The 72,089-nt window shown below is 33.6% G+C and overlaps 6 protein-coding genes and 1 long non-coding RNA gene across 13 annotated transcripts; 4 read left to right on the top strand and 3 right to left on the bottom strand.

Moving 5' to 3' along the window:
* The first annotated feature begins 5,038 nt into the window (after window positions 1–5,038).
* Window positions 5,039–5,629, top strand: LOC141664691 (uncharacterized). Its single transcript, XM_074470647.1, has one exon. The coding sequence runs from the start codon at window positions 5,039–5,041 to the stop codon at window positions 5,627–5,629; it is 591 nt and encodes a 196-aa protein (XP_074326748.1).
* A 1,768-nt stretch (window positions 5,630–7,397) lies between these two features.
* LOC141664692 (putative mitochondrial protein AtMg00820) lies at window positions 7,398–7,706 on the top strand. Its single transcript, XM_074470648.1, has one exon. It carries the CDS (start codon window positions 7,398–7,400, stop codon window positions 7,704–7,706), a length of 309 nt encoding a protein of 102 aa, XP_074326749.1.
* Window positions 7,707–16,624: 8,918 nt separating this feature from the next.
* LOC141666627 (LEAF RUST 10 DISEASE-RESISTANCE LOCUS RECEPTOR-LIKE PROTEIN KINASE-like 1.2) lies at window positions 16,625–20,511 on the bottom strand. Its single transcript, XM_074472736.1, has 4 exons — window positions 19,583–20,511; window positions 18,249–18,290; window positions 17,923–18,159; window positions 16,625–17,806 (listed from the first exon to the last, which is right to left on the bottom strand). Exons 1-4 carry the CDS (start codon window positions 20,328–20,330, stop codon window positions 16,869–16,871), a joined length of 1,965 nt encoding a protein of 654 aa, XP_074328837.1. The 5' UTR covers window positions 20,331–20,511; the 3' UTR covers window positions 16,625–16,868.
* Window positions 20,512–34,439: 13,928 nt separating this feature from the next.
* LOC141666635 (uncharacterized) lies at window positions 34,440–38,777 on the top strand. Its single transcript, XM_074472747.1, has 6 exons — window positions 34,440–35,109; window positions 35,400–35,611; window positions 37,005–37,296; window positions 37,428–37,513; window positions 37,594–37,685; window positions 38,147–38,777. The coding sequence occupies exons 1-6, from the start codon at window positions 34,813–34,815 to the stop codon at window positions 38,359–38,361; spliced, it is 1,194 nt and encodes a 397-aa protein (XP_074328848.1). The 5' UTR covers window positions 34,440–34,812; the 3' UTR covers window positions 38,362–38,777.
* A 1,908-nt stretch (window positions 38,778–40,685) lies between these two features.
* On the top strand, window positions 40,686–42,037 carry LOC141666807 (reticulon-like protein B14). Its single transcript, XM_074473013.1, has 5 exons — window positions 40,686–40,843; window positions 41,010–41,190; window positions 41,301–41,430; window positions 41,505–41,574; window positions 41,657–42,037. The coding sequence occupies exons 1-5, from the start codon at window positions 40,744–40,746 to the stop codon at window positions 41,824–41,826; spliced, it is 651 nt and encodes a 216-aa protein (XP_074329114.1). The 5' UTR covers window positions 40,686–40,743; the 3' UTR covers window positions 41,827–42,037.
* On the bottom strand, window positions 41,659–50,551 carry LOC141666806 (uncharacterized). Of its 4 annotated transcripts, XM_074473010.1 has the most exons (13): window positions 50,316–50,551; window positions 49,936–50,034; window positions 49,770–49,866; window positions 49,100–49,169; window positions 48,846–48,906; window positions 48,686–48,739; window positions 47,538–47,694; window positions 47,357–47,453; window positions 43,771–43,880; window positions 43,237–43,343; window positions 42,402–42,512; window positions 42,153–42,287; window positions 41,659–41,800 (listed from the first exon to the last, which is right to left on the bottom strand). In XM_074473010.1, the coding sequence occupies exons 1-12, from the start codon at window positions 50,403–50,405 to the stop codon at window positions 42,171–42,173; spliced, it is 1,170 nt and encodes a 389-aa protein (XP_074329111.1). In that variant the 5' UTR covers window positions 50,406–50,551; the 3' UTR covers window positions 41,659–41,800; window positions 42,153–42,170. The 4 variants fall into 4 exon arrangements, with proteins under 4 accessions (XP_074329111.1, XP_074329110.1, XP_074329112.1 ...); XM_074473009.1 differs by lacking the exon at window positions 41,659–41,800 and having other exon boundaries at window positions 41,980–42,287; window positions 50,316–50,550; XM_074473011.1 differs by lacking the exon at window positions 41,659–41,800 and having other exon boundaries at window positions 41,980–42,287; window positions 49,782–49,866; window positions 50,316–50,548.
* A 1,434-nt stretch (window positions 50,552–51,985) lies between these two features.
* LOC141664111 (uncharacterized) lies at window positions 51,986–55,342 on the bottom strand. Of its 4 annotated transcripts, none has more exons than XR_012551834.1 (5): window positions 55,061–55,342; window positions 54,871–54,943; window positions 53,724–53,930; window positions 53,041–53,640; window positions 51,986–52,419 (listed from the first exon to the last, which is right to left on the bottom strand). It is a non-coding gene; the product is annotated as an uncharacterized LOC141664111 (long non-coding RNA). The 4 variants fall into 4 exon arrangements; XR_012551835.1 differs by having other exon boundaries at window positions 51,986–52,574; XR_012551836.1 differs by having other exon boundaries at window positions 54,871–54,979.
* Window positions 55,343–72,089: the final 16,747 nt, after the last annotated feature.

The raw sequence follows: 72,089 nt of genomic DNA on the forward strand, positions 1-72,089 counted from the left end.
CATCTTACCAAGTATCCCAAAGCCTACCGGCGCTGAAAACAACAATCTACGGGCTCAACCAACAGTCCCGTCTAATCATCTAGAATCTCTCTCAACACAACCAACATCCAGCAAATGATCTTATGCAGCCTCCGGGCCTCAGCATCAGCATCACTAGTGGATGGTCCCTCATCCAATCTCCTCCTGGCAACCTGCTCCACCATCTGAATCCTAGCTCTCCACTCCTCCATCACCACTGAAGTCCTCTGCCTAGAATCCTAAATCAACCTATCTACCAAAGCTCCCAACTCAGGAATGCGGGAATACACAAAATCTCGATCCTCGGCTAACTTGCCACCAACACTGACAGGAACAGTCTTAGGCATCTCGGACTCTGGCTCAGGGGCAGGGGTCTCTGAATCTGGCCTCAAGGGTGAAATCTGCAAGGGGATCTCACTACTCTCAGAAGGGTCCTCCTCTGGGTCTGAACTAACATACACAGGCTCCTCTGGAGAGGGTGGAATGGGGTCCACAGGGGTACCGGTCAAACTAATCTCTGAGTCTGAGTCACTACCACTACTAGGATCCTGATAGAAAACACAAAACAGCAACCAATAAACAATGTTAGGGTTAAGTAAAGCTTCCAGCTAACTCACAACCTAACTCTAGTTTCCGCTTTACCAATCAACACTTTCCTTAGACTATACCTAATAGTCTAACTCAACTCTATATGAGCCGAACTCTCTCGCGATATAGGTATATTCCCAAAATACCCCTTTTTATTCCTAACTTGTCTCAAGGACTAGATCATGTAGCTCTGATACCAACTTGTGATGCCCTCAATCTCGGGGTTAGGAAATGAGGACTCACACACCTCTAATCTAATAATTAAATATGCATAAACCCCGATTAACTACTAACAGGATCAACAGGATAAAGTATGAGACAAGATTACAACTACCAATCACAAAATATAACTTACAGGCCCAAAATATTATTAAATAACCAATTTCGATTCCGGCTGGGAACCGACAGATAACCCATTGTATCTTTATACACTTCTTTCTAGGCGCTAGCTCACTCATAATTATCACTACCTGCTCTGGCAACCGGAAGCCCTCAACACGGTAGGGACCACCAGATATGCTCTTACGAGCAGTGCGCCTAAGTCTGGCCATCTTCTTGCTTAACTGCCATGGTTTGATTAAAACAAAACAAATGAGTATAAAACTCAGCAAGTAACTTCATAGCAGTTCTACAATATCAAATCACAATATGCTTTACCAACTCAGGGCATTCTACTTTATTTGATCTAGGTGGCAGATTTCCATCTCTTGGGTTAAGGAAAGGTTTCTGAAGAAAAGTGTGGGGCTTTCAAGGAACAAGGCTCAAAGCAGGACGAAAGCCGACATTCATCACAAATCATTAAAGGATCAGAATAGATCTTTCCATAGAGGAAAGCAACATTATTTCAAGATATAGAATCAATCATATGATCAACAATTTCAAGAATCAGGGTTCTCGAGCTTTAAGCTCCATAATAACATAATCAACTCTTTTCAAAGCATTATAAACCATTTTCATTTCCAAAAATCAATTTACTGAACAAAAGTTTCAGTTCCCTTTTTAAATAATCAATTGGAACCCTTGATTGGATTACTTTTCTTTCCATTTCATTATGTACGGGTGATCAGCCCGTACCGACCTCCATCCGGTCATTAAGGTACCAATCGGCATAATTTCAGCCTTAAGTTGGACTAGCCCCGCTAGCCTCTTACCATGATTGGACTAGTCCCACTAGCCTCTTACGTCCCAATCCAATCCATCAGGAATTCATTTGGAAAACCTTGAGTTGGAAAAACAAGTAGGTTTTCAAAAATCCATTTTATTATTACCAAGCATTTGAAATCATTCGGACTCTTTCAAGTCGAAACTCATTCTTAATTCAGATCTTAAGGAAACAAAGTTCAGGGAGTGATTCAAAGATACGCAAGGAACAATTCATAAAAATTCTATATCAGGGATAACAAAGCACTAAATTAGAAGGATCAACATTGGTTTAGGGATCAATAGGGTGATCAAGAGAAACAGGGTATCATTAAACAGGGTTAACAAGGATAATCAAAAGGTTCAATACAATTCATGGCTTAATAGGTAACTTGAACAGAAAGGACAGATTATCAAAGGGTGAAATCAATAGGCTTATCAATAACAGATTATCAAGAACAAGGGTACTTTAAATCAATATCAGGGTTTCATAAAGCAAGGGTTTCATACTTAAACAGTTCAATACTCTACATGGTATGAACAACATTCTCTTTATATCCATTTACACAAGTAATCAGAGTTACTTGCCTGAATTTACTTTCCTGAAGGTTGAACTACTGCCACCTAGTAAATCCTTTCCTTTCCTAGTCTGAATGCCCTCACGCTCCGAATCTACAATAAAACCAAAACCTTAATTAGATTCTCAACTCTCGTTCCCGGAACGATCACTCTATACAATAACTCGATTATATCCTTGACTCGAGCATACGAATATAACTTATACATATAAGCACATAGCACATAGCATATCTCTTTTTCATAACTTTTATATCCTTATATACTTAACAATCGAAGCACACTTGCTTATTCTTAGCTATTTCTCAAATCACGCTATTATAACTCTTACGAGTACAAGATTTATTCACAACCAAACATTTACGTCCATAACTATCACTTATATCTTTTAAAATTAATCAACTTACTTCCCTTTTTCTTTTGTTCCTTAATTCGAACCACATACTGCAATCAAGCAAACAAATTCATAGATATTCACTTATACACCTTCAATCATCCTTTTGATCATCAAAAGCAAGTTTTTGACTTTTAATCCCTATGGCCTATTCGGCCTTATCACACAAAATCAACCAAATACGCACATTAATTCACATAAACACATAACTCATTCAAAACCATTAAAGAATCATTCTCCTTTCTTTTAATCATAAAAATTCAAACCATAATCATATATATACAATCAAATTTCTCAAAATTACACCATGCATCCTTATTCTTAGCATAATCCAACTTTTAAACTAACACCCTTTTATTTATCAACAACCATTCGAACCAAAACATACATACATGCTCGCATGCAATTCAATTTCAACTCATCATTATATCAAACACTTCATTTTTATCAATTAAACCAACTAAATTTCTTAACACAATCCAAGAATTCGAATTTCACCTAAATCACAACATGCATCCACTTATTCATCAAATTAATCCCTTTTTAACTCAATTCCCATTCGGCAAAAACTCAAATTTACATCTCAAGGACAAATCAATGACATGCATATCTTGATCTTCTTTAAAACTAACATGCAATCACTTTTAGGCCATATAAACTTAGTGTTTACCAAGATTAACTCACAAAAATCAAATTCCTCTTCTTATTAGCACAAAATCCGAACCTAAACTTAGCATGCAACAACAATTTCATTCCTTTTTAATCCAATAACAATCCATAATCACTTTAAACAAGTTAACTCAAATCAATATCTTCAAAGATCAAAACCATTTGGGTTTTTCAAGAATGACACATGCAATAATCGAAATAAGTGTTTGGTATAGTAGAGCTCAGTTTTTAACATCATGGCTCACCACCGGTTCACCGGAGTTCATCACCGGTGGCGGTGGCATCTCGGTGGTGCCCTCATTCGAGGGTGTCCAACCACGAAACCCCCGATTTCCATCAATTACGCAAAATAACTAACATGCACATCTTCTCTATCAATTGTTTACAAAGAATCAGGCTTAAACAAGATGTCATCAACAACAATTACAAGAACCAAGTGGTTCTCGGGTGAACACACACACACCGAGCACACACATCACACACACATCGACATGCAAGTGGGTATACACACATGCACACACTTCTACCTACATATAAGTGTTTAGCAAGAAGATTTAGGGATGATTGGTGAGTTTGATCAAAGAAAAGAGAGGTATACCGAGAGAGATTGAAGAAAGCCGAGAGAGAGAGTGTTCGAGTGAGAAGGAGAGAAAAGAGAAAAGAGAGAAAGTGAAAGCACGGGAGCAAGAAGAAGAAAAAAGAAAGGGAGTGAGTTTATATATCACTCAAAAACAAGGGCAATTTGGTAATCTTCTAATTCCTTTTTCACTCTTACTTGTCCCATCTTTTTACTAAAATAAAACAAGGATTAAATATAAAATATATCTCTCTCGGGAAGTCGAGAATTATTGAAAATGACATTTTTAATACGTAGGCCTCGAAATTAGCTTTTTAACCATTACTCATAATAAGATTTTGAGCGAACGGTTGATTTTATATGAATTTCGCAAACTTGCTTTAATAATAACATTTTTCACATAAAATCAATTTAAAAATGGAAAGATCAACAACCAAATTCACTCATCAATTTTAAAAAGTCTCTAGGACCACTACGAAGATCACAGAACAAATCCCATGTTTTTATCTTACTCGGATGATTTTATAAAAATGCACGAAGGTTAATTAAACCTTTATTTAAATCACGTAATTCCTTTAAAATTCACAAAAACTGTCACTGATCACATAGCCATGCACACAGACAACAATCTCACATATATAATCACATAACGACTCAAGTATGATTATAGAATTTATCTCTCTTTAATCTTTATCCTCTTTTACGCGTACCGGGTCACGTTCAGCCTGACGGCCCGACGCTCAGCGTTTCGATTATGCTTCTTATTCTCATTATCAATCAACACGTCACTTAGGACAAAATACTTTATTACTCATTCATTTCATTCAATCACACATAATTCACATTTTATATTCTTTAATTCCTTACTAGGACGGGTTACGTTCTACCTGACGGCCCGACACCACAGCTATACTTCTAAGCTGACTCTTTAAATTGGAACGTTTATATCCACGCTCCTAAACTCTAGTGTACATAAAAGACAATTAATCAGCACTTAATCACATAATTATAATCACATCACATAACACATACTTTATTGACTTAATTACGTCGCAAAATTCTCAGTCGTCACATGTATGAATCTTGACCGTGCGCTAAGGAAAGAGCAACCAGTTCCCACTACGGATGATCCCAAAACGGATCAAATTGAGAAATGGGAACGCTGTAATTGCATGTGTCTTGTGATCATAAAGCGAACGACTCCAACTGGCTTTCAGGGCTCTATTGCTGAGAGCACAAGTGTTAAGAAGTTCCTCTCCGAGATTGAGCAATATTTTGCTAAGAATGAGAAAGCGGAAACGAGTAATCTTGTGTCAAAACTCATGACCATGAAGCATAAAGGAAAGGGGAACATAAGGGAGTACATCATTGGGATGTCTAATCTTGCTGGAAAACTCAAGGAACTCAAGTTAGAACTTTCGGATGAGTTACTTGTTCACTTGGTTCTTATTTATTTTCCTCCTCAGTTTGGACACTTTGTGGTGAGTTATAATACCCAAAAGGAAAAATGGACTCTTAATGAGCTCATTTCACACTGTGTGCAAGAGGAAGAGAGGGTTTTGCGAGAGAAGACCGAGAGTGCTCACTTGGCATCAAGCTCTCATGATAAAAAAAGGAAGAAAGGTAAGGATATTGCAAGTGGAAAACCCAAGCATCAGTTGCAATAGAATCAGGATAAGGGAACAACTTGCTATTTTTGTAAGAAGGCTTGACACATGAAGAAAGAGTGTTCCAAATATGCTGCTTGGAGTGTGAAGCAGGGTAAGACTTATGTCTTTGTTTTTTCTGAAGTTAATTTGGCTTCTGTACCTAAGGATACTTCGTGGGTAGATTTTGGTGCTACTACTCACATAAGTGTATCTATGCAGGGTTGCCTGTGGAGCCGACCGCCAATTGATGCCGAAAGATTCATCTATGTGGGCGACGACAATAAAGTTTCAGTTGAAGCTGATGGAACATTTAGATTATTATTAAAAAATGGTGTTTATTAGGATTTATTTGAGACATTTGTTGCACTATTTTTTAGACGAAATCTTATTTCTATTTCCTGTTTGGACAAATATGTCTACACTTGTTCTTTTCGAAATAATAAAGTATGTTTTTCTTTAAATTCAAATGTGGTTGCCACCGATTCTTTGATTGATAATCTTTATATGCTTACTAATATTGCTTTTAATAATGAAATTTTACACTCGAGTGCAAGAGGTAAAAAGCGTAACTTAACTGAGAATTTTGCTATGTTGTGGCACAGGTGATTAGGTCATATCTCTAAACAGAGAATTCAGAGGCTTGTGAATGATAGAATTCTTGATCCCTTAGCTTTAAGTGACTTTCAAGTCTGCGTTGAACGCATAAAATAAACAAACTCGTGAAATTTAGGTGCCAATAGAGCTTCAAGTGTCTTGGAACTGATTCATACCGATATATGTGGACTGTTCCCTACGGCCTCTTGGAACGGTCAACGGTATTTTATCACGTTCATAGATGATTACTCTAGTTATGGTTACCTATATTTGATACATGAGAATTCACAAGCTCTGGACGTATTTAAAGAGTACAAAGTTGAAGTTGAACTTCAGCTAAATAGTAGTATTAAAGCTATCAGATCTGATCACGGTGGTGAATATTACGGTAGATATGATGGATCAGGTTAGCAACATCCAGGACCCTTTGCTAACTACCTAAAGGAGTGTGGAATTGTCCCTCAGTACACTATGCCAGGAAAACCAAATACGAATGGTGTTGATGAGAGGAGAAACCGTACTTTTAAAGATATGGTGAGAAGTATGATAATTCATTATTCCTTTCTTGAGTCACTTTGGGGAGATGCACTAAAAACTGCAATTTATATCCTTAACCGGGTTCCAACTAAAGCCGTGGTCGAAACTCCTTACAAACTTTGGACTAAGAAAATACTTAGTATTAAGCATTTACATGTTTGGGGTTGTCCAGCTGAGGCAAGGCCATATAGGCCAAATGAAAAGAAACTGGACTCTAGGACGGTCAATTGCTATTTTGTTGGGTATCCGGAACGTACTCGCGGATTTAAATTTTATGATCCCGCTACTAGATCCTTCTTTGAGACTGATAATGCAAGATTTTTTGAGGATGTTGATTTTGGGAGGGAAGATATAGGCAAAAATATTGTCTTTGAGGAAGATAATCTTGAACCAATTTATGACTCTGTCGAGAGCAATGATCAGATTATGATACCTATCATTGTTCAAGGCCCTCTAGTTCAAGACAACACTGAAATTCCCCATGAGGAACCAATTAAAAAAAACTCAACAACCTCATGAATCACAAGAAGTGCCACTAAGGAGATCCACTAGAGAGCGAAAGAGCGCAATTCCAGATGATTATGTTGTTTTTCTACAAGAACATGAAGATGGAATTGGCATTGGGGAAGATGATCCTGTAAATCTTCAACAAGCCATGCAGAGTCCTAACTCTCAAAAGTGGATTGATGCCATGAATGAAGAGATGCAATCTATAAAAGACAATGATGTTTGGGATCTTATCGAGTTGCCTAAAGGCTCAAAACCTATTGGTTGTAAATGGGTATTTAAAACTAAAAGGGATTCGAGTGGTAACATTGAAAGATATAAGGCTCGTCTAGTCGCTAAAGGACTCACTCGAAAGAGAGGTGTCGACTATAATGAGACTTTCTCTCCGGTTTCCACGAAAGACTCATTTAGAATTTTTATGTCACTTGTAGCTCATTATGATCTAGAGCTACATTAGATGGACGTAAAGATGACGTTTCTTAATGGAAACATTAGTGAGACAAGCTATATGGTGCAACCAGAAAACTTTGTCATTGGAGATCCAAAGACTGTGGTTTGCAAATTAAAGAAGTCCATCTATGGTCTCAGTCAGGCTTCTCGTGAATGGTATCACAAATTTCATCATGTAATCACATCATATGGTTTTGAAGTGAACTTGGTGGAACATTGTGTATATCACAAGTTTAGTGGGAGCAAATTTATCTTTCTTTTCTTATACGTTGATGATATCTTACTTGCTACTAATGATATAGGCTTATTGCACGATACCAAGAAATTTCTCACTAGTCAATTTGAGATGAAGGACCTTGGTAAAGCCTCTTTTGTATTAGGAATTCAGATACATCGAGACCGCTCTCGAGGTATTCTTGGATTGTCACAAAAGAGATATATCGAAAAGATACTGGAAAGGTATGGCATGAAAGATTGTGCACCAATGGATACACCCGTGTGTAAGGGAGGCAAATTTAATCTCAAACAGTGTCCCAAGAATGAACTTGAGATCAGGGAAATGCAAAGGATACCATATGCATCTGCAGTGGGAAGCCTAATGTATGTTCAAGTTTGTACTCGTCCTGACATAGTATTCATTGTTGGAATGTTGGGAAGATATTTGAGTAATCTGCGAATGGAGCAATGGAAAGCAGTGAAACGAGTCTTACGGTATTTGAAGAAAACAAAAGACTATATGCTCACATACAGGAAATCAGATCATCTAGAAATCATTGGATATTCAGATTTTGACTTTGGAGGATGCAAAGATGAACGAAAATCTACTTCGGGCTATGTTTATCTACTAGCCGGTGGAGCGATTTCATGGAGGTCTACCAAACAGACGCTCATAGCTTCATCCACCATGGCTGCTGAATATATAGCATATTTTGTGGCATCCAATCAAGCTTTATGGCTGCGAAACTTTATCACTGGTTTGCGTATCCTTGATGGTGTTGAAAGACCATTAAAGATATTTTGTGATAATAAATCAGCAGTGAAGTATTCAAACAACAATAGGAGCACTACTGAAGCAAAACATATAGATATTAAGTTCCTAGTTGTTAAAGAAAAGATTCAAAATGGACAAATTTAGATAGAACACATTGGGACTAACTCCATAATTGCGGATCCGCTCACTAAGCGTTAACACCTAAGATTTTTCACGAGCATACTGCTCATATGGGTGTTACCTTATGTGATACTTTGGTTTAGTGGGAGTTTGTATTTTGGTATTTTATGGAATAAACATTGAGTTGTTTATGTTCTGCAGATTATAGTTGATGGAATTTTATTAAATGTCACTCTACTTTTGTTCAATTTTCTTATTATGGTTTAACATTGAGTTGAGAAAATTGAAATCAATCTAAGGACTAGTTGGAAATAGACATTATATAGATCACATTAAATGTAATTTTCATGCCACTTATCCATGCATTGATTCATGTCGTTGAATATATTTGTGTGGTGACCATGGAAGGTTTAGTCACGTAAAGTTTGTGACGAATGCCGCCATAATCTCATGCATATATAGTAGACGGACCGAACTGTTTGGGTAAAATCTAAGGACGATAAATAGCATAAAGTTGCGCACTAAAATTTTGTATAATTGATTCTGGATTCATATGAAACCCAAGTGGGAGATTGTTATTATTATTTTAATAATACGTATAATTATTTTATAGACTACATATAAATATATCAATTATATTTGCTATTTATTATATTGGTTAAATTAAGTGATCAAATAAGAAACCCAATTAGATATTAATTTATTGTATGGACCTAATAAGTGGATACCTAATACCATGTCCAATTAAATTATAATGGTAGATTTAATTATGTGGTATATAAAAGGGGTTATAGTCCCCAATATATTAAGCATGTTACTTCTACCCATCAGAGAGAGTTATTGAGAAATCCCCATCAGAGAGTTATTGAGAAACACTAAGGAGTACTTGGTTGGGGAAGACAATAATCAAGGATACTATACAGATTCAAATATCGTTACGATTATCGCCTTATGGATTCGAGTACACTTCCGCCTTCAGTTTAATCTCGATAATTAGATATGATGATTACGGTCCTTATCTCTATTTTAGAGAATTATGTGTTTATAGAATTATTAAATTCTATCGCATACCACCACCGGTGAACTAAGCCCTGGAAAAGTTGCAATTGCCTTTTCACTGTAAAAAATAAGTGCATCTGTTGCGACTTATCCACATGAGGTGTGTCATCCCTTGATATAATCCTCGTGAAGTTCCTTTTAACATCACTTAACGGAGAATATTAGACAACAGTCTCTGCTACAGTTATTTCTAACAGATTTTTAGCAGTGATATGCTTATGATGCCTTGTATAATAATAGGTAATTCGTTCTAGGCTGCAAGAACAAGGGCAGGTCAGAAATTCAGAAATGCAATACTAGGGTCTTATTGATTGCATTAAGAAAGTGCTGTGAAGAGAAGGTCTTCCTGGATTCTACTGGGGATGTGCTACAAATTTAATGAGAACAACTCCATCTGCTGTCGTCACATTTACAACTTATGAGATGATAAAAAGATTTTGGAGTGAACTTTACCTTTCAGTGAAAAGTATACGGAAACGCACTTTTAACCTGATGGCAACATCAGATGCTTGTGCTCCAAAGGTGGAATTTTTCAATTTTGACTACAATATGAATATTAACCTGAATTTTGAATTTTAACCTGACGGCAACATCAAATGCTTGTGTTTCTTGCAAAAAATAATCCCAAGGTGGAATTTTAGAATTTTGACTATTATGAAATAGGTGGTATTTTGTCGTATGCTTGTGTTCTTGTTCTTGATACTTCTTTTTTATATATTTGCGACTTTGCATGCATGTAATTTTCATTGAAGTTACAGAATGAAAACTAGATATAATTGTCTGTTAATGTATCAATTGCCCATCATCAGAGAAGGGGATAAATTTCAAGTTCATGACTGATTGCAGCCAAATGACTCAGTTTGGTCACTGACTACAAATTTGACTCACCTTAGTCACTGATCTAATTAAAAAGTACAAGTTGTTAAAAGCCAATTAAAAAGTTGGTCAGACTTAACATAAAATGTTAAGTTTTCCGTTAGACGCTGAGTTGGCGTTGATGTGGCAACACATGTCGCTGATTATGCAACACACGTGTGAATGTCCAACTTAAGAATTAATAAATGAAAAGAATCAGTCGGTGTTAAAGAAAGGGAGAAGAAGCGGGAATAGATAGAGGGGAAGAAATGAAACCTTAATCCTCTTTTTTCTTCGAATCGATCGATTGCTTGCGTTTCTGGGTCGATTGTGGAAGATTGAAGAACAACTAACATCTTGCTATCATCAAAGCACTGTATAAGGTATGTATTGATTTATATATACACACTTATGATTTATGTGTGACATGCATATTGAGTTATGCTTATTTGACACTATATTTTAGTTATTCAGTTGAGCATCATCTTGTGTTTGTGGTTTGCTTCATTTTTATGTAATAAAAGTGTGTGATCGATGTTATATAATCTTTGTTATGTAGGAATGTCTTCTAGGGTTACTCTTTATTTACATCATCATGGGGTTTTTAAAGTTGAACCCGTGAAGGGTAATGTTGGGTATGTGGGGGGGTCTGTAGAAGTAATTGAAAATGTTGACACTGATGTATTATCGGTACTGGAGTTTGAAGATTATGCAGAAAAATATAATTAAAGCCCAACTGATTTGTACTACTTCCAAAATGATGGTCATAGCTTTAAGAAAGGTATTAGATTATTGTATGATGATGTCTCCGTAAGGGATTTAACTAAGCTATCTCTATTTTCAAAAGAATGAATGTTTATGTGGATCATCAAAATCAATCTAATGATAAACCACCAACTACTGATGATATAATGGATGATGATGTTAGTGGTTCTGTTGGGGGTAGTGGGGTTCATAAGACAGATGAACATGTTGAAGAAGTAGAAGAGTCTTTAAATGAAAATGATGAATTTAGTGAGGAAGACAGTGAAGATTTAGATTATGAGGGACTGACTGAAAACGAAAGTGATGAAGAGCTTGTGGAGGCAAGAAAATTGAGGAAACAAATTATATCCGATACCGATAGTGAATGGAGTGATTATGATGAGGAAGACTACAACAGTGATGAGTTAAGGTCTGATGAAAGTTCAATTGAAGATGAAAACATCAAACAGGGATACATTGGCATTCCACCTGGGAACAAAAGAAAGAAGAGTACAAAAGTATTTAATCCAGATAAAAGTGAAGGGATAGTAAAATGGGAGGTTGGGATGAAATTTGCATCTATTGAGGAGTTCAGGAAAGTGGTAAGAGAGTGTGGAATTAGAGAGAGGAGAGCTTTGCATTTTATAACAAATGACAGTAAGAGGGTACAAATAGGCTATAAAAAAGGGCGTCGCTTTTATTTATGGTGCAGTAGGCTAGAAAATGCAGGAGGACCTGTGCAAATCAAGACATGTCTTGATGACCATTTGTGTACAAAACCTTATGAAATAAACTGGTGAGTGTGAAAGTATTGACAAAGATGTATGGTGAAAAATCAGGAAAAATCCATAATGGAAGGTGAAAGAAATGCAGGAAATAATAAGGAAAGAACTTGAAATAGAAGTCCCTAGGATAAAGTGTTCTAGGGTTAGACAAGCTGCTCTTGCTAGGGTGATAGAGACATTGAAAGACCATTATGCCAGGGTGTGGGATTTTGGTTTTGAGATTTTAAAAAATAATCCAGGAAACAGGGTTGACATAAGGACAAGCAGGATAACTAATGATTCTCAGAATAAATTTCAAAGGATCTACATATGCTACCATGCATTGAAGGAAGGTTGGAAGTTGGGATGTAGACCAATTTTAGGTGTAGATGGATGTTTCCTGAAAACTGTGTGTGGGGGTCAGTTGCTGAGTGCAGTTGGGAGGGATGGTAATAACCAGATGTACCCAGTTGCATATGCAGTGGTAGAATCTGAAAGTACTGAAAGTTGGAGATGGTTCCTTGGACTACTCAGAAAGATCTTATTCTTGGAACTGGATTTGGACTCACAGTGATTAGTGATCAACATAAGGTATGATTTATTTATTTGAAACTTACATTACTTGTTTTTTGGTTGTTGTTTCATATTGAATGATTATTATTATGGTGTAATAAATGCTAGGGACTTAAAAATGCAATGAAGGAGTATCTACCCCATACAGAGCACAGATTATGTACAAGACACTTATACAATAATATGAGGAAAAAGTAAGTAGTTACATTATAAAGATATTTATGTTAAAGATGGTCCTAACTTATTTAGACAATTCTAAGCATTATTAAATGTGTAGGTAGCCAACTGAATTAATTAAAAATTATTTTTGGATGGTTGCATGTGCAACATACCTAGCAGGTTATCAGAAAGCAATGAAAGCTCTTCAAAGGCACTCAAAATCAGCATATGACCACCTTTCCAAACTAGATCCCAAAAGCTGGTCAAAAGCTTTTTTCTAGAATAATTGTGATGCTGATAATGTGGAGAATAATATGTCAGAGTGCTTTAATTCCTAGATAGTTAATGGGAGGTACATTATCTCACATTTAAGGTATATTTCCTGATTTCTCACATATTTATCTGAATTTATTTTTTTATAATTTGTGTAGGTACATACCAGTTCTTACAATGTTGCAGGAACTTCATTTCAAAATAATGAGGAGAATTAGGATAAATAGGGAGGCTATGCAACATGCTGACATTGTCATTTGCCCCAGAATAAAGGGTAAGCTTGACATTTCAGTTAAATATTCTAGAAAGTGGCATGCCAGTTGGGATAAAAAGTATATGGTAAAATTTGGCACAAAATCAGTGTATGTTAATTTAGAAGATAGGACTTGTGATTGTAGGGCATGGGACCTAACAGGGATCCCATGTTCCCATGTTGTGGCTACTATACATGATAGGAGACATTAACCTATCATGTATGTTTCAAAGTATTACACCAAAGAAATGTACATGAAGTCTTACAATCAGTCCTTGCAAGCTTTGAGAGGGGAGGATTTTTAGGAGATGACATACAAAGCAGTAATGTTGCCACCTGACATTCCTAAGAAATTAAGAGGGGGGCCAAAAAGATTAAGGAGAAGAGAGCATTGGGAGGGGGGTAGTCAGAGTAGTAGTAAAACTACAGAGGGAGTGCCTGGTTTGCAGAAACTAAATAGTGGGAAGAAAATGCATTGCAGTTTGTGTAAACAAGCAGGACACAAAAAGCCTAAGTTCCCACAGAACCAACAGAACAGGGGGAAAATGAAGCTGGAAAATAAGATGAAGGTGGTGAAGGTGGCCAAGAGGAAGGGGAATCTGAACAGAGACAGGGACAATAGGAGAGGCCTAGGACTAATTTGCCCGTAAGGAGGGCCTTATCAGGTATTGTCATTGAAGAACCAAGGGAGACATCCAAGGATAAAGCATCAAGTGGGAAAGAGAAGGGGAAAGAACAGATGAAGAACAAGCCTCAAACCAAGAGAAAAGATAGGCCCTTCTGGATGGCCAAAAAATATCAGAAAAAACAAATAGAACCAGTGATTGAGGGGGAAGAATTTGCTGGTCATCTAGAAGACATCCTTGCAGCCTATGATGATAACATTCTTCATGATACTCATGATGACTTGATTGAGGCTTCTAAAGAAAGCAACAAAGTGCCTAGCAACCTTGAAAGCTTGACTACTCAACCTACTCCAAGGACTCGGTCATTTCAGGAAATGCTCTTAGGAGCTTGTGGAGGTAAACTTTTCATGCCTAATCCAGGATTTGTGTCAACGGGACATCTGCCAAATGGGACTCCATGTGTTAGTACTCCACCATTTAAACATGGTGATGCACATGTAGCTCCTACTATGGCAGCAGATGGACCCAGTACAGAGAAGGCCGTGGAACTTGAAGCATCACAAATAACTGGGGAAGGCCTTGTTGAAGAAGGTGTTGAAGTAGACAGTGGAGAAGAAGGTGATGAAGAATCTGAAGAGGTAGATCATGAAGAACCAGAAGGAGAAGAAGATGGTGATGAAGTAATGTCTGGAGAAGAAGAAGAAGAAGAAGAAGAAGAAGAAGAAGAAGAAAGCGATGAAGATGAGGTGGAACCAGAACCAATGAGGAGCAACAGATTATGATTGAAAACAAAGTTCACATTTAAAAATACACCTGATGATCCTGTCAACCTTGATGATGATTAAGGGTTTTTAATTATGAACTTTATATTTTTGGGTTTATTGTTATCAGTCCCAAACAATATACTTTTGTGTTAAGTACGGTTAGTTGAATCATAACTTTTGGATGGTTATATTTTTGTCTTAAGTAGGGTCAGCTAGACCTCATTTTGGTATGGTTAAATATGTAAAACTTATGCTTCACAATTTGGGACCATGTAATGACTGATTAAAGTTATCTACATTATCAGCTTATTTCACACTAATCTTCATAATACTATAAAGGTAGTTTCATTCCATTCATTTAAATATTGCTAGTACATGGATATTGAACCATACTGATGCATTACAATTGCACAAAATTCATCACTGGCAACACAATATAAAGTCATCCATTAACATACCTTAACTGAAATTCACACCACTAACATACAAATTTCATAATATAGAGTCATCCACCATTCGCATTCTTCTTCTGTTGGGACTTCATCACCAACACAACAATCAACACAACAATTACAAATCCAAATATCTTTAGTATCTTCCTGTTCTTGCCAAATTTCATTTTCTTCTCCCTATTCTTTTCATTCTTCTTTGCTACTTTTTCTTCAAGCATCACAATCTTCTCTTCGAGCAACTCTATCTTTACTTCTAAGTAAATTCTTCGATTATTGAGGTGAGTGATAACTTCACCATTCCTTCCCCGAAACTCCGTATCATACCATTGAAAATAGTCACACCTGCTATCCTACAAGTTTCATATTTAAATTTTTTAATTGAATTCATAAAAAATAATTGACTAACATCACCTTTAATACTATCACAAATGTCTTACTTGAGAGTGAGAACACGTATAAAACCTTCGTCCTGGATTTTTCAAGGACCGGGACGTATACATTTTCCCCCTATCACCACAATCGCAAATGAACCCAGAAGAATTTCTTGAGGACATGGGGTGAGAAGATCTTGTTGTGCTTGTTGTTGCCATGGAAATTGCACTCTCAGAATTGTTCCCAACCTACGGCTCCTAATGTTTTAGATGAGGTTTAGAGAATTAAGATGAAGAACCCTAAAAGGTTGTTGGGTTGTATGTATATGTATATAAAAGGCAGATGTAGTCGTTGTAATGTCCACGTCATTCATAACTCAGCTGATTGGTCTCTGTTCATGCCATATCAGATCTGACCGTTATATTTTTAATTGACTTTTAACCGCTTGTACTTTTTAATTAGATCAGTGACTAAGGTGAGTCAAATTTGTAGTCAGTGACCAAACTGAGTCATTTGGCTGTTATCAGTCATGAACTTGATATTTATCCCATTAGAGAAGTGTGTTTCTTTATCTATTTTCTTTACAATGGGGTATCATATATGATGTGAAGTAATCTATTGTAACATGAGGCATTATACAATTCTCCTATTTCTTGGATGACTCAATAATATATGGACTATGTGTACAAAGGAAAATGTTTGGTGTATAAAATTGTGTACAAAATTTTGTACATAATGACGTGTGATGGATTTTAATTGGAATGGGTTCTGCATTTACATCAACAACAGCGGTTAAAACACCCCACATCAAGTGTCATGTCATTCTATACAATTTTTTTGTATAAAATTTTATACACCTAGCACTACTCTCGTGCAAACACTAAAAGCTTAACCCAAGGCACAAGGTTCCTCCAGGGAAATCGACACAATTTACGTTACATGTTTCTGTTATTTACGAGGTTCAAAATTGTCTTAAGATGCACCCGATTACTTTCTTATGCCATCTGAATGGTAGGTACAGAATCTCCCAAATAGTAGTACGTAAATAGCAACTGTAGCCTGTACACTCCTACTTGCATTAACTCTTTTAAGAACAATAAAGCACTTCCAATTCCATGCCAGATGAAGATAAATATCCTTTTGAAGATTTGACTTCATCAGATATTAGAACTCACTGGTACTTGGGGTGGTAGATCTACTACTCGTCCAGTTGTCAATAACAGTCACTGGGGAAGCTGGAAATGTTTTATTCTTCAACAGTACTACATTTTCGGACTCCGGTGATGGATGTGGCTTAGCATTTTTTGACTCGTCAACAGCTGCCTGGATTTGCACCAGACATTCATGAACTTCATCCATTGTAGGTCTTAATTCCTTCTCTAGTTGTAGACACCGGAAAGCTAGTTCCGCCACTGAAGTAGTCATCCTTCCAATAATAGGATCGGATTTGTATCCAAGATTAGGGTCAATCAATTCATCTAGTGCACATTTTTGAATCCTGTTTACAGCTAGACTGGCCAAGTTAATCTCATTTCTACTCCTGCTAATATCAACTGCGGGCATAGATGATATAAGTTCAATAAGAACAACCCCGAAACTATAAACATCACTCTTGTCAGTTAACTGGTAGCACTGGTGATACTCTGGATCGACATAACCCGGAGTCCCTTGTGGAGCAGTTGACACATGAGTGGCAGCAGTTGGGAAAAGCCTTGAGAGTCCGAAATCTGCAACTTTGACAGTAAAACTGTTATCTAAAAGTATGTTGTTTGTCTTGACATCACGATGTATGACATCTGATTTATGAAGATATGCCAAGGCACTAGCAGTTTCCATGGCAATCAGCATTCTGACATGCCATGTAAGGGGTTCATTTTCGGCTCTATCTCCATGGAGATGATCAGCAACCGTGCCATTGGGAATGTACTCATAAACAAGTAGAAGTTCATGACTGCGGTGAGAGGTGCAACCGTATAGTAAAACAAGATTGCGATGGCGCAAGCGTGTGAGAATTTCAATCTCATTCATGAACTGTTCCTGTCTCTTAAAGTTGTTTTCATAAAGCCTCTTTACTGCAACTTCTCTGCCATCTTTTAGTTTGCCTAATCAACCAACACCTATATCAGGTTATATTGCAGTTTGCATACAATGTGATAAGAAATATTGATGGCTAAGAACCCGGAACAAATATATTCATATACACTAGTCTAATTTTTACCATGATAGACAGTTCCATAGCCTCCATCCCCTAGTTCCTTGGAAGGATCAAAATTATGAGTAGCATCTTCAAGATCTTTATAGGAGAAGACAGGCACCCCAAAATATGAAACATCGTCGTCAATATCCGAGGATGTTTTCTTTAAGAAGAAAGTAGCGAAAAGATTACCGCATCCCTTGTACGTGCAGATAATGGTGACCAAGCAGATCATAAGGACAATTGAAGCTCCTACTATGGCTAAAGAAAGGGAAATGCAGTTGTCAAGTTCTGATATATATAACCGACAAATGGGCTGATTTGTTTATAGAATTTTTCATGTTTGGTACCTGTTGCTAGGATCGCTTTAGATACTTTTTTGACAGTAAACTCTGTTTCAAAACATCAGAATAAGCCCGTTCAAAGTCAGTTCAGATATGAATCACATCACAAGTACAATATACAGCTCATAGCAAGGGAACTATAAGGATATAGTCTTAGCTTTATGGTATGACAAAATAAATGTAGAACGACAATAGATTACTTGAAATAAAGCACAAACTAACGTTTACTCTCTTGGTGTAGTGGTATCTCTCACGCTCTCTTTAGGGTAAGAATCTAATCAAAGAAACTTGGGTGTGTGAGTGTGTTTAACTGGTTAAAAAATATTTATTGTGTTATTTAAATCTAAGTAGCAAACTTATAAATCTTAATAGTCTCCGGTATCCTACAGATGATATGATTCAAGTGGTTTCCTGGTAACACTTCAAACTATTGAGGGGGGAAGACAACAAAACTTGGCAATCAAACACAGATAAAGAAAGAGAAATGTAATTTGACTGTAATATTTAATCTGCGAGTTGAACCAATAATGCCTACAAAAGACTGAAAGGGACTGGCTGCGGCTAAAGATGTGGCTTGTTTCATGTCTCACAGTTGTGGTTTAGTTTTATCTTCTTTTCAGAGGTTGAGAGAGTTCATTTTACCATATCTATCAAATTCTTAAACTCAAATAATCACAAAAAACAGGTAATTTTCAAACTTGCATTTCTTGGTTGTAGAGAACTCAGAAGAGTTTTACAGTGTATTTTTTTAGTACAATCCTATATCACACAACATACAAGTTTTTGCAATCCATGACAGGTCTACTTGCTAAACTTAAACAAACACAAACCAGTCCAAGACAGAGCAAATTGCAAACATCAGCACACTTGTTTAAACTAGTAAACAAGTGGGCATGCAGACGCGTAATCACATTGAATTCCAAACAACTAAACCTAAAACTATACTACTATAGTATGGGTGCATTGTTGACCAAATTTATGTAGACCTACTTTTAATTAATTTCCCCCAGACTGTCTTAACTCTTCTAAGCAACTTTCCAACCATTTACAGGCAGCCCAACTTCAAAGGTAATACTAATATAAAACCAGGAACAACAGGCAAATGACATTAGTATTGGTCGGTTTACAGTCGGTCAGGAACGTAAGTTGGGTGTGCCATGTCTTTTAGTGAAGAACGGACCAAATGATCAACAAAAGGTCGGTACAGTGGTCGAGGTCTTGGTTTCTCTAACACAGACTAAGGGTTCGACTCCTGGAATCATAACTACAATTAATATGAAATGAAACTGATTGTTGTATAATTTGAGCGATAAGGATCGGAGAAATTAGTATAAACTTACTTGTTGTGCAATTCCTATAATGAGGCCTATCTTGACAGTAACATAGAAACTGGAAATGCTCTATCTCCATACCACAACGTCCACCGGTTTCCTTGCATTCTCTGCAATCAGTGGCTGTCCACTTCAAAAAAAATCCTCTTCTCATCACTGTCGAATAATTCTTACTGGTAATAACTTGATCATTTTTCATTATAGGCGCCTCGGCCCTCAACTTACACAATCTTTGTGCAACGTCAAAGTTGGTATCATTCCCATTCATTACTACATAATTTTCACCATCACATTCAACTTGGTAGTTATTCAATCTAGCATCCGTAGAACAACCCCACAGCAACACAAGTCTTGATTTATCGATGAGCTGAAACCGATCACCGCGCACAGTCAAATTACGAGCAATTTCTCTGATAGCACCGCATGAGTTTCCAGTTTCTGATCTAAGTTCAGCGTTTGAAACACGAAGAGTGTGTTTGTCGTACAATATTTCTCGTACCAACAAGGACTGGCTGTCTTCGGGTATTTGAAGTAACGGATAATTTTTGTTTTCGCAAGAAATATTAAATCCGGGGACTCCACAGTAATCTGGATGCTCGCCTGCTATATAAAATGGGAAGCTTATACTTTGGTTTCCGCAGTTTCTTGGAGCACAATCTATATATTTTTGATCTACAGAACAACATCTGTCTGAGAACAAGATGATGATGATGAATAAACAGACATGTAGTAAGGTAATATAATAAAAGTCTCTCATTTTGTTTTTTTGCGGGGGAGCTTGATGAGTTAAATTTATGAAGGATAATATAAAGTTGATCGTTAGAAAATGAAATATATGGGAAGGGAAAGAAAGATAAAGAGAGAGTTGAGAAGATTGAAGAAAGATGAATTTGACTTTGTTTATTGTGGTGGTAGTCCATAGCTGCCCCTGCCGCTTTTCTTGAACTCTTGACTTTCATTATTAATGTAATCGTAATGACCACTGTAGTGTTGTGTAGGTAATCTCTCTCGTGTTGGGTGTCTGTGTTTATCTGTAAATTAAGTCAATTACATGATTTCTATCTATTATCCTTGCTAGCTAATTTAAATGATGGCCAATAACTCAATATGTTCAATTAGATAATGTTTAATTAAAATCATGTAAATTGACTTTTGTCTATTACCATATTATTATACAAACTAATAAATGACTTTTATATAATAGATTAGAAAGGAATTGAGTGTAAGTAATATTAGTATATACTCTAATTGAAATATAATTAATAAAGTTTATAATAATGTTGGATCATGCTTTATTCATTTTTCAAATGAATAAATACATTTTTTAAAAGGTGCTAACAAATTTTGTTAACTAACGGACTAGGGGTGTTTCCGGATTTTTCTGTTCCGAATTCTTATTTTTTTCGAACCGAACCAATAAGAACGGTTTTTTTTTTAAATCAAAACCAAACCAGACCAGTTAAATGCCGAGACCAAACCAAACCATAAAATAACGGATTGGTTCGGTTCGGTTCGGAACCACGGTTTGAACTTAATCATTTACTTTTATTTCGTTTTTGTTAAACTTACCACCAAACACTAATTTAAGTAAATGTAATATAAAATTAATTATATGTAACTATTGTATATTACATATAAGTACTATGATATAAATTTATAAATATTTAGTTTACATATAACTTTCATATACTTTAATTTAATATAAATAATACTCAATATATGAATTAAAGTATAACTACGACATATTAAAAATTCACTCAAGTTTTAATTTAAAAATTAATTTGATGTTTTTAATATAACATACACCCACATACACAAAACCATAATTTATAATTATAACTTATAGGTATATATTAGATTTTTATATATATTTTTATATAACGGTCCGGTTTGGTTTAAACGGTTTTAATTTATTGGAAATCATAACCAAACCGTTTATGCGTAAACGGTCCGGTTAACCGAACCATTAAAAGTGGTTTTAGCGGGGTTTCGATTTTTCTTGGTTCGGATTGTCATGGTCCGGTCCGAATTCACGGTTTGACGGATTTTTTGAACACCCCTATAACGAACAAAACGAAATTATACTAAACCAAACCAAACATACCCAGTTTATCTCGCTTTCGTAGGGTCTAAAAAGGGTACAATGTACGTATCCTTCTCTTCATTCATAAGAATGAAGAGGTTGTTTCCGAAAGACCCTCGGCTTTTAGGTGTATGTGCACAATATATAAAAAGTGTAAAACTTTAACTAAAAAATAAAAATAATAAAATTTGATGGTATAAACTAAAAATAGACCGAAACAAACCTGAACATATGATATTTTTCACATGAGACTTATCTAATACCAAATACAATTAACATATCTCAAAATATCCGAAAAACCTGTTATGGGGAAAAAGATAACTGCTTTTAAGATTGAAAAATGAACCATGAATCTCAAATACTTTAAAATCGACAATAGCAAATCATGGTGTAGTTTCTCGGTTCAAGTAATTTTCAATTAGGGATAGAGAAATTAGGGTCCGAATTTTCAAAAATTTTGGAGATTTGAATTTATATGGTCTGGGGTTCAAGGGTCATGCAGGAAGTTAACATTAAGTGCATAAATTGTGCATAAATAGATGACCAAGTAAAAGTTTGTGTTGCCCCTTCTTAAATGTGAAGCCTCTAAATAACCGCAAGCTAATCATTAAACAAATTTCTGGCAGGCATCTTAAATCATTAAATTTTGTAAAACTTTGCAAATTGATTTTTTTTTCTAGCGAACACAAAACGAAATTATGTTTAGTTTATAATAAAAGTAAATTGATATAATTAGTAGTGTTTAAACTTTATAGTTATGTTGTATACATGTTTTATTTATTTATTAAATAAATATTTTTTTTTTGGAAGATGCTAACAAGTTATTAGGACGATTTTAAGAAGTCATATTTAGCTTATAATAGTTGTATAGTATAGATACATGCTTTATTTATTTTTCAAATAAATAAATATATTCAATTTTGTGGATGATGCTAACACATTTGTGGGAGGGTAAACGAAATTATGTTTCGCTTATATAACATTGCCTAGATTGATATATATTTTTTCAAAATTCTTTCCGTTTGAAAATGAATTTTTCCAATATATATATTTTTCAAAAAATGTATTTATTTTATTAATTATTTTGCATGAATATAATTTTTTAACATTTTTACTACATATACAACTTTACAACCAAATGTAACTAAATTTAACCTCAATGCAATTAAAAGTAATAGCAACTTTTTATTAAAATGTTAAAAAATGTAAGAAGTTGCTTTTTTATTGGGATTTTTCATAAATAACGAAGTTTAAAAAAAAAATTACCATCAGGTTTTGAAAATATTTGCGAAAATACCTTTTGTAACTTTGAAAACATCTTACGAGTACATTTAAAACTTGAATTTTAAAAATTATTTACAAAAATATGTTCTGCAAATTTGTAAACATGTTCAAACTATAAGCAACGCAACATCGTATTTTTGTAAATATTTTCAGAATAAAATGATATTTTTGCAAAAAAAAAATCATAAATTGGTAAAATCGTAAATAATTTTACAAAAAAAATTACTTTCAATTAATTTTCTTCATTATTTTACATTTTTGATTCAAAAACTTTTATTAAGTTACTTTTAATTATATAACATATTAAAAAAAAGTTGTATGGGCTTTATTATCGATTTTCAAAACATATATTCACAAACAATTTGGAAAGATAGTAGAGTCCTAATTAATAAGTTTGAAAAAACTTATTGTTTTACTAATATTTTAAAAATATTGATATTTTTTAGTTCATTTCATTGACATTTTTTTCAGAACAAATGTATTCATTTCATTTCATGTCCTTATGGAACTATGAATTATCGACCAGAACTGCGTCATACAAATTTTTATCATTAAATCAAGACCCACTTACAACGAAGAAACGGAGAACAACGAAGAAACGGAGAACAAAACACTCACTGAGAAGAAAAAATAGCCTAAAAATACAAGTCGAAAATTGAAATAAAAACAAACTGAAATAAATGAAAATTCAAAAACTTAGATCTGACGGTCGGAACCACAAGATAGACGGTTAACTCTCGAATCCAATAAATCCCATTAGAATCGAAGAAAAAAAGCTAATTGAAAATCTCGATGATGTAGATCTAGAAAAACATATTAAGCCTAATCAAAATGATAGAAATCCCCCTAGAGCAAATAATAAACCAAACAAAATAAGTAAAATGATTTGGGATTTTTCACCGGATAAATTGGTGAAAGTTCCGCCGACTACGGTGTCCAGGAGGGAGCGACGCCGAGATAAGAAGGAGAGTTCCTAATTTTCTTATCGTGACGGAGAATATAACTTACACGAAATTAGATACAGTACCTTTTTAATTATCACATTTGATTTATGTGTAGTCAAATTGATCAAAAAATATTAATATTTTATAACTGAACAAAATAAAAAATTATATCATTAGAAAGTACATTTAATCTATTTTAATATATAAATTTTAGTTTCTTTAAATAATATAAAAATAGCGTTTAATTTTTCATATAAAACAAAATGTAACAAATAAAATGATACATGGAAGTATGAAATATATGCAAAATAAAATGAAAATGTATTGCAGAACAGAAGAAGTCATAAATTGATACAGTACGGTGAACTGAAAGAAATCACGAGAACTATGAACCATGGGTAAATTGGTACATGCAACAAGTCAGTGTTAAATTGCTACTTGCTAATCGACTTATTATGGTGCTCCATTCTTCTCCTGTCATAATTGCATGACCTAGTGCCCTCAACGATATTTTTTTTGTTTTTTTACGTAGATTGGATTGGAGCATGCTACATGTTAAATACCTAAATCCCTTTGTTAATTTTTGTAAAGCAGGTTCTCTTTCTTTATTAATAGGTTCTTCTTCCTATATAAATTTTTTTTTAAAAACTTTGCTTATATTAAAATATTAAGAGATTCTTGAAAATTATTTAGAATTTAAAGATGCTCTTCTCTTGATCTCACTTTACTTTACAATCCACTAATATTTATTTAATCTTATAATTTAATTTTACAAATTAAGAATTAATACAAAGTGCATTATTGAAATTTGACCCATCAGTCAACGTAATAACTCACTAAGACTCATATTTATTAAATATTATTATTATTATTAATTAAGTGGGAATCTCTTGCTCTAAGTTCTTTCTTACTTCAATTGTTTTTTTCAATAATGAAAGGTTAAGAATTTGATAGCTAGCAAAAGCATTAAACTGACAAAATGAAATTCTTACATTTCCCACCGAAAAATTTAAAAATATTCTCTCTCTATAAAGGCACCGCCTCCCTCATCTTTTATCAGCATGACCGGATGACTTTATTGTTTAATTTTCCTCCTCTATAATTTTATTTTCCGGGGAAGGATTTATAGAAAAAATGTCCAAAATATACTATTTTTCAGTTTCAAATGTTCAAAATGTCTATGGACGGTACATTGCGCCTAAAATACTGGACATGCATTCAGGACATGCATATTTCATTTTTTTTTTAAAAAAGAAAAGAATATGCATCATATATATGCATATTTTTTAAAAAAAATTAAAGAAATATGCATTCACTAAAAAACATGAATACGCATTTTTGTAATGCGTATTCTTTGTTATTTTTTAAAAAACTGAATACACATATCTAAAATGCGTGTTGTGTTCAGGGGTATTTTTGGTAGACGCTTCCGCTTATTGATATTTTGGACATTTATCATTTGTGGTGAGTAATTTGGTTTTTCATCCTGATTTCTATCCATTTTATTTGTTTGTTTTATTTTTTAAGTCTAAATTATCGGAACTTCGGATTTTTTCTTCTTCAATTCAAAACGGGCTTGTTGGATTTGAAAGCGGACCGATTTTCTATTAGTGTGGTTTCATGTTCGTCTGTCAAATCCAAAAAATTAATTTGTATGACCTTTCATTCTTGGATTATCTCTCGGATTTTTTAGAAAAGTAATATGAAATTATTAATAAATATATAACCTGAAACTTGTAATAACTATTTTGAAACAGTGTTCTGAAAAGCGTATTAAGCGGCCGTCTAAGCGGAATCGGACCATTAAGCGCTTCGATTTTATACTAATCGGATAATTAAGCGTTTTTAAAGATTAAGCTGCCTTATAAACGGATTAAGCGCTTATTAAGCGGATTAAACGGTCTTTAAGCGGTCAAACCGATTTTGACTTGTTAAATTTTTAATTTTTAATATTAATATTTATTTTAATAAAACAATGATCTTGATTAAAAAATAAAAATATATAAGTTTTTAAGAAAAAAATATGTTTATATTCTTGATACTTTATTTATTTTCATTGTTTTAGTGTTACACATATTATTATTATTATATATAAAATTTTAAATAAATATTATTTATCCGCTTATAGACCCGCTTAAAATTTCGCTTAAGCGTCCGCTTAACCGCTTAAGCGCTAGAAGGTCATCTCGCCGCTTAGGACCGATTTGCGTTTTTTAGAACGCTATTTTGAAAAGACTAATTATATAACCAAAAATGAATGCAAATTTTATGGTAATGTTGAGAAGCTTTGAGGCAGAGCTGTCCACATGAAAATTTGTGGCAGACTGGACCCATCCACTATGTAGAACAATGGTATTGGTAGGCATCCCCTTTATACTTTTGCGAGAGATAAACTTACCACTAAAACATAAATAAAATAGTCAATCAATCATTTGAGTACAGTGCATGTGGCACAAATAAGAGTTTTGCCATTTGAGTTACTCAGCTTTCAATATTTTCACGTGTCCATTCATTATTCCACTGGATTGCACCTTTTATATGGGCCACCATCGCCTTCCTATTGATTCGCAACCTTTAACGTATAAATCTACTTTTGAGTGTTGCATTCAGGTCCATTAAGTAGTCCACTAATTTTTGCTTTGAACCTGGTACTTTATGAGGCTTCTTAGCTTTTATATGGGCCTAAATGTTGGACCAATTCTATTTTCATCATGTTTTTTATATTTTCAGTATGCAACTTTTTATTTATTAAAATAAAGCCTAGATAATATAATTAATTACACCGTGTTTCTAGGATTAAAATATAATATATCACTAATTTACTAGTACTTCAAAAACTCAATATTTCTTCTCACCAAAAAAAAATCATTTTTTTTGCTTAATCCAATCACTTTTACTTAGAGCTGTCAAAAAAATTCGAAAAATCAGATATTCGTCCAAAAAATCCGCATTCGTATTCGAAATAAAAGGGATATTATCCGTATTCGAAACAAAGCGGATATTATCCGTATTCGAATTCGACGATTGCGGATACGGATACGGATATAGGACGATTGCCGAATAATATATATTAAAGTAGATTTAATATATATTTCAATGATATAATTTTTTTTTCAGTTATAATATATTAATAAACTTTAATCAAATTTTGATCAATTTAACTATTCAAAAGTCAAATGGGACAAGTACGGACAGAGGGGGTATCCTTCATTTCATTTAAGACTTTTTCATTTGTAATATCCTAGGTCAAAGGTTAGTAAAAATCTATATATTATAAATTACTAGATAACCTTTTTCTAAGGTTTGGTATCCATATTTTAGTTTAGATATAATTTTTAACTTTAATTTGACTAAGTGGACTATCCATTTTTAGGTATGGTATCCATATTAGCTTTATAAAAGATCCATATATTTATTATGACTCATTTTAATTATAGAAACTTTGCAATACAATTTAAATATGAATTGTGTTACTTATGGTAAGTTTTTAATACAAAATTTGAAGTAAACTTTAAATTTTGAAAGATCTATTTATAGAAATAATCTCAAAAAATATATAACACAAAAATAACTTATGTAACGAAAGTAGTTGTTAAATAAATTTATCATAATATATAGATGCAATACACTTATTATATAGATAACTTAATCTTTCAGAATTATATTATTCAATTTTAATTATAAATTTATTTATTCATTTTATTAAATAATTTTTGAAATACCCGTGTGCAAAACACGGACTATAAACTAGTTTAATTTAAAGATTTGGACTGTTAAGAAGGAAAAACTGTAATTAGGGTTGTAAATTGATTTGGAGTATACAGTATCTCGACTTATATACGACTCGAAAATATGATCACGGATTAGGTCTCATTTTATTTTTCATAAAACAATCCTACCCGAATATCCAAATAATCCATAACTCATATTCATTTCGACTCCATATGTAGAATATATTTTTAACCAATTATATTTGTAAGTAAATAATTATTTTATAATTCTTAATATCTTATATAAGTTTTAATTTTCCTATAAAGTATGAATTTTATGGTTATTATTTTTATAATATTATATTCATTTTATAATAATTATTATCTGAATGGTTGAAATAAAAATGATATTTAATGTTAGCGGATCATATTTGACTCATATCCGGTGGATCATAAACTACCTGGTTATAAAATGAAAATACGGTACCGCCTCATATTCGATTTGAATCTGATCCTTATATACTCGGGATCAATTTGTATCTGAATAATATGATCACAGACCCAAATTTGAATACAAAAAAATTAAAATAATACAATACTTGAGTACGGAGTATTCGGTTCTAACAAGATAAGTATTTAGGTTTTAAAGAAACTGTTATAGATGTTTTAATGTACACATTATTAAAAATAGGACTAGAAGCTGCGAAATGAAACGGGAATGGATACAGGGTAATGGTATCATGGACTGTGCTAGCCCTTTGGATCCCGAATCCCGCTTAGAGCAAGTCTAATATTAGATGTAAAATAGTTATAGGTATGATTATAATATAATATCAAAAAGTGCATTTTGATGGTAAAATAAAACTTGTTATCCAATGCTAGTTGGTAGTTTCAAATTTTTATAAATTTTTTAACTTGTACTTAATTTAATATTGTTTTGATATTTTAAGATGTATAACACAATAATCATTTAACTTTTCTCATTCATTTATAGTAATAGATGATATGACAATGATGCATATATGCATGTTTGATTCAAATATTGAACCAATAATACATATATTTATATTTACATGTAAATATAACTCTTTGAAATTAAGTTTTTTGAATTTGATATTATAGTATAACAATAACATCAAAAATAATATTGGATTGGGTTTGCTATCGGACACAATTGAATTTACAAATTACACCTACCCGAATCCTCGACTCCACGTATTGGTCTCGACAGTCGGGACACACAGAAATGACAATTAAGATTATTCAAGATAAGAATGGGACACTCCTTCTCATCACAACCTTTCACGTGTCAATTACACGTGTCACAACTTGACAATTGTTAACCCCATCCCTGCTCCACTTGTTGATATTCAGAGCATCTATTGTAGATGCCTCATAATTATACTCCTTGTCTTACAAAATGCTAGCTCTATCCCCGCCGTACAATGCACAGTTAATTTATAATTTATGTTTTACTGAATTTTTTAAGTATCTTGTATTTTTCAAAAAAAAATTATTATGATTTAAATATTAAAATATTTTATTAGAATTAATTTTTGCTATTATATTTTTCTGAACATTTAGTTTTATATTTATTTAACTATAATTTTTTGTTTTTCTTTACTCCATCTAGTGATTAAGTTTTGGCCACCAGCTTAATTCTTTTACATCAATTATATATATAGTTGTGTGATATATGGAATGATTTATATATTACTTTCATTCATTTTTTTTTATTTTTTTTTCTTTTTTGCAAGAAATTCATCATTTCTTGGTTTACTAATGAAATTTATATTTTTCATAATTTTTAATTTTTTAAATTCTTATTTTATTTTCACTCTATAATTTTATTTTCAAATGGTGAATATTTTGAATTTCAATTTACTTTGTCTATTTTTTTATATTAATTTTGGTGCGTCCAATTAAGTGTGAATTCTTCTATTATAAGAAAACTAATTTTTGTGTTATGTTTGCTTCTTTTTAAATTTTTATTTAGTGTTTGTTTTGTGATTTTTTGTATTTGTACCTTTTTTGTTTTGCAACTCCGGTACATTTGAAATGATCACGTTAAATTATTTCTTGTGCTGTGTTTTTTTTTCCAGTGTTTGTTTTTCATTACACAACAAAGACTATATTAACATGAGAAATTTACAATCTTGACCCTGACGACCATGCCATATTAGCGTACCACCTCAATTCCCTTACACATATAGGATATAATGAAAATAAATAATGATGAATACTAAATTAACATATTTTTACTTAGAAAATGGGATAATTTTTTACGTGTTTATCAGTTATCACTTGCTTCTATTTTATTATTCAAATTTCATTATATATATTATTTTAATATTAATTATTTATTATACATCCAATATTTACTGTATTATTATTTATGTAAGTATGATTATAGTTTAAAATAAAATTAGAAAATGGTAATATTATATAATTTGAATATTCATGTTTATAATAATTTGATTAAAATTTAAAAATTATTCATAAATATTTATGAGAATATAATTAGTGGAGTATGGAAGGAAATAGCGGAATATATGAGAAATGAAAATGAGAGGCAACCAGTGGATATTACAATTAATAAGAAAGATAAATCATATAAATTAGTAAACATGGTTAGGAGGAGATGATCTCGGCAATTAAAGGAGAATCTGACATGTGTCAATTGCTGATGTCAACTGGACTTTCTATTAGGTATGAAGTGCAACACAGTAGGAGGTGAATGTGTTTTCTTGTTTTCTTGATGAACCGTGAGTGTTTGTGGCTTGTGGAACCAAACAGCTAACTGAATATGTAGTGATAAAAGACTTAATGTAAACACATCAACAATTTATCAAAAACTCACTTGATTTATATTAAATCAAATTTGTCTTACTACAAACCTGTGTTCTTGAAAATAAGAACTCAGTTACTTCTCTTGAGAGAATTACAAGATTTTCCAAGATTTGTTTGTTATAACTAAACAAAGGACATGTGACATGTTTTATAGGTCAACATGCACGGTTTACCGAACTTGCACTAAAATAGACTAACAACATATTTTCTAAAACTCGTTTGTCTGTTTTTATTTCTAGTGTAGCATATATGTGCATAATCTACTAGTTTTGTGACCCTCTTTTTCCTAGTTCATCTACGCGCTTGATCTTGAATTCTTCAACCTGCATTTGTAGGCTTTCCAATTCAGTGATATAATTGTTTGTTAACTGATAAACTTAGATCTTCAGGTTGTCTGCCTTCTGAATTATGAGGTTGTTTGTCGAGATCCCTTTTCTTGTGTAGAGATGTCACATAATGATAAGTAAATTATCTTATCGATATCTCCCGCATTCTTCAAGCTGCATTTATAGGCTTTCCAACTCAGTGATAGAATTGTTTGTTGACTGATAATCTTAGATCTTCAAGTTGTCTGCCTTCTGAATTATGAGGTTGTTTGTCGGGATCTCTTTTCTTGTGTATAGATGTCACATATCGATAAGTAAAATTACTTATCGATATCTCCCGTTCTCTGCATAGGCTTTTGACTTGTCGAGGTTTCCAACTCTCTATAAATATAAATGACTTGTCGATATCTTCAGTTCTCTACATAAACTTTTGACTTGTCGATATCTTCAGCTCTCTACATTGACTTTTCGACTTGTCGATATTTCCAGTTCTCTACATGTAGATTGACTTGTCGATATCTCTTGGGACTTCTCTACATGTCGTTTTAGACTTCTCGACATACTTCTCTATATTCCTTGATTTGTCACTTGTCGATATCCGACTTAGAGCATTTTTCCTAAAACAACATTATTCAACTCCAAATTTCTACACTTTTCTGTAAGGAATGATCAGGATTGATCTTTTTTTAGAGTTTATTCCTTAGATTGATGGTTGTTCACAGAAAAATCTTCCACTCTAATCTACTTAGCATTTTTACAAACTCAAGAAATACAACTACAGAATAAAGTAAAATTAGCATATAGCTTATCATTAGGGTTGTCAAGGTAACTTAGTCTTATTATATACAAACATGTCTTGCACAACACTTTCTTTTAATATTAGTATAAAATATATTTATGAAATAAAATATACATTAATATATACTAAAATAATTCATATGTCATTATATACATATTTCATATTTTTAAAAAATATGTTAAGTTAAAATTTATAATGGTATTAAGGAAAAAAATAAGATAGAAAGAAACTAAAAAATATGGATATAAAGAATTGAGAGAACTAACAGAGAAAGTATATGTTAGGAATATATTGTAGGCTTAATGATAACTTAAGAAAATACTTTAAGTGGATAAGTTGCATGATGTTTGTAACCGTTATTAGATGGAGTAGCTTGTATTAAACAAGTTTGTAGCACTTTTCTGTATGCAACAAACAGCTTAGTAGTTTAGAAGTTGTAGTGAACTATGAGTCATGTTGACTACTAGAAAGATATAAAAAATAGTTTGGCTAATTGTAAATAGAAGATGCCATGTAATTTTATACAAGTGAAAGAGTGTCAACTGCTAAATAATTCATCATCAACGGATAAACTTAGATCTTCAACAAAAGGCTCAAGACACTTTCAATGGATAACCCACTTAAGACTCAACAGATAACTCAAGAAAAAGTATCAACAAATAATGCTGGAGTCTCAACAGATAATATATTCAGATAGCAGTTGAAAGTGACTTTACAGTCACATGAGTTGATTGTATAAAAAAGGAATGTGGCAGCATGTTTTGTTAACATTACACTCCCCGAGTTGTCGGTCAGTTCCACTAAAAAAAGGATGTGGGCGTTATGGCTAGCAGACTGTTAAGTGGGATTTATACCCCCTTAGAACGCTTTGTAAAGACTCGAATTGATGTTTGTACTCAAGTTATTTGTATTTTTGATGTGTTTTCATAGTGTTTTGCATTTCAGGGCATAATTGAAAGGAGTACTGGATTTTACATATTTTATGCTTAGAAGAGTGTTAGGATGGAGTCTCAGTCGAATGGGCAAAAGAAATCAGCAAGTGAAGTCAAGAAAGCAGTAAAAATAAGTTTTTCCAAAAGCTCGGCCGCGCCGGTCTTTAGGGCGGCCGCACTCACTTAGCAGAAACCCCGGGCGGCCGCGCGGGATCTCAGGGTGGCCACGCTTTATCGATTTTTCAGATTCCTGATTTTATTGGACGATTGATTTGCTGGACTTCTGATTGGATGGACTGGTATTTAAAGACTCCAAAAAAGGAAGTTTTTGATATACGGGAGCAAGGAGATAGCAGGAGAAGACCTAATAGCACAATACAACGAATGAGAAAAAGAACTTGTTTTACTTGTGATTCTTTGCTTAAGCTGTAATATTGGATGCTTGTTTTCTTTGTTGTTTGAACCTATTACTCTTGTTAACGTGCTTTGATTATTTATTCAGTGATTTCAGACCTAGTTTATCTTAGTTTATTTACCATGCTTTCTTCGGAACCCATGGTGATGATGAGTTCGGTTATGAACTAATCGTTATCGTGGGGTTATAACGAATTTACTTATGGATTTCTATAGTTAATGTGTTTCAATATCTTGGTGTGTGGTGATTGATTGATAACCTAGTATTGGTTGTGCTTATTCGTCTTATGTGCGTAGCTAACATATAAGATATCGTGTTAATCTATATTGAAGCGAAAGTGAATATAGAGGTTTAGAACTTGCCATGCTAGCATAGGTTCATGTATTTATTATGCATGATTCGTAGGTAATTTTAACCATCTTACTTGCCCTATGTAATCACGATAGGTAACTTGTTAATTAAACCTTTATGTTGTCAAATTCTATAGACATATAAGGTCTCAACATAATTGGTTCTATTCAGCTTCTATCTCTTTTGTGGATGTCTGGTAGTAGGGTATTCGTGCAACGAAAGTTGACGTTTACTAGTTTCGTGTTATCTGATAGTTATCATCACCATTGCATGTTAAGGTTAAGAACAATGACTTTGAATGAAGTATTTAATGAAGTTAGAATCCCATATTTGTCTCATATAGTTAATTCAATCACTTATATTCTTAGTTAATTTGCATGTTAGTTTAATCTTAGTTATAAATATCTAAACTCGTTACTGTCTTAGCATTAAGCGATAGCCATACCATTGTTGCATAAGTGCATAATCTTAAGTTAACTAAAAAGAGTATCTGTGGGAACAAATCTGATTTATATCTTATACTACTTGCGAGCGCGTATACTTGCGTGTAATTTTAGCTCGTGTTTTCGCCTTAACACATACCGCGGTTTCGTCCATTGTGGGGCGGTCCATCATCGCTATAACTGGGCAGACTCGCTTCGGCTCATAAATATTTCTAGCCTTTATCGACCCAGGCTGACATAATGAGTATAAGGAGACGGGCTTCTAAGACACCATTCGAGGAATATTATCGAAAAAAATAAGGTCTCACGAGAAATAGAGTAAACAACCCAAAAAATGTGTAAAAAACAGAAGTAATCCAATAATGAGTCTTATTAACAAAATATTAGATTAAAATAAGAAAGAACGTGAGTTGGACAAGCTATCGTCGAAGGGAGAAGGACGAAAGAAAGTTGAGAGCTTTTTATTTTTTACAAACAATTCATATTATTTTCCCCATTTTCACAGAATATAAATTAATTATTTTATCTCTTTACAATTATTTACAAAATCTTCCTTCTTTCCTATATTCTAAGAAGAAACATATTTTTTTTGACAACACTAATAAGAGAAATTGAAAAGTTTCTCTTTAACAACATTTTCGATTGTTTAAAAATTACCTAACATCATATATCATTTTTGATAAATCAATTTTAATCAACAATTTCCTTGAAGACAAATTATGATATCTTTTCAAGTTTGAGTCTTGACTAAAATAGTCTAAAACATTAGCATCCTATAGAACCCACCCACAAAATCAAACATACATCCCATCTATAAATTTCAAAAACTTTTGGTGTTGATCCGGTCCAACATATTGTTTAGGGTTTATAAAGATTCATCACAGACTCAATTCACCCCTCTTCTTCAATTCGTCGACACCGATCCTCCATTTTTCCCCAATCGACACACACACACACACCCGATCTATTCAAATCATCTTTTCGCTCCATCGCCTTTGACTTTCAATTTCAAATCGAAATCATAAAAAAATAAATTATTTTCAACTATTTAGAATTATTATTGTTATTGTATTAGTGTGTCTATATTTCTAGGGTTTATAGGATGTTAGGCGCTGGATTGCAGTTTGGGCGAAGCCGCGGCGAAGATCGATTTTACAATCCGGCTAAGGCTCGGTCGTCTCGGAGAGGTCAATTGAATCAGGATCATCTCAGGAGAGCTCTTAGTGATGTTACTGCTAGTCAATCTAAAGCTGCGGCGATCAATAGAGAATCGGAGATTAAAAAGGCGGCGCTTTTACCGCCGCCTCCGGTGGTTCAGCCGGTGGCGTCACCGTTGCGCAATTTAGAAATGTTTTTAGAGTCGGTTATTCCTTCTGTTCCTGCTCAGTATCCATCTAAGGTATAATTTGTTGTGTTTTAGGGTAAAGATTGCAGTTTTATTGATTTTTTGTTTTAAAGATTGTATTTTTAAGTGATATTTTGTGTTTTTAGTGTAAACGATTGTATTATTAAGTGTTTTTGGTGTTAAAGATTGTACTTTTAAGTGATTTTGTGTTAAAGATTGTAGTTTTTTAGTGATTTTGTGTTAAAGATTGTATTTTTTTAGTGATGTTTGTGTTTTTTAATGTAAAGATTGTGTTTTGTGAAGATTTTGTATATAGGATGATTGATTTGTGTTTAAAACTGCAGAGAAATGTGAAGTTACGGAGGAGTTGTGGAGTGGAGTTACAGCCGTATTTCTTGCTTAGTGATTTGTGGGAGTCTTTTAAGGAGTGGAGTGCTTATGGTGCTGGTGTTCCTTTGATACTTAATGATACTGAGTCGGTGGTTCAGTATTATGTTCCGTATTTATCTGGGATGCAGTTGTATGTTGATCGATCAAAGCCTTCAGCGAGTGCAAGGTATATATGTTTGTGATTATGCTTTGTTAATTTTAATTTGTTATTGGCTTTTGATGATCAAGATTTTAGCTTATTGCTTTCTCTGTATTAGAATGTTATTAACTGATGGAAACTATGATTGAGATTATTCATTTTTTTTGTTTTATGTAATAACTGGCATTTCTGTAGTAATGTATGAAGAATGTCGTGAATTGGAAATTTAAGATTTTTAGATGAATTGTGATAAATAATGTACATTATATCCGAACAGTCAGGTCACATCTTATTTTTTTGTGAATATTTAGCAATCGAATGGATGAAATCATTCGATATTATTTGTACTAGCTCATGTTGAACTTCCAATATTTTGAGGCTGCACTTGTGTTTGTATACCAAGGACAAATTTATAGGCAGTATTTACAGACACCCACAGAAATGCGCACACACATATTCAAAATTGTAATGTGCTATACTAGTTCACGATTCGCAGATTCTAGTGTCTTTACAGATCTCGAATTCTGGCATTTTATACAGTCTCCCAAGCTGTGTAACTACTCATTTGGATCTTGCTTTGCTGTTGTATGCGTGTAACTTTCTTGTCGACATTCCAATGTCTTTGTTCTGATGTATGTGTGCCACTTCTGTTTTCGAATTCCCCTAGGAATTTCATTTGGAACTATTATATCTCTTCTTTTTATTCCATGTGTGTTCCAATTTTTTTCAAAATTATCTACGGATATTTATGTAGAACTATTAAATCTCTTCTCTCACGAATTCAGTACAGGAGTTCTAAAATTAAATATCTCTTCATCATCTTAGTATATACTATGCTTCACGTTTCTATTTGGTTGTGTTGCCTCTCTCCTTCATACTTCTCAACTCATGAAGCTCATTACAAGTGCTTTAATGTTATGTAGCTACTTCATCTTATTAGTGCATACTACACGCCGCAAAGACTGCTCCATATTTCTCCGTGTTATTGGACTATTGTTGTTACTTTGATATAATACTAAATTGGCACTCAAATTTTTGTATGTCTGATTGTTTTACCTCACCCTCACTGCTAATATTTTATTTAGGAGTTTAGCCTCTTGATTTACATTGAATATCTGTAATGAGCAAATCATCTTGATGGTGCAGTTACTACATTTAAATTTTATTATCTCTCAACTTGATGTATGATATGTTTACTTGAATGTTATCTCGGTTTCCAACATTTTTACATTGAAACATTAAGGGTGATATAGTTTTTTGAGCTCGCCTTCCCCATCTATTTTCTTATATTAATGTTTGAAGGTGATGTACGCTATAGAATAAAAGTTCTGATGTTCCTGACTTTGGTGACTAGTTTTTGTAGTCTTACTAGTTTTACATTCCTAACTTTTGTAAGTCTGACTTTTCTTTGGGGGAACAGGCGGCCTGGTGAGTACAATGATGTGGAGTTTCGGGATTCTAGTAGTGATGGGAGCAGTGATTATGAACATGATAGAAATTGTACGGGATACTCAAGGGAACAGAGAAGTTATAACAATCCAACAGGCGAGGTACTTCAAAGAGTGGAGAGATTGTCTCTGCGTGACCAAAATATTGCGCTCCGAGAAGAATTTTCTAGTGATGAGGGTGAATCTTGCAAAGCTCAGGACTTTCTGTTATTTGAGTATCTTGAACGGGATCCACCTTTTGGTAGGGAACCTTTAGCCAACAAGGTAAAAATTGCTCCCCGCTTACATTATCAATTTTTTAATATCCTTTTGTTTCAAGTACCTCTACTTGTCTTCTTGTTTGCCTCTGTCTTTTTCGTCCGTGTGTGGTATAATGAAGTTTTTTGTTATAATAGATTTCAGATCTTGCTCTTCGGTTCCCTGAACTGAAATCATTGAGGAGCTGTGATTTGCGACCTTCCAGTTGGATATCGGTGTCCTGGTAAGACTGTTTTAATTTGCTTTTGCCTAGCAGTAGCACAATGTCTGTACAGGTGACTTACTGGTATTTAAATATTACAGGTATCCAATATATAGGATTCCAATGGGACCTACACTAAAGGATCTGGATGCTTGCTTCTTGACATTTCACCCTCTTTCTACCGCCGTGGCAGGTAATTGAAGCTTTTCGGTATATTGCTTTTTATTTGTCGACCACCTATCTGTATCAATTTCCCTTTGTCTCTTATCATGTTATATGAACTCTGATCCTCAGGGTTTGTTTTCAGCCTCTATTCATATGTTTATTTTGGCTGTTGCATTTTTTTGTTTTGTTTTGTTCTAGTTGTCATCTTTTGAAGCCAGTGATGCCAGTGTTTGTGCTGGCTGGTATCTGGTATACCTTTTATCTCCATCATACTCTTTCATTTACCAATAGTTCCTCCAGCCGCTTGTCATCTCCATTTAATTTCTTAAAAAAAATTTAGGAGGGGGGAGGGGGTGTCGCTGTTACCCTAAGACATCTTATATGCAATGTACATGTTCTGAGCCTTGTGATCAGTTCAGAGATGGGTCTCCTACATTTGACAATTAGTTTTTGGTGCTGTTTTTAATATTGCATTCTTACATTCTGCAGAAGGTACTCATGCTCCAATCCCGGCATATCCGAATGAGATTGATGGTATTTCAAGGATGTCATTACCTGTTTTTGGTTTTGCTTCATACAAGTTCAAATTGTCACTATGGACAGAGAATGGGCAATTAGTGAGTTCGCTCATGCAGGCTGCTGAAGAGTGGCTGACTTTGCGCAAGGTCTATCACCCTGATTTTCGTTTCTTCTGCCGTAGATGATAATTGGAGATGACGTCTGTCATGACTTCTGTCACCTAACAATTCTGTCAGTTCAGGGAAAAGCAAATTTGTTTTTTCGATAAAGTGAGTAATATCTGAAAAAAATGTATAACTGTGTCGATTAAAGGAAGATCTCACTATGGAATGTGAGAAGATCAATGGCAGAATAAAGTAGACTACAATATATATTAGTAGTGTAGACGCAGAAGTGCTGAACCAAATCCCCTGACCATCTCTGCTTGCTAGTCGGCAGAGAATGTTTTATCTAGTTTATATCTTTTTTTTGGGTGTTATAACAGGCTTATTTTTTCTGTCCTGATGTTTTAAGTGTAACTTTTACTAGCTATGAAGGGGATTTTGATAGGGTATAATAGATTTGAATGTAGTAGCCAGTGTATTGTAATGTTATCCAGACTAATTATTTGTTTTTAAAAAATAAAAAAAAAAGGAAAAAGAAAAGTAGTTTAGGGTATGACTGCCTTGCGTTAGTATCTATACATCTGTGTTGGTTGATAGGAATTGAGTTCGTAGTTGGTCCTATACAAGTTCTCTGTTTCTCCTGCTCTTTGATGCCTAATATTTATATATTTTGTTTGGCATTGTTGTACTAGAAAAACTGAATAGCTTCATAGTTATGTTGCGATACATGCTTGTTTTCTATAAAACCACATTGTCAAAAAGTAGCAATATTACTTTACAAGGTTTGAATCTGAACACGAAATATATGCCTATGAATGTTCTTTTTATTAGACATTGAATGAATACGAGCGAATCTAAGCTACATGAAAGTATCATGTGATATACTCTGCATGTCCCTAAAAATGTGTCCTTTTTGTGTTGGACATGTTTGACAATGCACACTTTTTGATTGTTAATATGTTTAATTACGCATTAGTATTAAATATAAAAATTTCATTATACTCATAAATACGAATCCAACAATATCACTCGTGATTATATTTGATCTTATAGATTAGACGTAAATTAGTAGTCAATCGCTTACCATGAATAGTGTAAAAAGTCAAAACAGAAGATGTTTTTCGGGACGGAGGGTATATCAAATATGCCCATTTAAAAAACTGATCAATGTGGATGCAAGTTTTGAAATGTAAACCAGTCATTTCATTTTATTTCAACGGCTGTAAGCTTATCCAGCCAAATATACATGTTTCTTATTTACCAAAAATGCCTTGCTACTCTTCTCGTTTGCCCATATATACAGACACATTCTATGGATTCACATTGTAATAAAGGCCATCTGAAATCAAAGGCTTCAACACAAAAATCACGTTGGCAGCCGTTACCATGGCTTCCAACAACAGAGCCAGCACAAAGAATTCCCTCGTGGTGGCTGCGCTGATGTTATTAATGGCAATGCCATCGTACGCAGAGAATCTGTCGTTGTTGGACCGGTGGGCAGCAAGAATTAGCAGAAACTTGTTCCCTAGGGTAGAGGTAACCTTGTTCAATGAATCAGAGGACAGGGTTCTGTATATGTGTAGCTTTGGGCGTGAAGACCAAAAATCATTGCATGTGTTGGAGGGAGGGCAACAATATAGCTGGAATTTCACACAGTTTGCATTCCCACTGCACTGGTGTTATCTGTATGTGAATGAGAAGAGACATGGTTTCTTTTGGGCGTACGGTGTTAGATCAAGATGTATCAAGTGTTTCTGGAAAGTTGGAAGGTATCCTTTCATTTACAGGAGTGATCGGAATAGATGGGAGCGCCAACAATTGTTTCCTCCGCAGAATGTTAAATTCAACCTCACTTTGCCCGGTGGAGCTTCTTCTTGAATCAACTCCAAGAACAATGTAGCCATGAATATGCATCAAAGGAGGGATGATGAAGCCTTTATTTCTTATGACAGTAGATGGATTTATCTCGGGTGCAATTGTGAAAAATAGTATTCCATTTGCACACATTTTTCATACACATCTTCCTCTTTTTTTTTTCGAATTTATTAATTCCAGGATCTTACTGTAATTGTACCGATCATTGTTATAAATGAAATTTTTTCATGCACACAATGTCTTAAATTTGTTTTGGTGATAGCATTGGATGATGATAAAGCGAATTTCCATTGATGCACTGCAGGACTGCACACACAATTGTTTCTTGGAGGGAAGGAAAAAAAAATGCAGGAGAACATATTATATTACATATATGTGTGATCTAAATTGAAGCAATTATAAATCTTGTAAGCCATGCTAAAGTCATTCTTTTCTTGACCCTGGTATATAGTTAACAGTTATCTTGGTTAATAATCTTAGAACCAGGTAAAACTGCACCTCTTATATAAACTTGATATAGTGCATTAGACCATGATAGATACCTCCATACTTATCCCGCAATTCTTAACATTAACTTAATTTATAACCATGCCGATCTATGCCTCTGATTCTGATGATCAACCTGCAACTACGACGAGATTGTTCAGCCGTGAAAGACCTATGCATGCTATTCTCGGTGGAGGAAAAGGTACAAACTTTACCTCAAAACATGAACCTAATTATGATCGGAAAACAGCTGCATTGCTGAAATATCAAATTTGATATATCAGTAAATGTTATGCATAACTAAGATCAAATGGAGAATGCGAAATTTCCATTTCTATTGACATGTTCAGATAAATTTTGAATTGCAGTTGCTGACATACTGCTGTGGAAGAACAAGAACTTATCGGCTGCTTTGCTGATTGTTTTCACGGTCATATGGTTTTTATTTGAAGTTGTGGAGTACAACTTTGTTTCACTCTTGTGTCACATCTCCATAATCTTTATGATCAGTCTCTTCGTCTGGTATACTGGGGCAGGATTTGCCAACTGGTGACTGTTTCTTCTTTCCAACATATTCAACATATTTTTAGACGAAATTTGCATTACCATTAACTTAACTGAGCTGATCTCCTATCTCATTTGCATCAATCTTCAAATAGGAATCCTCCAAATGTCTGCGATTTCACAATACCAGAGTCTTCAGTTAGATGGTTATTCGCAAAGATCAACAAATTTTTGTTAAGATTCTATGATATTTCAACTGGAAAAGATTTCTCCAAGTTCTTTATGGTATTTAGCTTATTCCCCAACATCAATTTATTTCTCCAAGTACTGTATCGTTTAACAGGCTTATTCATATGCAGGTCATTGCCTTACTGTGGGTAGTCTCAGTTATTGGAAACTATATCAGTTCTATAAACCTATTATATCTTGGTACGTTCACAAACTAATGCAAACACTCATTGTAAAATGCAATTGTGGTATCTAACCATGTGTTATCTGTATCGCGATGAAGGCTTTCTCGGACTGGAAACTCTACCATTTTTGTATGAGAAGTATGAGAGCGAGGTGGATTATCTTGCAAGCAAAGGCAATCGAGATGCCAAGAAACTATACAAGAAGTTTGATGCAAAGGTTTTAAACAAAATTCCTCGAGGGCCTGTCAAGGAAAAAAAATTCAGATAATCAAAGTCTATACTGGGTATTCAAGGATTCTGAATTACTACATAGTTATTAATCTTTTCATTTGGTAATCCCTGTACAAATAATGATATAATGATATGATATCGGCAGTCTAGATGCTATGCTACATAAGAAAGTAAACTACTGAACCTTCCAACAGGGAAAAATAATATAACTCTACTAGATACGTGACAATTTGGTTATTGAGATTAAATTTAACAATTGCATCACAAGAACAATAAAATGTTCTTGCACGTGTGTTTCGATACATTTAGTGTTTTTCAAAAGTTGAAGGATAACTCAATGTGAGCATCTTTCATATTACGTACATCGCAGTGGTAAACATTTCACATTCCTCTGCTTTTCCGGATCTCAGATGATGATACATCCATTCTGAACTTTTCGGCCGGTATTGATATGAACATATCTTTTAACTCCTCCGGAATGTCAATATCTTCAAGAACCTACAGGCATTTTAAAATTAATAAATACTACACATGCTACTCTACAGTCACAAGAAACTGAATCAAAAGCAAGCATAACCACCATTTTTACAAGGTTCAGTATAGGAGCCTAACCTTAAAAGCACCATCCACATTTCGACCACCTACAAGGAAAGAAGATCCTGTGTTTTTGCAGCTGAGCAGGATTTCTAGCATTTTGCCATAATCACCGCCATAGTACTTGGGCTGCATAGACATCAACAATAAGTTTTACATTGTATGAATAACTCGAGTTACAAAGATTCCTATTTGTCCGCACCCTCTTTTGAGCGAGATTACATGTCCTAAAAAAACTTAACTTTTGGGAAGTTCGATAATTATAGCCAATAGTGCATTCCTTTCAAAATACGACAGCAGACACTAACCTATTCTTATAGTTATATACACATATTCTTGCATGTAGCCTTAAAAGGACCTATATCATTATCAATAGCTTCTCTGTCCTAATTACTCAAACCTTAGATTGCAAATAACATATACATGATCCAAAAAAGATGACCCGTACACGTGCTTGACAGTGACATTCCCAATCTGTCACCTTAATTTAAATGGACAAAGAAAATAAGTATCGGCTAGTGGTAGACTAGCACTAGTGTATCTTTATGGAGAACCGTCATATGAATTAAGATAGGTGTTTGTAGAAAAGTAGGGTTGTGGGTCCGCTTACAGTTATATTTTCGTGTAAGGAATTTTATATTCTAAGATTTTTGTAACTAGGGTCAACATACTAAAAACTTACACCTCAAAAGCCTATATATGCAGGAACAGGCTGCAACGAGTTGGTAAATAAACACAAAGTTCATACAACTGAGGTTAAAGAAAAGAACAAAAAAATTGTAATAAACCCTTTTGTGGACACAAATTGGAATATGCTTCAATAGAATACCATCAATAACTTGATAATCCTTACATTAACAAGCCTCACTGCCGTATCTGCTCCAATCACAAAAGCACTACCAGGAAAAAGTTCTGCTTTCTTATAGAAGTAAGGCTGAGTGGAAATGATCACAGTCTTTCCTGCATTTCCCATGTTAAGAAGTCACATTATCAGTTTAATTTAGCTCACAATAACAGATGGATAACCAGTTAGGTCTAAGGAGTTTATTGTACATAGAAACCTGATTACAATCGCAAGAGCAAAAATAGATTAATTTTAATTACTTGCATAAACGGCGTTATAAAGCAAGTTTATCTTTAAAAGAATATTTTAACATCATATCCTTAGGAATACTATTGACAAACTCTAACTAAAAGAATAATTAAGCAGATAGGACAGCCCAGAAAAATAGCCCTCTGGTCATACAGGCAGATATGCAATCTCCTGAGATGACGCGTGTTTTGTTCCCCGATTCATACTTCCATGAATTGCTAAATGAATATTAACAATCCTAAAGTGTGTATTGAACCATCATCTTTTTCATTATATATAGAAGGATAGGCTCACCAACTTTTTGAAACTGCTCTACGCGGTTTTTTATTTGAGATACAGTAAGAGGAGGTTTGTCTGCATTTATAGCTGATATTTCAAAGCATGGATATCCATCACCACAGATGCTGCATATATGAAAACATATAATGAGATATTGAGAAGCATACTCTATAGGCTACATGATACACTAAAATAATTAATTTTAATGCAAATTTTACATCTTATAAACATTATAATTTGAGTAGATTTGTTGAACATAAAAAGAATCTTCCCTTCATGATAATTATATGAACCACTTGAATTATATCTTCCTACATTTGATTCTTTCTCCCAATGAAAACAAATTATTAGAATGGTTGAGGAGATAATTTGCTTAGGATATGTAAAAAAAACTCGCAACAAATGTGGCAATGCCGATTTCAAGAAATGGATATAAAACATATTTCTTCATTTATCTTCATACTATATCGTAAAGGTGATTTAGGAGTTCCTTGAAATAATGGCATAGACTTCCATTTCTTTTTCTTTTGTTAATTCATACAATCCCATTGTCATCTACATATCAAACAAAACTTAACCAAATTATTAAAGCAATGGACTGATTGTAGCTGATATTTTTTAAAGAAATCAATAAGTCATGGATAAAAGGTCACAATCAAACAACCTATTTGCGAAGCATAAAGTAAGGTTTATGTTGCATATGTTAAAACCTTTCCCAGATCACTGACGTGGGAGCTTTTTGCATTAGGTATGATCTTTATGGGTGCTGCTAGCTTACTATATTGGATGTTTTTAAAAAGTCATCTCTTCTATATATAATAGGAGAACAAGGGTATAATTTCATGAGATTAAAAAGTCTCACTGAAAAGACTAAATTACCCCTGTTTTTAATATTTATATAAAAGAAGTGTTTCGTGGGAATCGAACTCAAGTTATTTCATTCAACAATACAACCTCTTACCACTACACCATATTGTCACATGTGCTTTTTATCATACACATAATATGTAAGTGTACTAAATGAATATTTTATTTAACTTCAAAGATACTTACTTGAATTCCGCAAAACAAAGGATAGTTAGTTGAATATTTGTACAGTTAATTTTAAATAATTGAATTCCAGATATAAAATTGGGCATATTACATAAATTGATTATTATCTTATTTATTAATCATTTTTAGTTTGAAAATATATCTCATATATTTTAACATATTTTTTATTATAAAAAGTTTGAATTATAATGAGTCAATGCATTTTAGAACTTGACCCATTGTTCAAAAAATACTCGAAATTTGACTACATGACCCGGCCGAAAAACATAAATTTAAATTACAAGCTCGGCGAGAATATCTTACCAATAATGTGAAATTTTTTAATATCTTATGTTGATATAAATTAATGTGTTTGAGATCTTTATAGAAAGTCAATTGATTATTTATATTAAAATTACTAACTTCACTGGTAACGTACTATTATTTTTGGGATTTGTCCCGATTTTAAGAATATTTGAAATTTGAAATGAGATCTCACGAAATTTGTTAAAACTACGATGATATATTAAATCAATTTATTTTTCATTTTTCACTTTAAAAAAAATAGCTTTTAAAAAAGAATTTTTTTATATCAGCAATATTCATTGATCAAGATAATATTATACAAATATTTTGAATTATTTTAATATTTTGAATTATTCAAATAAAAGTTATTTCTATACTATATTGTAGCATTTGATTCAATGCATTTTATATTATTTATGGAAAAAACATATATTGTTCAATAATTTGAAGGAATTAACCAGTTCAATTGATATTTATAAAACTTTATCGAACTGAAATTTTTTAATTTTAGGGGAACAGTATAAAATGTTATTAAATTATTATATGAACAAATAATAGAGTCGTAATGAAAGAAACTTAAAAACGGTTTAAATAACTATATAATTACAATTTTTCTTTCGAATTCTTGAAAAAAATCATGAATATCAATAATAAGTCTTAAAAATATATAATTCATTTTTATGTTACAACCATGATTGATACCCGGTTGCGTAAAAAATAGATATGGATTGTTTGTCGGTGATAATGTGAATACCATATATAAATTATAGCAATTTATTTATTACATAATTTTAATTTTTGAATAATTATAAGTGCATGTTATTTAAGTAATCAATTGTCTCAGTAGATGTTAATAATGATTATACATGTACATAAATCAGATATTTAGTATATAAATAATTGAAACATCATAATTTACTAAGAGATATAACATACAATAACTTAAATGCTAACACACATATACATATAACTTAATCTTACTTTCTTAACAGCAGTGTAAATAAAAAACTAACATTTTCCCATACATACGTTGAATTTCAAAAACTAATATTTTTCATTAAAATCAACTTTAATATTAACAATAATGTAGATTTTACATTATGTTATATTATGATTGCAAGTCATTCTGACTTCAGTTATGCATTTTTTATCTTTTTAAATTGAGTAAGTTAATTATAAGTTAGTAGTAAACTCAGTAATAATAAGAGCAATACATATAGTTTATTTAAATAAAATTCAAGATTTTGGTCAACTCTATATTCAACATGTATGTTAATTTTTAGCTTTTTATTTGTAAACATACTAACGACATTCTACAGATTAAGTTTAATCATTTCATTTTAAACGTACACTTACTACCCTCTTTTCATTCATTAAATATAAAATAACCATTCATTAAATATAAAATAACGGGTACGAATAATATAATATAATAATAGTTGAGGGGATATTCACTCCTAAAAGTAAGGAAACATTCGAAACTCCTCATGTTATAGAGGGGGATATGAAGCTTGTTGGAGAGAAATTTTATCTCCATTTCTTCAAAATTTGAATCAAGAGCCTATATATGGATATTGTTGGAATTGCTCTAAAAATATTATAATTGCATGATTCATAAAAAAAAACTCTAGAAAATGACCCGTGTCTCGCACGGGTTATTATGCTAGTTTGATTATATATGTGAGCTGCAAAATGCACTTTCAGCGGTATTACAAAACTACACCATCGAGCCAACAAGAATAATATGATTTGATCAGCAGTGAGATCCCATCCAGTATTAATAGGAATCAGTAATCAACCTCTAACTAAATAGCAAGTTGAATACTTTATCAGATCCTAGAAACTACGATCTATCACAATTTTTTATATTGGAGCATCATTGTTCAAGAAGTATCGCGTATCCCAATCAGGTGACAACTATACATGTATAAGTATTAATATGTACTCTGAACCTGTAATAAAGATTAATCACCAAGGCAAAAGGCATAGGGAACTATAAATTTTCTTACTGTCATATCTTAATCGAAAAGAAATAAGGAGTATATTGCTCTATCCACCCCGATTTTTAAGATCACTTAGCGATGTCTTTTAAAAAAAATAAGTAATTAAATATTTTTGGAAAGAAGACAACTTACAGCTGCAAATCATATTAAACTGTACTTATGAAAGAAGAATACCAACGGCTTTGCACGTTGTTTGTTTCTATTCACTTTGACATGAGTTAGGGCATAACATTGTCAGCTTCTAGGAATAAACTACATACCTGGTAGCAACTTCAAGGAGTTTTAGGTGACCATCATGCAAGGGATTAAATGAACCAGGTAGAATAATTCTCCTTTCTACGTTTGAAGCATCTTTCACTGCAAAATATTTCGTTCACATTGAACCGTAAATAAATTATATATTTTTTAAAATATGGCACCCTACATATTGCTACACCATACCACTGGAAAATGGATAAACCTTGAAGCATATTTGCCCATCTATGAGCTGTTGTAATTCTTCATCCTCTTGAAATTGCTTCTCAAATTCGTCAGGGACTTCAGTATCAGTCAAATCAGAACTAATTGGTATCGGAATTTTGCAAGCGTTTCCAATTGCCTGAGACCATAAATGCTAATTAATAGAAAATGTAACAACAGTGAAAAAATAAAGACAATTCTATTGAAGGATTTCACAATTGATAAAGACCTGGACCATGTCATTAAAGTAGACCCTTTCATTAGAGCAAGTCCAATGGTGGTGTTAAAGTGGATGCTATTGCTATAATATAGCACCCGAGCAAAATAACCAACTCCAATGGGATGCTATACATGGATGCAAAATAGCAAAATGCTATATTTGTGCTAAATATAAAACCAAGTACAGATGTTGCTATATTTGCCACCTAAGCATGCAAGTGGCAAAATAAATTAATAAAGTAATAGTTGCAAACATGGTTGTGTACCTTAACATTAGGTAATTGACATATAGCTTTATTGTAATGACTCAACTTGTCAACAAGTGGAGTATGTTGTACACTGGTACCACATGAAGGCTCTCACTTTAGCATGTGCATGATAATATATCTACCAAGTAATGCTTCCATTGATTTGGAGTTAAATGCATGAAGAAACGATCAAGTATGATTTTCCTTATTTGTGAATACATTTCCTAACCATTCATGTCAATTTATGGATACCATGGAAAAAGATTTCAAGCATAACTAAGAAAGCAACCAAATATGAAACTCAATCAGCTGTGGACTAAGAAAGAAACATCATGATGCAGTAGGCGACTAATGATTCAATATCGTAAAAATAAAGATAGATCTTAATTTAGTAATTAATCAACATATAAGGCATTAAAAAGGATTTCTAATTCAATGGAATAAAGCACAAGAATTCAACATCCAATTACACTCCTAAATAGTTGTACACACTAAACTTTTGCAAAGACAGAGATCAGAGTTTAACTAGTTTCGATATAATGTAGAGCATTATGACTAAGAAGGAGAAAGAAGTACAGCATTACATAATCAAATATGTCCTGATACCCAAAATAAAGGTGTACTAATCGAGTGTGGATCTCAGTTTCTACATCTACTACAGACCTGGAGTAAAACCTGGCTTGAAACTCTTTCTTCTTGTTCTCGAGTCCGCAAACCCTAAAAAACAAATAAGGGACTTTTTTTAGGTATCTGAATTACTTGAGACCGAAATTTAAGCAAGTGTTACTACTTGGGAAGAAGAAAGTTATGGGGAAATATCTGCCTTTGACAATGTAACTGAAGATGCCCAAAGCCTGCTGGCAGTCCGTGTTGACAAGTGAAACCTGTTGATGTAGTGAACAAATTACTTTTGAGAAAAATAAAAGAACCAAACTACCTTTTGTAAATACTTTCTTCAAGTCACTTTAGGTATTCATAATTTATATCTCAACATATTCTAATCCAAAAGAATTACCTCATCCTTCCATGTAAGAAATTGCTTTCGTGATGATAAAGGGGAAAAAGATAAATGAAAACCTGTGATCACCAAGCTTTGGACGTGTGCTAGCCAAGGAACCAGTAAACCCAACACCAAGAACTGGACAACCTAATCAAAAAAATGTAAGAGTAATATTAACAAGGAAACTTTTTAGAATAATCCACTTTAAACAAATGCTAATTAACAGATTACAAATCCAGGGTTTTTGTTTAGAGTTGTTGGAATTACTATTTTTGTAACTGTAACGGAGGTTCAAGTTTCGGATACGGTCACAAGTAAAACAATGAGAAAACAAAGTCTTGAGTAGGTCTAATACATACATAGAACATATTATCTCACCTCCTAGGTTACACTATAATTTAGCATAGTGCAAATTGCAATTTAACATGTCAGATTGACAATTGCCAATGAGTTGCTTAATTTATGTTGAAAGAGTTAAAAAGGAAGCAGTTGATAAAATACACACTGGCCATCAACACTTTAATACTTCAAAAGAAACAACACAAATTGCCTATGATATTAAATAACGCTGCCTTTGACTATCAGTGACTCCAATTTAGTAAGCGAACTTTATTCACGCTAATGAAAGAAAGTAATCTTGTCCAAAAAATTTGAAATCTTGTCAATGACTTGTAACACAATCAATATCACAAATTTATATAGAACAAATATAAAGACACAGACAAAAATCATTACTGAAACAGTTACATGAGTGAAAACCTGGTTTGGAGAGCTTAAGAGCGCGATTGTAAGCCAATAAAGCCATTTGCTCAGCAGTCTCCCGACTACTGAACTGTCTAGGAACCTATCGATAATACTAAGTTATTAACATCAGTACACATAAAGGAGGAGGAGAGGGGGGAAATTAACCAACCATGCCAAGCAATTGAATCATAGACATTCTGGAATAAGGAACCGTAACTTCAAGTACGGTATTCGAAGCCCCCGGAACAGACATCAACCAGCCCACCGCCTAAGCAAACATAAAATGTGTTGAACACATATTCTCTAACAGTCTCATGTATATACATATCAGTTATTGTTAAGTTTGTTAAATCAAATTTGGTCCATACTAATTCTGTTAATTAGTTAGTTGCATAACAGAAAGTTCCCGCCTGGAATCAGTTACAATTAGCGCTAATTTTAATTGTCTTAAATGTAACACGTATCCAATAATATTTAGAATTAATATTTCCAATTGTATCAAGTTTTACAAAACACATGATATAAAAAGGAGGGGTTGAATATATGTACCTGAGAAGCACCGCCGGAGAAGTAAAGAACGGCCTGAGTAGGAGAGGCGTGAATAGCTTCCACTACTGATTTAATTCCCACGTCCATCATTCTATCTCTATTTTAATTTAATCCACCAGAATTAATCAGTTACGAACTCCCCGTAGATAGATGAGTTAAATGTCTAAAACAACCGGATTATAAATCGTTACGCCGGCCTTCCTACGCTACCTAAATCGTTAATCTAAAAATAGATTAACTTATAGTTATAGTAATTTCAATGTTTAATATTATTGATTTACTATTAACTCTTTCATCCCCTGCGATACCCTGTTCCTGATAATATTTTTATATTTATATTTATACAATATATAATTTTAATGGAAATTTAATGTGAAAAACTATTGACTTTATTTGTAATTTTATTATAATTATATAAATGTTTGTTGATGTTAGTTGTTCGAGCTTGTAAAAATTATTTATATTTTTAAAAATAATAAAATAAATGTTTTCGGACACGATAATCTAGGTAGTTTACTATTTTAATATTTAGATCATGCTTGTTATTAGTAGAATTTGAACATGCATACTTATTTATATATTTATAAATAATGTGGATGTTTGTTATTCGAGAGATTGAAATACGAGAGTTTGAACAAATATGAGAGTTTGAACAGTGCGTTACGGTTCTCATTATTTGATTAAGATAATTTGACGGTATTGAGACGGGATAATAAAAAATAAGATTGAATTAAATTATAACTCATTTCAGTTATTATAGTTAAACTAACGTTTTACCGGTGCTACGCACCGAATCACTAACCCGTAATAATTAAAAGTCTTCACAATAAAGTAATATTAAAATATAAAACATAAATTTACCCCTTTCTACTCTACATAAATTGCATAACTTTATTAATAACACTCACATAGTTATGTTAATTAATAAATATGTTATTATATCATAAAACTGTATAAATTTATATTCATAAGATAATTTAGTCAATATTATTATTTCTTACATTGATAGTGCAATAGTGGCCTATTAATAATATAGATAATACTGTAAATATTATTATTTCTTATATAGATAGTGCAATATTGGCCTATTATAGATAACATGCACAGTTTACAGAACTTGCACTAAAATAGACTAGCACATTTTCTAAAGTTCATTTGTCTATTTCTATTTCGAGTGCAGCATATCTGTGTAGAATCTACTAGTTCTGTAACCCTCATTTGTTCAGTTCACCTTGATCCTTGATCTTACACTCTTCAAATCAATGATAAAAGATTTGTTGATTAATAATCTTGAATCTTCAAGTTGGTCGTATTTCCACTACGCCATAAGTGGGCTATTGTAATGCCTAAATGGTAATATAATAGACCCCAAAAGCGTTACAATAGGTCTATTGTAACATCATGGGGCGTTACGTATATGAGCATTACAATAGACACCCTAATGTAACACTTCACTGATCTATTGTAACAGAGAGGAAAACGTTACAATAAACAACTAATGTAACACTAAAATGCCCAAATGTAACGTAAAATGAGTGATACATTAGGTTGATCAAGATTACATAAGTGCATAAGTGAGATCCACTTGTGGGTCTCATATAACCCATTGTAACAGTCTGTTTTATCTATTGTATCACAAATTTTTTATACTTAAGCAACACTAGCATATGTAATGTAACACTATATATAATCATATATTACACTAGAATATGGGCATATGTAACCGTTAATTTTAATTTTTTGGAAATATATGCTTAATTTAAAGAACAATCCCATTAGCAACAAAATATCAAAGTAGACCATACTACTAAATTACAGTGTCAACTATATACCATACTATTACTTTACATCCTAACTAGACGAACATCAACTACTTACACCCCAACACATATCACAACTACTTTTACTTCTAATAGGACTTCTGCTAGAACTACTGTTTCTACGAGTGACACGTGTAGGGCTTCCACTAAAACTTCGACTTCGGATCATGCTCCTATTAAGGGTCATACTTCTCCTAGGGCTCATGTTGGGGCTCTTTTTCATGCTTGTTTCTGAAGTGAAACTTTTTCTGCTCAATATCCTTGTAGGACTGGTGCTTTTACTCCTGCCCATTAATGTACAATAAAATACAAAATTTGAGAGAGAATTCAGAGCATAGAAACATTCGAACAAAGAAAAGCCAATGAAATGATTTTTGAACTCTGTCTCTGGAGCAAACTCCTTGACACGAACATACTTTAGGAGATTCTTTGTCATTACCTGTACAACAAGAAATTTGCAAGAACAAACTATCAATCCAAACCTCTCTTGCCCATTACTGAAGTTTTAGTCATGGTCAATAACAAATATACAGTACTACTTTTGAGCATTCACAATTTCTAGTTCTTAATAAAAATCAAGAGCACATTCAGTTCCAAACCAAGAGGGGAAGATTTTAAGTTATACCACACAGGTAGGTAAACGGTCTATTTGTTCCGCCAAAAGAAATTTCTGATTTATTTGCTTAATGTGTATCTTTACTTTCCTATTGTTAAAACTGTCTGCAACCTTGGAAATTTCAACTCCATCTCTAGCTATTTTATCATTTGATACGTACAGGGAATATATTTTTGATACCATTATAACTATCATATTATAGACCTGAGAAAATGGTATGAAAACTAAGTCAAGATAAAATTAATGACCAGAAAAACATTATAATATGTGAGAGTAAGATATGTGATACCTGAAGACAACGATCTGAGATGGGTTGCGAGTATTGGTTTTCTGGAATTCATTGAGCAGTTCCTTAGAAAATAACAATTGAGTCAATCATAAAGAGAACATTATTTTGATCGTATTAGTTTAATTATGTTTACCTTCTGATCAAACCGAACTGCATAAAAAATATATTCTACATTATCAAACATGACACATTTTTACTCCAAAATAAATGCAGCATGTCACTAGACTCGTTGCATTGCACCTGGTGGTTAATTACAGATTAGTTCTGTTTCCTATAAGCTGCAAGTTCGCTATAATTTCTGGCATAGTATATGAACAAGTAATGCGGTATACCAAATCACTTTATTCATTTCTCATTCTCTCTGTAAAAGACAATAAATCAATATATGCTGTTAAGATTTCTCCTCTGCAAGTGCTTTATTACTCACACTCTCTAGTCTTCCACTCACTAGCCACTACAGGTGATTGTTGACATGGCATTATTTTCTTGTTTGTTGCTGCAAACAATTTTTACCAGTTCTGCATATAACTTGGCTTATAAATATATAAAAAAGTGACATACCTGAGTACCTTGGTGATCTGCATATCCAGGAGCCTGATACTGAATATTTCAAAATAAATGTGTAAGTGAGATACTTTTCAAGAGCATATATCTAAAATAATATTTTGTTTTAAAGAACTCACTGATAAAGATTGAGAGGGTTGTTAGAATTGTTGTGGGTAACGGAGCTGGGGTTGAAGTTGTGACTAGATTTGACTTTGAGGATTTGCAGGAACATGCTGCGTACAAGCCTTGGGGTTGAAACTGACTTTGAGGCTGTTGAATTGAAGATTTCTGTAGTAGTTGCGACTGTTGTTTTTCAAATAATGACAGCTCCTCTGGTTCTCCCACTGCAATGTCATGTTACAGACCATTGATGTAACTTGAATCATATACCAATTTAAATGTTAACCTTTGAATCAAATTGTGTATATCAAGTGATTCTTGGTACCAGAGTTTTGTTTGACATATGCAATCATAAAATATTTGAACCTTGGTCTTTTGCTTAACATTTGACCAACTTAGGCGTTGGTTAATATAATGGACATCTACAGGGTAAGTTCAATAATTCTGAATAACCAGGAAGCCATCATAACTTTTACAGAGCTGAAATATATGACTACTAGTAGTATGGGTATACATTTATGTGTAGTCTTTGGAATATACTGTTTAATAACTCGGTATTAGCCTTTTGTGCTTCTTAGTGCCAAAGTTGTGTTTAGCATACTTTATCATGAAGTAATTTGAACTTGATCTTTTTGTTTGATAAGTTTGATCTTGATCTTTTGTTTGACATTTGAATTAACTCCTTTAACTCATGACTCGTGTCCATTGCTATGCTAGATGATTGTCTGTCCATACTCCACACTTTAGCTTGAACTTGCATATTCCTCTATGTTGTTCAACTAGGAATGTAGTGCCTGTGTGATGACTATGAGTTAGGTTTTACATATTTACAAGTTATAATGACTTTTTATAATTATTTCTTGTTTTAACACTTAAGTTATCATCAAACGCCACATTAAAATCCACCCTATTTCATTTATGCTAGACTGGGAATAGAGTCACTTCAACATATGATGTTGTAGATGATGTATCATAGTTCATCACTCGGGTTCAATGACTAAAACTCTATAAAAAATATACATTTATCAATAATACAAATTTATGTATTTTTCTTACAAAAAAGCAGTATATTACTGTATATTTATCTTTATTTACCTACACGACTATCACTATAGGAATAACAGGAAAATAAAGCAAAAAGAAAGAAAGAAATAAAAAGGGTACCGATAGTAAGAGTGCAATTTCGAGGGCTTGTGCATCTTTAAAAGTTACAAAAGCAGTCATGGGTGTTAAATCACTGCACATTAAGAATCCCCAATTATGAAGTGCTAATCTACAGAACAAAGCCTCCAGTTAATGGTACCAAAACCCAAAATTTAACATAACAAAACATCAAATAGATGTATATGCTTACCAATTCACTTGAACCCCAATTTTAAAGCCCAAATCACTTGCAAAATCAATTAAAAATTAGTAATTACCTTCAAATCCCCACCGGGAAGCCCTAGAAACCCTGCAAAATCATAAAAAATGAAAAGTAAGTACTAGCCGTTCAAATTAGAGCCGTAAAATTGTTTATTCAAATACCAAATCACAAATTTGTTCTTTAATTCATCCTTAGAGCCGAGAGAATGTTTTGAGAGAGAGAGAGAAAAAAAGAGAGCGATGGTTTTGTCCAAGTGAATATAGGTCTGGGTCATTTTCGTTTGGGGGGCAAAAATACCGCCTATTTTTCACCTAGTAAAACGTGTATGATTTTTTTTTTAATTTTAATTATTTAATTATTATTTTATTAAATAAAAAACTAAAAAAGTGACTTTATATTTATGTAAAATAAATTTTATAATAATATATATTACACTATTGATATATTAATAATCCAGAATATAATTTTAATAGTAATTTATAATAAAAATTTTACTTTAATATTTTTAAAAGTTATAAAAAGTAACTAATATAACACTAGGTGCTGATGTTACATGTCGTGCAACACCGACATTTCTATGCAACATTAGTTTTATAGCTATTGTTACACTAATTTTGAGGTGTTACAATAGGACAAAAATTTCTTAGCTAATGTAACGCTGCTTGTAACACTTGCATTACAGTAGCCCACTTATGGCGTAGTGTAACTTTCAGCTGTTATCGAGATCTTCATTACTGTGTAGACATGTCTCATGTCGATAAAAATTATGACTTATCTATGTCTCTAATTCTCTATATGCAGTTTGACTTGTCGATATTTCCACTTCTCTGCATGCAGTTTTGGCTTTTCAACATCTCTACTTCTCTACATGCATTTTTGGATTGTCTACCTCTCTCCATACAGTTTTTACTTGTCGACATCTCTACTTCTTTACATGCAGTTTTGACTTGTCGGCATCTCTACTTCTCTTCATGTAGTTTTGACCTGTCGACATCTCTACTTCTCTGCGTGCAGTTTTCACTTGTCGATATGTCAACATCTCTACATGTCTTGAATTTTCCTACAAGTAGAATGACATCTCTACAAGTAGAGTGACTTCTCTACGAGCTAGTCTGACTTCTCGATAGACATCTCTGTATATCTTGATATGTGACTTGTCGATATGTGACTTAGATCATTTTTCCAAAAATAACAGTATTCAATTCAAAACCTCTACACTTGTCTCTGAGTCATGATCAGTCTTAATCTTCTTTCAGAGTTTATTTCTCAACTTGATGGTTGTTCATAAGAAAATTTATAGTCTAATTTTTCTTAACATTTTTACAGACTCAAGAGATACAATTACAAAATATAAAAAAATTATCAAAAAACTAAATATTAGGATTATCAGAGTGACTTAGTCTTGTTATGTAGAGGCATATTTTGCACAACAAAATATGCCACAACAAACCAACTAAACAAGTGTGTTCCCAAACTTTCAATCCACCTCCTCCAGCTCGCAAACACTAACATCGTTTCTTCTTTTTTCCCTTGGAACGTGCGACAACTTGAAATCTGTTATAACTAACATTTTGATGACCGAAATGAGATTTTTCCTTATCGCCGACATTTGAAATATATTGGATTTGACATTTTTGGACATCATCTGCAGTTTTATACCCTTAGAAAAAAAATTCATGAACTTCTTTAAATTTAATTGATCCCTTTTAGTAAGTTATAAAATTTTATGCTCATTTCGAGGTGTATCATTCACATAAATATATTATAGTGTAAACCTTATAAGGATTTTCATTAACTAAATTTCTTATTTCTAACTGAAACTTATATCTAAACTCTGTGATAATATAAACATGATCAACGTTGCATTGACATATGACTTGCCTCATTATTGGATGATTTGGATATGTAAGTGAAATTAGTTTTGAGGTTAAACGTAATTTTGTAAATGTGTTATAATTTATATACATATCCTCTTGTTCAATACGTCCTAAGTACTCAACCGGCTTGCAGTGTTCGAACAATGTTGATATCAATATTTTTAGAGTATTATTTAGTCAATGATTCAGTAGTTCTATCAAATTTAAAGGCATATTGATACAAGTCTATAATAGAATGTGGAAGAATTGCCCTTACTTTGCCTTTAAATTAAAGAAGAAAAAACATGTGTTTATATGATTTTGGTTGAAGGTGGGTGAAATAAGGAAGAAATTATGATATATAAATATTTGTGTATTTATAATTTGTAAATAGTTATGATATGATATTACTCACTCCGTTCCTTTTTAGTTGTCATATTTATAAAAAATGCACATGTTAAGAAATATTTAATTCTTTATTTTGTTTCTATATTTAACATGTTAGATATATTTGAGATGTCATGTCTAATATGTTTCATGTTTAGTTTTCAGATCTTAACAAACAGGAAATATCAGTACTTACTGGAATCATTACTTACTGGAAGTCAGAAATTAAGGATATTACGACTTAGATTATCAGAAGATAATATCAGAAGATGGATATCAGAACTTAAGTACCGGAGGACTAACAGTTAAGGAAGCTGATTTACAGGAAAGAAGATCAAGACTAATACAAAAAGAAGATATGCATGGAAAGAGTTAGAGGACTTAAAGACTTGTATAAGATATCTAATTGATATATTGTAACACCCTCCAGACCCGGGGTATAAGTCTGGGGGTTACTAGCTAATCACCAAACCTGTACAATTTGATTAACAATTAATAAAGAAATGAAATTAAACCCCTTTAACACTAACCAGGATCTTTTTAGGTTGAAGTATGAAAACAAAAACCACTAACTACTTTTATTACAAACCAACATTCAAAGTCTCACAAACTCTCTTTATTACAAACCATTGTCTAATTCATTTTAAGCTAAGTTCAACTTTTATTCAAACACACACACCTACTATCTATCAACACTCCACCTGCTCGGGCAACTCAAAGCTTTCTTCCTGGATTGGGATCAACATCTTGGGTATAAGAGGATCCCGAGGCTTGACTCGCTTCTTTACCACTCGAGTCCTGATTGGTTTTATATTCCTTCTTAACTGAAAACAATAAGGTGAATAACAACAAAAGGGGTGAGCCAAAAGTTGCTCAACAAGTCCACAAACATATAAACAGTGTTAAAGCATTTTAAATGAATCCGCCATCCCAGGTATATCTGCCAAGATATAACCTCACGAGAATAGAAAGAAGGCCATTACTGGCGAGTACAAATAAACTAAACTGGACACAAGTTCGCATCTATATTCTGCTGATCAGTCAGAATATAATGCAGATCCATATCTCAGTATATAGATCCAGTCGGGTACCCAGGCACTACGACCCACGTCGAGGCACCAGTCATCCCGGTCCTCAGGATTAAGACACACTCAATCCCAAAATATCCTTATCCAGTCCATCGCTTAGCAACCGGGACAATCAGTATGCTTTGATATATTCCAAACACTAGAATATATCAATCTCCATGTGTTACCAACAGAATATGAATCAAGAATCAAAAGAAACGGAGAAATCAAGAATTGAAATGAAATATGAACAAAGGAATAGGGATTGTATATTAGTGATCAAGAACAATAATCAAGAGAATGTAAATGTGATAAATATTTGAATCAACATCACTATTCTGAAAGTAGAATAGAGGAAAAACTTGCCTTCTGGGCGACTTACTGCAATTGAATCACTTATGTCTATCACCTTGGACTATTACCGACTCAACTGGCCTGGCTGGCTTAGCTTCTGTTGGCAAAACAGACTGGTTAAGTCACGTCGTACTTCATTTGCATCTTGAATCGACTTCAAACTGATCCTAACATCTACCCATGTGCTTATGACTGACTCATATATTACATATAAGCAAGTAAGACTCGATTAACCACGTAATACACATAAGCACATAAGCACATAATCATTTTTATGGTTAAAATAATTTTTAAAACCAAAATCGACTCGCTGATTGCTCAACTGATCGTTATCTAACTCGTTTCCCATTTTTCCGGAATTTTTCGGACTCGTCTCGGCACGTAACTTGACTGATAATCAAATAAGTCACAAAATCAACTAACTTCTAAAAAAAATTAAGCTTTGATATTATTTTTAATGAAAAGGATTCATTTTTCTGAGTTAACAGGCTTTCGTTTCACACAAAACGGACTAACGGTTGAATTATTATTAATTAAATACTGATAATTCCATTTATTAATCATTATAAATAATTATTACTAATTCTTAAAACCGAAAAATAATTTTTAAATCATTATTTAAGAAAATCAGAATTAAAAATAATTTTTCTATAATTTTTGAAATTAAATTGAATTTATTATGATTTATTGAAAATTATTTGATTCATTATCAAAATAATTAATCACTTTTAAATAATTAATAAGTAATAAATAAATAATAAATAATTAAGAAAATAATTCAATCTGATTTTTAGAAAATAATTCAGAATTATTTATAATATAAATTAATTAATTAAATAATTAATTAATCAATTTACAAAATAAATAAAACTGATTTTTAAAATTAATAAAAATAAAATAAAAATCAAAATTTCAGAAACAGTTGTCAGAAATTGGTTTCTGACAAAAACAGATCAAAACCGGGTAATCTGAACGGGTCAAACGGGTTGGATTCCGGGTCACCAAGAACACGCCGGAATTTTTCCAGATTCCGGTGAGTTCCCGGAGTCCGACCAAGCTCCGATCAGCCCCAAATCAACACGGTTTGGTGCTGTTTTTGAGTGCTTTTCATTGCAAATCAACACAGCAATCCAACCATGGCCAAAACATCACAGAATAACTCCTGAATCAACTTCTCCGGCAAAATCGACATAAACTCCGGCCAAAAATCGAATTTGCAGAATCGTACATAAAATCAAACGTTATATAGTGCAAAATGAAGCTAAGAACATATACAATCAAAGCCCTAACATTACAAGAACCAGATATTCACAGAAATCATCGAGTTATGTTTTGAAAATTCGACCTAAACCCTAGAATTCGTGAATCACTATCCAAGCATCGTTTGTTCAATTAAACACCATGAATCGACTGTAAATCATTTAACAAAGCTATATCAATCATCAAAACATCACAATAACCCCAGAATCAAAAAGCCCTAATTCGAACATAAACCCTAAAAATCAAAAATAAAAAACGATGCAATAAAACGTGAAATTGATGCAAGAAACAGAAAGAACGGATCAAAACCTTCGATTTGAGTACTTGAATCACACGATTTGATGCTGTAATCAGTGAGAAATCACGACTTGATTCTTCGACCCGAACCTGTTCTTCCCGACCCGATTTCAGAGAATTTTTTGTAATTTTGCAGATTTTAATGATTAATTATAATTAATTAAATAAAAATTAGGCTATTTATAGTAGTAAAAATAATACTCCTAATTAAAATTAAGGGGCTAATTATACATTAAATAAAAATATTGGGCCCTAATTTTTATAATTTTTGAGTATTAAAATTTAATTTATAAATATTTTATATATGCAATATATATGCCAAAAATTCTAAAAAATTGTGAATAATGCAAAAATGCAAAGAAATAATATAAATGAAAGTCCTATAATTTTATAAAAATAAAAATGTGATTTTTGTGGGGGTTTTGACACCCAATGGGGCCCGGAAAAATCATTTTTCACAAAACGAGAAAATTTATAAATTATCTAGATGTTCAGAACAAGGCGATTGTAAAAGCCATTTGATGAAAAATAAGGCCCATTATTTTATTTGAAATACTGGCTTTAAAATCATCGTTTGGGTCATAAAACGTTTGAAATAAAACCTATAAATGGATAATAAAATATCTGAAAAATACCTTAAAATACAGAAATGACATGGAATACACGTATCACGTAACAGTTAGGGTTTATCAGATAATCACACATAAATGACACATTAATTCACATATTTTATTATAATCATGATATAATATAAACGTAAAGTTCCCAGTCGTTACATCCTCCCCCCTTAAAAGGATTTTGTCCTCAGAATCTTCTATGAAAACAAATGAGGGTATATCTCTAATATTTCACTTTCGAGTTCCCAGGTTGATTCTTCAACCATAGGATTTCTCCACAACACTCGCACTAAATATACAGACTTATTTCTCAACACTTTCTCTCGCCGATCTAAAATTCTTACCGGCTGTTCTATAAAAGACAAATCAGGTTGGATTTCTATCGGCTCATACTCGATTACATGCCTAGAATCAGGATTATATCGCTTAAGCATGGACACGTGAAACACATTGTGAATATGCTGCATATGAGGCGGTAAAGCTAATTCGTATGCAACTTTTCCCACTTTCTTCAAAATTTCAAACGGTCCAACGTAACGTGGTTTCAATTTACCCTTATTTCTAAATCTGGTTAATCCTTTCCATGGCGATATCTTGAGTAGTACGTTTTCTCCTTCCTGATAGTCTATATCTTTCCTGGCTTGATCTGCATATTTGCGTTGCCTGTTTTGCGCTGCATCAAGTCGTTTTCGAATGAGTTCAATCTTTTCTTTCATCTGTTGAATTAGTTCTGGACCCAAAATTTTGCGTTCTCCAACTTCATCCCAATATACTGGTGATCTGCATTTTCTCCCGTACGATGCTTCATACGGTGGCATTCCAATGCTGGCGTGATAACTGTTATTATAAGAAAATTCCACTAGGGGTAGATGTTCATCCCAACTGCCTTCAAAATCGATCGCACAAACTCGTAGCATATCTTCAATCGTTTGGATAGTTCTTTCACTTTGTCCGGCGGTTTGCGGATGTTAAGCGGTACTCATGTTCAATTTAGTTCCAAGACATTCTTAAAATTGTCTCCAAAATCTTGAGTTGAAACGAGGATCTCGATCAGACACGATAGATATTGGAACTCCATGTCGCATCACAATTTCTTTGAGATATATGTGTACTAGCTTGTCGAGTGAAAATCTTTCATTGATTGGTAGAAAATGTGCCGACTTCGTGAGTCTGTCAATGATTACCCATATTGCATCATGATTTGCCTTTGTCCTTGGTAGTCCTACCACAAAATCCATCGCTAGATGTTCCCATTTCCATTCTGGAATGTCTAATGGTTGTAATAATCCACTCGGACGTTGATGTTCCGCTTTAACTCGCTGGCATGTGTAGCACTTACTTATCCATTCAGCTATTTCCTTCTTCATGTTCGGCCACCAGAAGTTTTCTTTCAGATCACGATACATTTTTGTACTTCCTGGATGAATGGAATACTTCGAATTGTGCGCATCTCGCATTATTTCTTCTTTTAATTCTACTACGTTAGGGATCCAGATTCTCGACGCAAAGCGTAAAATTCCTTCATTATCTTTCTGAGTTGTGATTTCTTCTCCCGTCAGGTCATCATCTTGACTCATCACTTTATTTTGACAACAACGAATCTTTTCTAACAATTCCGGTTGGAAAGTCATAGTGTAGATAGCTTCTGCAGATTCATTGGGAATACGAATCTCAATTTCCAATTTGTCGAATTCCTTGATTAAGTCTTCACACGAAGTTAACCAATTCAATCTTTCTTTCCTGCTCAGCGCATCTGCTACAACATTTACTTTCCCTGGATGATAACTAATCGTGACTTCGTAATCCTTTATCAATTCCAGCCATCGACGTTGTCGCATGTTCAGCTCCTTTTGCGTAAAGATATACTTTAGACTTTTATGATTTGTGTAAATTTCACATTTTTCACCGTAGAGATAATGTCTCCAAAGCTTCAACGCAAATACGATCGCTGCCAATTCCAGATCATGAGTAGGATATTTTTGTTCATGAGGTTTAAGTTGTCTCGAAGCATATGCGATGACGTTACCGTGCTGCATCATTACACATCCTAACCCGCGATACGAAGCGTCGCTGAAATGACGAAATTTCCTAGCTCATCTGGCAATACAAGTACTGGTGCAGTTACTAACCGATTTTTCAGCTCTTGAAAACTTTCTTCACACTTATCACTCCATTCAAACTTTTCACTTTTTCGAGTTAACTTGGTCAGCGGAGTTGCTATTTTCGCAAAATCTTTGACAAACCTTCGATAATATCCTGCCAATCCCAAGAAACTTCGAACTTCTGTCGGCGTCCTTGGTCTTTCCCAATTTAACACAGCTTCAATCTTCGCTGGATCGACTTGGATGCCTTCTCTACTGATAATATGCCCTAGAAATTGTACTTCTCTTAACCAGAATTCACATTTCGAAAATTTTGCGTATAGTTGCTCTTTCCTCAGAATTTCCAAAGTTATTCTCAAGTGTTCTGCATGCTCTTCTTCTAACTTGGAGTAAATCAAGATGTCATCAATGAATACAATCACGAATTTATCCAAATATTTCTTGAATACTCTGTTCATCAAATCCATGAATGCTGCTGGCGCGTTTGTCAGACCGAATGCCATTACCAAAAACTCGTAATGCCCATATCTTGTACGAAACGCAGTTTTTGGAATATCTTCAGCTTTAATCTTCAATTGATGATAGCCTGATCGTAAATCTATCTTTGAAAACCATGCTACTCCTTTTAGCTGATCGAACAAATCGTCGATTCTCGGTAAGGGATACTTATTCTTGATAGTGAGTTTATTCAATTCCCTATAGTCAATGCATAATCGCATGTTGCCGTCCTTCTTCTTCACAAATAACACTGGTGCACCCCATGGGGATACACTAGGTCGTATGATGCCTCGGTCTAGAAGATCTTGCAGTTGTGTTGACAATTCCTTCATTTCGACTGGAGCCATCCGATATGGAGCTTTCGAAACTGATTCTGTACCTGGTGCTAGATCAATTGTGAACTCAATTTCTCGATCTGGTGGTAACCCTGGAAGCTCGTCTGGAAAGACGTTTGGAAATTCGCACACAATTGGAATGTCTTTTATTCTAGGACTTCCTCTTTCGGTATCTAACACGTAAACTATGTATGCCTCACATCCTTGTCGAAGCAATCGTTTAGTCTGCATCACAGTAAGAAATTTCTTCTGCTGTTTTTCACCTTTGAATATTACTGTTGCATTCTCCGCAGTTCACAATTTGACTCTCTTATTCGCGCAATCTATCTGAGCATTATGACATGCTAACCAATCCATTCCCAAGATAATATCGAATTCTCCTAGCTTAAAAGGAATTAAATCTACCGAAAAATGATGTCCGACTATTTCTATATCACATGCAGGACATACTCGATCTACCGGAACTTGGTCGTCATTCGCTAATTTTATAATTAACATTTCACCCAACCATTCGATTTCACAATGTAACTTACCAAGAAATTCTTCAGAAACAAATGAACGAGTAGCTCCAGAATCAATTAATACTTTTGAAATTACAGAATTCACCAAAAGTGTACCTGCAATAACACTCGGACTCTTCACCGCTTCTTTCATGGTCATGTTAAAAGTTCTTGCTTTGGGTTGATTAGGCGGCGGCGGAGGTAATGCTAACATTCTCGGAACACTGGCTGCCATAGCTGATCCTTTGCAATTTCTGGCGATATGCCCTTTCTTTCCACACTGGAAACAAGTCATCTCTGTTGTTCTACCTGTTGGACATTCGTTAGAATAATGCCCTTTCTGCTTACACCGATAACACGTTACATCCCTTTTGATACATACACCAGTATGCTTTCGATTACATGTCTTGCAGTACGGCACTGGAACTCTGACCATTCCCTGCTGACTGGAGGTTTGGAAACGATTACCTGCCTTCTGTGAACCTTGTCCTATCCTTTTAAAATTCAAATTTGCCCGGGCTTGGAATCCCGGCTTTCTGCTGGAGCGATCTTGGAAACTTCCCTGTCCCTTGTCTTGCTGAGATCTTTCACTTTCCCCTTCTATAATCAAAGCTTTCTGAACTACGGCGGTATACGTCGTTAATTCGAAAACTGCAACTTGGCCACGAATCCATGGTCGTAATCCTCCTTGAAATCTTTGAACTAGTTTTTCTTCAGTGTCAACCTGTTCTGGAACAAACCTAGCCAACTCAGTAAATTTGGCTTCATATTTTTGCCACGGACATATTTCCCTGCTTCAGTTCTAGAAACTTAATCTGCATTTGATTCTTCACATAGCGAGGAAAATGTTTTTCTAAAAACAACTCTTTAAACCTATCCCATGCAATAACTTCTTCACCCTCTATGGCCTTTTTAGATTCCCACCAATAATTCGCCTCACCTTTCAATAAGTAACTAGCAAAATCAGTCTTCTGGTCCTCACCTACCTTCACTAGTGCGAACGCTTTCTCTACTTCTTTTAACCAGGTGGTAGCTTTAATAGGATCAGTAGTCCCTTCAAACTCTGGAGGTTTAACTGACTGAAACTGCTTAAAAGTAACAACAGGTAATATTGGTGGTAATTGAAGCTCAGGACGAGGTGGCTGTTGCAACATTTGTTGTTGTATCTGCTGTTGCTGATGCTGCATCTGCTGCTGCATCATTACCATATGTTGTTGCATCAGATGGAACATTTGGTTCATGGTCTCATTAGTCTGATTTTCAGAATTACTGTTAGAGGTCTCAGCCCTAGTCTTTCTTTTTGGTGCCATCTTCTTCTGATAATAAAATAGGTGATATTTGTTTAACAGCTTAATAAACAATCGACAATATGTATGGAAAACAATTTATCCTGTATTCATAACATGGTTTATTTAAAGAAAACAGTTGCTGAGTGTACAGACTGGAAATGTAAACAGTTAAATAAAATAATTGTTTTATTTTTTTTTTATTTTTTTTTCAACAGGAATTATAATATGAAAAACTGTAAAGTGAAAGTAAATGCTATAAAACTGTAAAGACTGAAATTTAAATAAAAGAATTTGAAAAAGTTCATCTTATATATATGTGACACCAGCTTCAGGTGTAAATGCTTGATACAAAAAGTCTCGGGCTACTGGTCATCACTACGGCTACAAGTCACACTATCACTACAAGTTAAACTACTACTACAAGTTAAACTACTGATACACACATACACACTACTCACTAGGTTATACTATGCTGCCTCTATATACACATGCACTCTAGAGTCACCGTCTCAAACCCTCTCAGAACCCAGGCGGGATACGCCTAAGCTCCTTTCTAAGTGCCTGGACCACAGTCTGTGCCAAGCGAAAAACCCTGTAGAACTCTGCAAAAGAAGGAGGTCCATCATGAGTCAAATCATCCAGCTCCCAAGTAGCACTCATCAATACTGACTGTAATCACTGTCTCATATAATAGTCCGACTGTAGGGCCGCTAACGGTCCTCTGTCCCTCTGATCAAACAGATGCATAATCTCCCGACACTGTGCCCGCCAATACTCCACATCATCCCTCATAACTCTATACTCATGGTATGGTACCATATGCGGCTGAGCAACCTGACCTACTGACTTCTGAGAAGGAACCCTCGGAATACCTGCACCCTGCTGGGGTAAACCTAACTGTAGATCCACATCATGGTCTCCCATCCCCTCTACTGGAATCATCTGAACTATGTCCGACTCTGGGGCATGCACTGGTATAGGAGGTAACAATGGTGGTGGTGGTAACTCCTGCTCAATACCTAGTATAAACTGGTGCTCAATAGGTAAAGGAACCATCGGCTCGAAGAACTCAAATGGATCAAACATCTCTATGGGGTCATGCACTATCCCCTGTACTGGTGGTACCGGCTCCTGTGGCAATGGTGGTGGAGGTGGTAGAGGAGGAAACATATGCTCAGATATTGGAGGTATGGCTGGTGCTACTGGCCCAGTGACTGTCCTCTCGGAAGATGCACAATAACCAGAAGATGCCATCTGATAATATACCAAAGAAAAGAAAAGGTCATTAACAATCCTAAGATTATTTCCCTATTCTAATCTGACCTAAATCCTAACACTATTCATCCTAATTTGACTATCCCTATCTTATGTGATCTCCTTATCCTATCTTAATCCTAATGTTCTTGTTTTCAGGGACCAAACCTACAGCTCTGATACCAAACCTGTAACGCCCTCCAGACCCGGGGTATAAGTCTGGGGGTTACTAGCTAATCACCAAACCTGTACAATTTGATTAACAATTAATAAAGAAATAAAATTAAACCCCTTTAACACTAACCAGGATCTTTTTAGGTTGAAGTATGAAAACAAAAACCACTAACTACTTTTATTACAAACCAACATTCAAAGTCTCACAAACTCTCTTTATTACAAACCATTGTCTAATTCATTTTAAGCTAAGTTCAACTTTTATTCAAACACACACACCTACTATCTATCAACACTCCACCTTCTCGGGCAACTCAAAGCTTTCTTCCTGGATTGGGATCAACACCTTGGGTATAAGAGGATCCCGAGGCTTGACTCGCTTCTTTACCACTCGAGTCCTGATTGGTTTTATATTCCTTCTTAACTGAAAACAATAAGGTGAATAACAACAAAAGGGGTGAGCCAAAAGTTGCTCAACAAGTCCACAAACATATAAACAGTGTTAAAGCATTTTAAATGAATCCGCCATCCCAGGTATATCTGCCAAGATATAACCTCACGAGAATAGAAAGAAGGCCATTACTGGCGAGTACAAATAAACTAAACTGGACACAAGTTCGCATCTATATTCTGCTGATCAGTCAGAATATAATGCAGATCCATATCTCAGTATATAGATCCAGTCGGGTACCCAGGCACTACGACCCACATCGAGGCACCAGTCATCCCGGTCCTCAGGATTAAGACACACTCAATCCCAAAATATCCTTATCCAGTCCATCGCTTAGCAACCGGGACAATCGGTATGCTTTGATATATTCCAAACACTAGAATATATCAATCTCCATGTGTTACCAACAGAATATGAATCAAGAATCAAAAGAAATGGAGAAATCAAGAATTGAAATGAAATATGAACAAAGGAATATGGATTGTATATTAGTGATCAAGAACAATAATCAAGAGAATGTAAATGTGATAAATATTTGAATCAACATCACTATTCCGAAAGTAGAATAGAGGAAAAACTTACCTTCTGCGCGACTTACTGCAATTGAATCACTTATGTCTATCACCTTCGACTATTACCGACTCAACTGGCCTGGCTGGCTTAGCTTCTGTTGGCAAAACAGACTGGTTAAGTCACGTCGTACTTCATTTGCATCTTGAATCGACTTCAAACTGATCCTAACATCTACCCATGCGCTTATAACTGACTCATGTATTACATATAAGCAAGTAAGACTCGATTAAACACGTAATACACATAAGCACATAAGCACATAATCATTTTTATGGTTAAAATAATTTTTAAAACCAAAATCGACTCGCTGATTGCTCAACTGATCGTTATCTGACTCGTTTCCCATTTTTCCGGAATTTTTCGGACTCGTCTCGGCACGTAACTTGACTGATAATCAAACAAGTCACAAAATCAACTAACTTCTAAAAAAAATTAAGCTTTGATATTATTTTTAATGAAAATGATTCATTTTTCTGAGTTAACAGGCTTTCGTTTCACGCAAAACGGACTAACGGTTGAATTATTATTAATTAAATACTGATAATTCCATTTATTAATCATTATAAATAATTATTACTAATTTTTAAAACCCAAAAATAATTTTTAAATCATTATTTAAGAAAATCAGAATTAAAAATAATTTTTCTATAATTTTTGAAATTAAATTGAATTTATTATGATTTATTGAAAATTATTTGATTCATTATCAAAATAATTAATCACTTTTAAATAATTAATAAGTAATAAATAAATAATAAATAATTAAGAAAATAATTCAATCTGATTTTTAGAAAATAATTCAGAATTATTTATAATATAAATTAATTAATTAAATAATTAATTAATCAATTTACAAAATAAATAAAATTGATTTTTAAAATTAATAAAAATAAAATAAAAATCAAAATTTCAGAAACAGTTGTCAGAAATTGGTTTCTGACAAAAACAGATCAAAACCGGGTAATCTGAACGGGTCAAACGGGTTGGATTCCGGGTCACCAAGAACACGCCTGAATTTTTCCAGATTCCGGTGAGTTCCCGGAGTCCGCCCAAGCTCCGATCAGCCCCAAATCAACACCGTTTGGTGCTGTTTTTGAGTGCTTTTCATTGCAAATCAACACAGCAATCCAACCACGGCCAAAACATCACAGAATAACTCCTGAATCAACTTCTCCGGCAAAATCGACATAAACTCCGGCCAAAAATCGAATTTGCAGAATCGTACATAAAATCAAACGTTATATAGTGCAAAATGAAGCTAAGAACATATACAATCAAAGCCCTAACATTACGAGAACCAAATATTCATAGAAATCATCGAGTTGTGTTTTGAAAATTCGACCTAAACCCTAGAATTCGTGAATCACTATCCAAGCATCGTTTGTTCAATTAAACACCATGAATCGACTGTAAATCATTTAACAAAGCTATATCAATCATCAAAACATCACAATAACCCCAGAATCAAAAAGCCCTAATTCGAACATAAACCCTAAAAATCAAAAATCAAAAACGATGCAATAAAACGTGAAATTGATGCAAGAAACAGAAAGAACGGATCAAAACCTTCGATTTGAGTACTTGAATCACACGATTTGATGCTGTAATCAGTGAGAAATCACGACTTGATTCTTCGACCCGAACCTGTTCTTCCCGACCCGATTTCAGAGATTTTTTGGTAATTTTGCAGATTTTAATGATTAATTATAATTAATTAAATAAAAATTAGGCTATTTATAGTAGTAAAAATAATACTCCTAATTAAAATTAAGGGGCTAATTATACATTAAATAAAAATATTGGGCCCTAATTTTTATAATTTTTGAGTATTAAAATTTAATTTATAAATATTTTATATATGCAATATATATGCCAAAAATTCCCAAAAATTGTGAATAATGCAAAAATGCAAAGAAATAATATAAATGAAAGTCCTATAATTTTATAAAAATAAAAATGTGATTTTTGTGGGGTTTTTGACACCCAATTGGGCCCGGAAAAATCATTTTTCACAAAACGAGAAAATTTATAAATTATCTAGATGTTCAGAACAAGGCGATTGTAAAAGCCATTTGATGAAAAATAAGGCCCATTATTTTATTTGAAATACTGGCTTTAAAATCATCGTTTGGGTCATAAAACGTTTGAAATAAAACCTATAAATGCATAATAAAATATCTGAAAAATACCTTAAAATACAGAAATGACATGGAATACACGTATCACGTAACAGTTAGGGTTTATCAGATAATCACACATAAATGACACATTAATTCACATATTTATTATAATCATGATATAATATAAACGTAAAGTTCCCAGTCGTTACATATATTTTAGGAGACAGAATTATATTCCATATCAATTAGAAGTTATCTTGTAACTGTGTACTATATAAACACAGACATAGGTTTACACTATATGTGTTATCATTATCGAGAAGATTATACATTATAACCTAGCAGCTCTCGTGATATTTGTTCATCACTGAGAGAGAACAGTTCCATTGTAACAGAGTTTATTATATCGAATATATTTGTTTACTGTTACTTGTGTTTGAAATCGATTTGATTGTATTCTACACTGTATTCAACCCCCTTCTACAGTGTTGTGTGACCTAACATGTGGTATCAGGGCCTATCTGTTAACACACATACAGTAAAGATCCAAAACAATCATGTCTAAAGAAGTAGAAAATCCAACCAAGCCCGCCAAAACTGAATAAACTCAAAAGACTCAAATCCACAGTCGATATAAGACTATTAGGGTTCCCATACTGAGACCTTCTGAATACTCCATATGGAAAGTGAAGATGGCTATGTTTCTGGAAGCTACTGATCCAGAATACCTTGACAGAATTAATAAAGGACCGCATAAGCTAACCAAGCTCTCTGTTGTAGTTGCGGATCAGCCAGCAAAGACCATACCAAAGGAGAAAAGTGAGTGTACAGCTGAAGATATCTCATCCATTGCCAAGGATGCAAAGGTAAGGCATTTGCTGCATAGTGCCATTGATAATGTCATGTCAAACAGGGTAATTCATTGCAAGACTGCAAATGAGATATGGGATGCTTTGGAGACAAGATTCCAGGGAATTGATGCAATAAAGAAGAACAGGAGGACTATACTCACTCAAGAGTATGAGCACTTTGACTCAAAAAGTGATGAGTCATTAACTGACTTATATGACAGGTTTTTTAAACTCTTGAATGATCTGTCACTGGTGGACAAGGAATATGATCTTGAAGATTCAAATCTAAAATTCCTTTTAGCTCTTCTTGAAAGTTGGGATTTGAAGGCTACTATTATAAGAGACAACTGTGCTCTTGATGAAACTACTCTTGATGAAATTTATGGTATGCTCAAGACTTATGAACTTAAGATGGATCAAAGAAGCAAGAGACAAGGGAGAAAGTCAAGGACAGTTGCTCTTAAGGCTGAGGAGGAATTCCCCAAAGTGGTTGTCTCAAAGAAAGGCAAATGAAAGGCTCTCATCATAAAGTCTGATTCAGAATCACCAAGTACTGATGATGATGATTCAGAAACTGAAAGTTTACCTGAAATAGATGCTAATGAAGAGATGATAAAATTGTGTGCTCTTATGGTGAAGGGTATCACAAACATTGCCTACAGAAAATTCAGAAGGGGAAAGAAATTTTCCAGGAATGGGGTTAGTACTGATAAGAAGGGTTTCAGAAAATCTGAAGGAAGAAGAGGAAAGTCTGACAGAGGAGATTAATCAAATGTCAAATGCTACAATTGTGGTGAGAAAGGCCATATATCTCCTGACTGCAAGAAAGGAAAAAGTGACAAAGGCAAGGCACTTGTCACAAAGAAGAAAAGCTGGACAGACACTCCAGATTCTGAAGATGAGGAGAACTATGCCTTGATGGCAAATGCTGATGGCAGCCCTGAAACTGCTGAATTAAAGGTACCTCAAACAACTTATGCCTTTCATACTGATGATATTACTGAGTTGAGATTATATCTTAAAACCATGTTT

The sequence above is a fragment of the Apium graveolens genome, chromosome 6 (genome assembly GCF_009905375.1).
Source record: "Apium graveolens cultivar Ventura chromosome 6, ASM990537v1, whole genome shotgun sequence".
Lineage (NCBI taxonomy): Eukaryota > Viridiplantae > Streptophyta > Magnoliopsida > Apiales > Apiaceae > Apium > Apium graveolens.

Bases quoted from the DNA above. Each gene is read 5' to 3' on its own strand.
- LOC141666627 (XM_074472736.1), bottom strand. From the start codon at position 20,330: ATGAGAGACTTTTATTATATTACCTTACTACATGTCTGTTTATTCATC. The intron at 18,291-19,582 runs GTAAGTTTATAC...GTTTTGAAACAG, and splicing joins TTATAGGAATTGCACAACAA to AGTTTACTGTCAAAAAAGTA. The intron at 18,160-18,248 runs GTACCAAACATG...CCCTTTCTTTAG, and splicing joins TAAAGCGATCCTAGCAACAG to CCATAGTAGGAGCTTCAATT.
- LOC141666806 (XM_074473010.1), bottom strand. From the start codon at position 50,405: ATGATGGACGTGGGAATTAAATCAGTAGTGGAAGCTATTCACGCCTCT. The intron at 49,867-49,935 runs GTTGGTTAATTT...TATTATCGATAG, and splicing joins TGATTCAATTGCTTGGCATG to GTTCCTAGACAGTTCAGTAG. The intron at 48,740-48,845 runs GCAGATATTTCC...TTTGTTTTTTAG, and splicing joins CTTCAGTTACATTGTCAAAG to GGTTTGCGGACTCGAGAACA.
- LOC141664691 (XM_074470647.1), top strand. From the start codon at position 5,039: ATGAATCTTGACCGTGCGCTAAGGAAAGAGCAACCAGTTCCCACTACG.
- LOC141666807 (XM_074473013.1), top strand. From the start codon at position 40,744: ATGCCGATCTATGCCTCTGATTCTGATGATCAACCTGCAACTACGACG. The intron at 40,844-41,009 runs GTACAAACTTTA...TTTGAATTGCAG, and splicing joins TATTCTCGGTGGAGGAAAAG to TTGCTGACATACTGCTGTGG. The intron at 41,431-41,504 runs GTATTTAGCTTA...ATTCATATGCAG, and splicing joins ATTTCTCCAAGTTCTTTATG to GTCATTGCCTTACTGTGGGT.
- LOC141664692 (XM_074470648.1), top strand. From the start codon at position 7,398: ATGCAGAGTCCTAACTCTCAAAAGTGGATTGATGCCATGAATGAAGAG.
- LOC141666635 (XM_074472747.1), top strand. From the start codon at position 34,813: ATGTTAGGCGCTGGATTGCAGTTTGGGCGAAGCCGCGGCGAAGATCGA. The intron at 35,110-35,399 runs GTATAATTTGTT...TTAAAACTGCAG, and splicing joins CTGCTCAGTATCCATCTAAG to AGAAATGTGAAGTTACGGAG. The intron at 37,514-37,593 runs GTAAGACTGTTT...TAAATATTACAG, and splicing joins AGTTGGATATCGGTGTCCTG to GTATCCAATATATAGGATTC.